Source organism: Oncorhynchus mykiss, chromosome 12 (genome assembly GCF_013265735.2).
Source record: "Oncorhynchus mykiss isolate Arlee chromosome 12, USDA_OmykA_1.1, whole genome shotgun sequence".
NCBI classification, from domain to species: domain Eukaryota; kingdom Metazoa; phylum Chordata; class Actinopteri; order Salmoniformes; family Salmonidae; genus Oncorhynchus; species Oncorhynchus mykiss.
In genome coordinates this window covers 11,966,141-12,037,872 of record NC_048576.1, presented here as the reverse complement: position 1 = coordinate 12,037,872, position 71,732 = coordinate 11,966,141, and the positions used below count along the sequence as shown (strand labels likewise).

The following is a 71,732-nucleotide window of genomic DNA, read 5'->3' as shown; positions in this document are numbered from 1 at the left end:
AAACATATTCTATCGTGATTACCTGGCAATTCCCAGCCTTAATTCAAATGGAACTGTATAAAAAAAGGTCTATAAAATACTGACAGGCTCTTAAAAACTAGGGCTTGGAATTAACAGGGACCTCACAATACAATATTATCACAACACTTAGGTTACCGATATGATATGTCTTGCGATTCTATACTGCGATTCCATGTCCAAACATATTGCTCACCATATGTCTGCTGCAGAGGGACAAGAGAGAGCCATGACAAAATGAGTTTGATCAGTCATGGAAATAAAAGTGATGAAAACAAATTGGCTCCCTATTTTAAAAAAGATGGAGGACAAGCTATTAAGAAAAAAAATACTGAGTTTTGGTGCATGTACAGCTGACTAGCACAAAAATAATAGTGATTTTGTTTCAAATAATATCCCGGTGTGTGACTATCGATTTCTTCCTCTATCACTATAAAAAAAAGAATAACTTGAATTAACTTGAAAAAACCCTTATCTTACATCAGGGGTATTCAATCGGGGGTCCAAGATACTACAAGGGGTCCATACATTTTGTCATGAATGTTGTCATGAATATCTCTAGCAACAACAGAATAAACTAACTTTATTTCTCAACTCCTAATTTTGAGCAAATTACACCCACTGGAGTCAAATACACTCACTGGAGTATCTGACATAGGCTTTGAAAAAGCACCCACGAATAGGCTACCAGTCAACAGGCTACCAGTCAACAGGCTACCAGTCAACAGGCTACCAGTCAACAGGCTACCAGTGCTGCAAGTGGTGCTGGCAAGCTTTCTTGACTTAATACATTTTTGCCAACACATGGCTAACCTTTGTTTACCAGCTAAACAGTTACTATTAGAAAACATGTGTTAGCCAATTAGCTAGAAAGGTAACTCCTATGTTAGAGTTTACATGTCCTTTTCCAATTATAATGTGGGAGGTCAATTTTTTTTTTTTAACTATACCAAATCTATTAATTTTCAAATGTTGATTACTTCTCCTTGCTATTATCATTCACCTGATGATAAGACAAGACATTTGGAGAAACATTTTTTTTTGCTAACGTGTGATGAGGGACCCTGGGACGCCATTTTGCCTGAGATGGGGTCCATGGGCAGCAAAAGGTTGAAGACCCATGTCCTACATATTTCAGAATGTCACTTGAACAAGTTATGAACCAGAGCTGAAGCGTCCCTGCGCGCGCACACCCTGTGGGAACAGCAGACCACGAAAGGGCATTGCTGCCAGCTGGCTGTGAGACATGCTTTTGATGCTGAGGATGTTATTTTAGGTCTGACGTCTGGACTGTTTCTCTCCTCGTGGTATGTTACTGGCTCTCACAACTGACTCGTACAGCAGCAGCGGACTCTGCTGCTCTACTGTACTCTCCTGCCACCTATTGGCCACTATCGAACAGTACAGCATGATGGGAAGCCCTCTGTTAGACGGCTCATACTAGATGAGGAAATATACACAACATGTACCCAAAGAGAATCTTCTCTGTTGTAACATCCTGTTATGTTCACTAATTTGACAACTAGACCAGAGTGGTGCGAGATGTGACAAATTATGCATGGTGAGTTGTTACTAGTAGCTAGCTAACCCATGTCCAACTAGCTAGCTGGCCCACCCAGCTGGCCACAAAATAGCAAGGCAGCTTGCTAGCATTTTAAAGCATTTATCTCACGTGTGAACGTTACCTACCAATCAACTCTATGTCAATGTGATGTGACATGGGTTGAATGTTAACCGAATTAACCACAATACATGCTACCTTACAATGTTTTGAAGGTGAAAAAATAGACTTACGTTATAACTTGCCTCTAGCTAGCACTAGCAAGGAAATGAAATTGAAATGATAGAGGTTTTGCCCGGAAGGATTCAGAACGGACACCACCAAGTTCTCGTTCTCGAATATATCTCGCGAGGTTTAGAAAATAACAGAATAGAATATAATGTAATGTTTTTATTTATTTAACCTTCATTTAACCAGGTAGGCAAGTTCAGAACAAGTTCTCATTTACAATTGCGACCTGGCCAAGATAAAGCAAAGTAGTTCGACACATTCAACAACACAGAGTTACACATGGAGTAAAACAAACATACAGTCAATCATACAGTAGAAAAATAAGTCTATATACAATGTGAGCAAATGAGGTGAGATAAGGGAGGTAAAGGCAAAAAAAGGCCATGGTGGCGAAGTAAATACAATATAGCAAGTAAAACACTGGAATTGTAGATTTGCAGTGGAAGAATGTGCAAAGTGGAGATAGAAATAATGGGGTGCAAAGGAGCAAAATAAATAAATACAGTAGGGGGAGAGGTAGTTGTTTGGGCTAAATTATAGATGTACAGGTGCAGTAATCTGTGAGCTGCTCTGACAGCTGGTGCTTAAAGCTAGTGAGGGAGGTAAGTGTTTCCAGTTTCAGAGATTTTTGTAGTTCGTTCCAGTCATTGGCAGCAGAGGACTGGAAGGAGAGGCGGCCAAAGGAAGAACTGGTTTTGGGGATGACCAGAGAGATATACCTGCTGGAGCGCGTGCTACTGGTGGGTACTGCTATGGTGACCAGCGAGCTGAGATAAGGGGGGACTTTACCTAGCAGAGACTTGTAGATGACCTGGAGTCAGTGGGTTTGGCGACGAGTATGAAGCGAGGGCCAGCCAATGAGAGCATACAGGTCGCAGTGGTGGGTAGTGTATGGGACTTTGGTGACAAAACGGATGGCACTGTGATAGTATAGTGATGGAAATGGCTACCTGGTAGTTTTTATCATGATATAATTTTATACTTACATAGATATTTGAAAACAGGTAAACGTTTCCTCCCGTTAATAAAATAATCTCACGGCGATTTCATTTATATTTAAGTACAGAAATGCTCGGCTATTTCTGTCCTGAAACATGCTCTATATTAAAACACGTATAGTAAAATTGGTCATCAATATAAATAATAAATAAAATGCCAAAACATATTTGCCACGTGATCAAAGTTCCACACCACGTGGTACTTGAATAAAAGCATGGAGGCTGCTGTGTATTTGTGCTCTGATCCAAATATCACTTTTGCTAGTGCTTTGCCTTTCTTTGGAAGAACTTAGGCGATATCGATATTTTCCCAATTGATAGATTCAGCCTCGGGGTTTTGGGCGGGTCGAGACGGAGCAGCAGCAGCGATGGAGTGGTTCGGGACTGGAAACTCCCCTATGTTTCCCGAAGAAGAAGAGGGTTACAGTGCCTCTGCCTCTTCTGTGCCAAGTAGCTTTCACAGCTCATCACTGCAGGTATTGTGAGGCTAAATGCCAATGCACATTTACCAATTCATTCTTTACTTTATTGTTAGCCAGCTTGGTAGCTACGTCAGTCATGGAGGAAATAAAGGCAAGCCAACCCACCACCTCCCCTGTTATTAGCTAGTTATTTAGCCTGCCGCTAGCTATTCGATAAACCCTTACGTGATGTTAAATCAGTGATAATAATAGTTACAGTCAATATGTAATTAGTTAGCTAGCTAACAAGTCAAGTACATTACATAATGTCAACAATGGAAACGAGTCTGAGCAATTGAGTCCGACTCCTTCATTTGTAACTTTCTACTTAACGAACGACGTTTAATGACTGAACATACACTAACGTTACAGTAGCTAGTTATTTAGCTAGTAGCCAGCCAATTAAACTCAATACGATTTAGCTAGCTTGTCAGGTTATTTTCATGACATTGTCTCAGTGCCAGGTTTGACATCAGCGAGTCTAAGCCAGTCGTCCTTAACCCAGACAAGTGAGTGTCACTGACTAATTTACAGTGGTCTACAGGTATTACACAGCAAATTGGTGAATATGGCACTAGCTAGCTACACCAAATTTGTTTCTCTACACCAAATTCGTTTCTCAGTAATACTTGCTGTAATTCTGCTTTAGCCAGTCAAGCAGTAACAGCTAGCTACTTACATAGCTTTCCCAGCTACTGTGGATACCATAAGCATCCATATCTAGTGTGTGCTGTCATCTCTATTCCCTGATAGTTATATCCATTAATGCGGTATTGAGTTGACAGCTGAAGCTTGTGGGTGGTGTTCATGTTATTATTAGCTCGCAACCTCTGGTTTTACATGTCCATGTATAACTATTGCACACAGTTCGCCATAACAGAGTTACAGCAATGCATCGTCATCAGGAGGAGGAGGAGAATGAGAGGCTTTAGGAATACTGGCCATGATTATTGTAGATGTAATATTCTGTTGCAAAATGTAATGTCCAAAATATTTTCAGATATCAATCATAAGTTACTGTCTTCTCTGTGACCATGGTGGTGTAGAGAACAGTGTCTCTGTGCCAGAGATGGCAGCAGAATAAAATATAAAGATACTTTGATATCAGTTGTTTATAACCTCTTCTCCCCTCTGCTCTGTGACCCCTTGGTGCTGCTGCCGCCAAAACCAGCTACTGTGTGTGAGGGTCTCCTTACAAAGATATTCGGATATCAGTTCATAATAAGCTAATTATCTTCTTCCAGGAGGTTGCCAGTGCAGAGTCCATGGTGTCCCTGTGCCAGAGGCAGCAGCAGTGTGTGAAGGCCTCTGTTTCCAGCTGGCAGTTAGTGGAGGCTCAGGACCAGCTGTGTGGGATGGAGCTGCACGGCTCCGAGAGCGTCGAGCAGGAGCGCGCTCGCGCTGTCGCCGGCCAATCAGAGCTCTCGCAGACTGAACATGAGTGGCGCCGGAAGGAGAGCATGCTGGGAGGGAGCAGGAGCCCCGTGCTCAGCGCTGACAGCAGCCGGGACATGTTCGACAAGGTAACTAAGGTCGTGTCTACACTTGACACTTACATTTGACTTCTGCTATCAGAATACGAAGATCGCATTGAAAGACCGCTCTAGACACCAAGTCGCTTTGTGGTCTGATAGTGTTCAGATCTGGCTGACCACTTCAAGAGGTGGTTAGGAATGCATTGTGTGTGGGGGGGGTTCTCCTCAGTCTGGACACAATCAGGCTACCGAAAGCACATACAGTGGGCGACGTCATCGGCACTCCTCCCACCAGCGTTTGTACAATGTATACTAACATTTCAATATAGCCAGGGAAAAGGGAATCCGGACATGGTAGACACATTTTAAATGTAGGTGTAGATGCAGGATGGGTTTGGAATTCATGATTAGAATACTAAAGCTGCATGAACTGTCAAGTCTAGACACAGCCTTAGAAAATGTAACATTATGACTATAACTGCTGTTCCCCGAAGGAGGGAAAACAAGGTACAGCATACTATGGGGAGTTGCACACTTGCGTGTTCTGTTGCAGAATCTACAATTCACACCTGACAAGGTACATCCAAAGCACTGTACTCCAGTGCTTTGGATGTTAAATGATACAATGACTGAGGTTCAAGTGCAGACTTTCAGATTTAATTTGAGGGAATTTTCATCCATTTTCGGGTGAACGGTTTAGAAATTACACCACTTTTTGTACATTTTAGGGGACCAAAAGTATTGGGGCAAATTCACTTGTGTATTAAATAAGGCTGTGTGATATGGCCAAAATATCAGTTTTTTTACAGTATTTAATGTTTTTGAATAATACAGGTAAAATCTTTTGCTTTATGAGTAGTGTGTGACCCTAGGATGGCAACGCATACAGTGGCTTGCCAAAGTATTCACCCCCCTTGGCATTTTCCTATTTTGTTGCCTTACAACCTGGAATTAAAATGGATTTTGGGGGGGGGTTGTTGTTGTATCATTTGATTTACACAACATGCCTACCACTTTGAAGATCCAAAATATTTTTTATTGTGAAACAAACAAGAAATAAGACAAATAAACAGAACTTGAGCGTGCATAACTATTCACCCCCCCAAAGTCAATACTTTGAAGAGCTACCTTTTGCAGCAATTACAGCTGCAAGTCTCTTGGGGTGTGTCTCTATAAGCTTGGCACCTCGAGCAACTGGGATTTTTGCCCATTCTTCAAGGCAAAACTGCTCCAGCTCCTTCAAGTTGGATGGGTTCCGCTGGTATACAGCAATCTTTAAGTCATATCACAGATTCTCAATTGGATTGAGGTCTGGGCTTTGAGTAGGCCATTCCAAGACATTTAAATGTTTCCCCTTAAACCACTCGAGTGTTGCTTTAGCAGTATGCTTTGGTTCATTGTTGGTTAAATAAAGGTGAAATAAAAATTGTCCTGCTGGAAGGTGAACCTCTGTCCCAGTTTAAAATCTCTGGAAGACTAAAACATGTTTCCCTCAAGAATTACCCTGTATTTAGTACCATCCATCATTCCTTCAATTCTGACCAGTTTCCCAATTTTATTTGTCACATACACATGGTTAGCAGATGTTAATGCGAGTGTAGCGAAATGCTTGTGCTTCTAGTTCCGACAATAACAGTAATAACCAACGAGTAACCTAACAATTCCACAACAACTACCTTATACACACAGTGTAAAGGAATGAAAGAATATGTACATAAAAAATATATGAATGAGTGATGGTACGGCATAGGCAAGATGCAGTATATGGTATCGAGTACAGTAATACATATGAGATGAGTAATGTAGGCTGTAAACGTTATATGAAGTGGCATTGTTTAAAGTGGCTAGTGATATGTTTTTTACATACATTTTCCATTATTAAAGTGGCTGAAGTTGAGTCAGTAGGTTGGCAGCAGCCACTCAATGTTAGTGGTGGCTGTTTAACAGTCTGATGGCCTTGAGATAGAAGCTGTTTTTAAGTCTCTTGGTCCCTGCTTTGATGCACCTGTACTGACCTTGCCTTCTGGATGATAGCGGGGTGAACAGGCAGTGGCTCGGGTGGTTGATGTCCTTGATGATCTTTTTTGGCCTTCCTGTGACATCGGGTGGTGTAGGTGTCCTGGAGGGCAGGTATTTTTCCCCCGGTGATGCGTTGTGCAGACCTCACTAACCTCTGGAAAGCCTTACGGTTGTGGGTGGAGCAGTTGCCGTACCAGACGGTGATAGAGCCCAACAAAATGCTCTCGATTGTGCATTTGTAAAATTTGTGTGCTTTTGGTGACAAGCCAAATTTCTTCAGCCTCTTGAGGTTGAAGAGGCGCTGCTGCGCCTTCTTCATCACGCTGTCTGTGTGGGTGGACCATTTCAGTTTGTCCGTGATGTGTATGCCGAGGAACTTAACTTACTACCCTCTCCACTTTTGTCCCCTTCGATGTGGATAGGGGGGGTGCTCCCTCTGCTGTTTCCTGAAGTCCACGATCAGGGTGGGGTCAAGACCCAGGGTCTCGAGCTTGATGACGAGTTTGGAGGGTACTATGGTGTTAAATGCTGAGCTGTAGTCTATGAACAGCATTCTCACGTAGGTTTTCCTCTTGTCCAGGTGGGTTAGGGCAGTGTAGTTGCGATTGCGTCGTCTGTGGACCTGTTAGGGCGGTAAGCTAATTGGAGTGGGTCTAGGGTGTCTGGTAGGGTGGAGGTGATATGGTCCTTGACTAGTCTCTCAAAGGACTTAATGACGACGGATGTGAGTGTTACGGGGCGGTAGTCGTTTAGCTCAGTTACCTTAGCTTTCTTGGGAACAGGAACAATGGCGGCCCTCTTGAAGCATGTGGGAACAGCAGGCTGGGATAAGGATTGATTGAATATGTTCGTAAACACACCAGCCAGCTGGTCTGCGCATGCTCTGAGGACGTGGCTGGGGATGCCGTCTGGGCCTGCAGCCTTGCGAGGGTTAACACGTTTAAATGTTTTACCCACGTCGACTGCAGTGAAGGAGAGTCCTCAGGTTTTGGTCTACCACAAAGGGACAGTTTAGTTGGTGCAACGTAACAGGCTGACCAGACCGGACACGTCACGTGCGCGAGCGTTGCTAAATAAATGTAGAAATCCATTTTATTAAATTATTGCACCCACACCCACACATGCCAACGAGCGTCTGCTATGCCAAGGGCTAAAATCGGTTCTATTTCTGACGCAGATCGTGCTGCAAGTCCTGCCTCTCCCATCTCCTCATTGGTTTATAGAAGCAGGTACTCACGTGCCATCTCCTCATGTTTAATGCTTATCGACCTGTCCCCAAATGAATGTCATTGGTTCAGAGTTTGTTTTGATATTTTAACCTGTGTTTCGTGATCGCGTTTGGTGTAGTGAGACCAAATACATTTATGCACGATGGCGCACGTGCGCAGCCGGTTTGGGTTCCGTGTAAGACGTTTTGTTTTAGTAGCTTGAATCATTCCTGTTCACACCAAGGTGAAGAATGGCATAAGTGAAGGAATGAATCCGATTCTCATGCTTATCAACTGTGGAAGGTCGGAGCTTCCAGCGAGGCATGGATTTCATTGTCAGGTGTGATTTGTAGATTCTTCAACCGAAGTTGCAAGAGTGCAACCCCTCCCCCCCATAGTATGTTTTACCAAAGTTGCTGACTGAAAGGGAACCTACAGACACACGTTGGGGGAATCTCAATTGCATTTCCTTTATTCCTTGCGTTATTCGCCGCCTCCTCAAACTCCATTGGATGAGAAAGTCCATGATCCCTCCCCTCAGAACTTCTGATCAAATGTGTTTTAAGAAGGCGAAGAGAAAAGATGTGAGGAATCATGGACATGAAATTATTTTCCTGTTGAAAAAAGGTAAACCAAGTTAGGTTTCTCTAAGCTACCTACCTGATCAGCACACTTCTGATCTTTCTCCAGACAGTAAGGGGGCCAATCTAAATTGTATCTCCTTGATGCCTTGTGTGCGCCCTTCTCACTTCATCAAAACACATTGAATGAGAAGGTCAGAGGAGAAAGCGAGGAATGAATCAAGTATGTGTAGCTGTAGCCCAATATGCCAACCGGAGTGTGGGTGTGTCGAAAGGAGTGGGTGTGTGTATAGCGACTCGGCTAATTGGGCAGATTTGTTGCCAATCAGCCACGTTTTTTGCGTGGCTGGTTGTACTGCACTAGGAGTCGATAAGACAGCGACCTGTGCACCGGTGTTGTATCCACGTGCCTGCCGACTTGACATGCTTCCTACTTGGTATCACTGTAGTGTTGCCGGCGGTAGCTAACGTGGCCGTTCATTTTCTCACACTATTTTATTTCAAGTACTAAAGTAGCCTACACAAGAAATAACTAATATTGATAGCCATCTAGATGTCACCTTGATACGTAGACTACATACATATTACTCAATGGGTAGGGCATGAATGGTGACCCAGTGCCCTTCACTCCCGCTTGACCAAGCACTATTGTCTGGCAACTGCGTGCGAAGTAACTACGTGGTAGCCAATATTAGGGTGACCGTCACAGTAAGCACACGCATACAACTCATGAAGAAACAGTACACCACCATCAATACTTTTAGTCAGTTATACACATTTTCAGTTATTAAACTAACAGTGAAATACAACTGACTTTTTCTTAAAAACAAAGTCCAGACTATCAGTGCTTTTTGACCCACTCCTTTTCACACACCCTTTTCTTTCGACACACCCATTCGTCCATACTCCGGTCGCAATATTGGAATGCTGCTACCCTCTTCTGTGGACTGTGCTTCTCTTTCCTTCTCCTATAGAGTATTATTAATAGTAAAAACGTTGAATTGGAGGTTCACGACAAGAGCAAAACCTTTGTTCAGAAGTATGAAAAAGAATTGAGACATTTTGGTGAGTGAAATGTTTAATCTACTGCTTATCGTGGTGATGCAGCAGGTGTGGCATTGTGGGATGGTATTGGTCCGTTGTCTCTATTGTGATTGGTCCGATGTGTCTCCATTGTGATTGGTCAGGCATGTTGCGGAGGTGGGATGACAGCCAGCGCTTCCTGTCTGACCTGCATCACCTCATCTGTGAGGAGACGGCCAACTACCTGATCCTCTGGTGCTTTAGACTTCAAGCCGAAGAGGTCAGAAAAACATCACACTGTCCTGTGAATTTATTTGCTGCTAGTATTTGATACAATAGATTTTTAGATTTCTAAACGCCAATATCAGCCGGCCGTATGTTTCCTGTTCAGGGTTGATGTGTAAAACTATTTTTACTGACCGACAGATCTAACTATTGTTAAAAGGCCAGACTGATCCTTCAGCATCTTTTCTAACAAATGACATTTCTGATTGAGTTATTTTTATACTTCTGACTATGGGTTTATGTTAGGTTCTATCCTGTTCCCTTTCTCCTGACAGATATTTGTTCAGGTTTACAAACATTGACTTTATAGTATAACCTACAGACTTGATTTGTGTTATACGGATGAATTCACATTTTTCCACTTTGATCTATTCAACCACAGAAAGAGGCGTTGATGGAGCAGGTAGCTCACCAGGCTGTTGCTATGCAGTTTATCCTGGAGATGGCCAGCACCTCCCAGCAGGATCCCAGAGGCTGCTTCCGTCACTTCTTCCACAAAGCCAAAGTAAGCAGCTAGCTATTCTGGTCTGTCTGCTGACGAGTCACGGTTAAGTCATTATACCACATCAGGCACCCTAAGAATGGGGTGAAATGGCTCCCTATTCCCTAATATAATAGTGCACTACTTTTGACAAGGGGGTCACGTAGGGCTTTGGTCAAACATAATGCACTATAAAGTGAATAGGGTGCTATTTGAGGCATCCTAAGACTGGCAAAGGCTCTATCTAACCATCCCCGTCTGTCTGCTGAGTCACTGTCAAGTCATTATACTGCAAAGGCAAATTGTTCACCCACCATATAACCAGTGGTTATTGATAAGCTAAGTTGAGGATTGATCAAACGTTTTAATGTGTGATTTCATGATCAAACTTGTCAATGTTTTGACTGATTTTATGTTATTATTTAATGTTATGTAACTAACTGTCATTCACTAAAAATAGTTTGCTGAAGGAAGATGTACTGTACAGTGATGTAATGTGGTCAAATGACCACTAGAGAGAGACAGGAGTCACAACAGACTCCTACAACATCACAATGATATACAGCTACATGCTTTCATGCCAAAACACTATTGCTTTCATGCCAAAACATTGTAAGAATTTCTGTATGATTACCAGTGTTTTACATATTGATATGATTTTAAGAGGCTGCATGGTTTAATTCCAAAATATTTGTTGCTTTTCTCTGCTGTAATCCTGCATCTACAACTGCGTAACACACTCTTAATGTTTAGAGAACACTTTTATATTTTTTATAAGAGGCCTCCCGAGTGGTGCAGCGACGTAAGGCTCTGCATCGCAGTGCTTGGGGCGTCACTACAGACCCGGGTTCGATCCCAGACTGTGTCACAACAGGCAGGGACTGGGAGTCCCATAGGGCGGTACACAATTGGCCTGGGTTATGAGAGGGTTTGGCTGGGGGTGGACGCTAACGTCCCATCTGACCAACATCCAGTGAAAGTGCAGGTCGCCAAATTCAAACAACAGAAATCTCATAATTAAAATTTCTCAAACATGCAAGTATTATACACCATTTTAAAGATGAACTTGTTGTTAATCCCACCACAGAGTCCGATTTCAAAAAGGCTTTACGACAAAAGCACACCATGTGATTATGTTAGGTCAGTACCTAGTCACAAAAAAACACAGCCATTTTTCCAGCCAAAGAGAGGAGTCACAAAAAGCAGAAATGGAGAGAAAATTAATCACTAACCATCAGATGGCGCTCATAGGACTTCATGTTACACAATACATGTATGTTTTGTTCGATAAAGTTCATATTTATATCCAAAAATCTCTGTTTACATTGGCGCGTTATGTTTTGCCTCCAGAACATCCGGTGAAAGTGCAGAAAGCTACGTCAATTTACAGAAATACTCATCATAAATGTTGATGAAAATACAACTGTTATGCATGGAATTAAATATGTACTTTTCCTTAATGCAACCGCTGTGTCAGATTTCAAAAAAGCTTTACGGAAAAAGCACACCATGGAATAATCTGACTACAGCGCTCAGAGACCAAAACGAGCAATACAGATACCCGCCATGTTATGGAGTCAACAAAAGTCGGAAATAGCATTATACATTTTCACTTACCTTTGATCTTCGTCAAAATGGAATCCCAGCTCCACAATAAATGTCCAAATACCACATTTTTGTTCGCATTTAGTACAGTAATCCAAATGTGCAGGCACTAGGTCCAGACAAAGTCAAAAAGGTTATATTACAGTTCGTAGAAACATGTCAAACGATGTGTATATAATCAATCTTTAGGATGTTTTTATCATAAATCTTCAATAATGTTTCAACTGGAGAATTCCTTTGTCTTTAGAAATGAAAGGAAACGGAGCTAACTCTCACGGGCGAGCACCTGACTGAGCACATGGCCTTCTGGCAGACCCATGACTCAATCAGCTCTCATTCTCTCCCACTTCACAGTAGAAGCCTGAAACATGGTTCTAAAGACTGTTGACATCTAGTGGAAGCCTTAGGAAGTGCAATATGACCCGACAGACACTGTATATTGGATAGGCTAAGAATTGAAAAACTACAAACCTCAGATTTCCCACTTCCTGTTTGGATTTGTTTCTCAGGTTTTTGCCTGCCATATGAGTTCTGTTATACTCAGACATCATTCAAAATAATGTTGCAACTTCAGAGTGTTTTCTATCTAAATCTAATAATATGCATATCCTAGCATCTGGGCCTGAGTAGCAGGCAGTTTACTCTGGGCACTCTTTTCATCCGGATGTGAAAATACTGCCCCCTACCCCAAAGAAGTTAAGAACCGCAGTTTGGCGGGTCATGTTTCGGAAGACGCATGACTCGACCTTCGCCTCTCCTGAGCCCGTTGGGGAGTTGCAGTGATGAGACAAGATCGCAATTGGATATCACCAAATTGGGGAGAAAAAGGGGTAAAATACATTTTTTTTTAATGTCTTTATGATTCCAAGTTCCTCTTGTCAACCCGAGGATGATCAGGTAAGTCTTTAATTCCATTGTCATATTTTTCCCTGTGTAAGGCAGGACAAGAGGGGTACTTAAACGTCTTCCATGCTGAGCTAGAGGCCTTTAAGCAGAGAGTAAAAGAGTACACCGTCAAGTTCAAAGGAGAGACCCTCTCCAACGACACACCGCTCCAGAGCAGTACAGCACGCTGTCATCTGGATCCCAAAGAGGTTCTAGAATCTTTACCCCCAGTGAGTATTCTAAATGACATATTATAATTTTTTGACATGCACCTGTATGGTAACAATTTAATATAGTCATTTCAATGTTTTGTTCTGATATATTTATTCCGTTCTGAAACAGGAACTGAAGGCAGGGTTCCAGCTGCAAGACATGCAGATTCTCCAGAATGTTCTCCGCACCATGAATCCACAGGTAATGGCTAAAGTTCTGTTTTCTTAGTAGACTGACTACAGAGTCAGACACAGTGTACATGGGAAATAGATCTGTTTATTCAGCCACACTATTTGTTGATAACTATTAATTACTCCTATGCCAATTGATACCACATGTACAAGGTATAACCTCGGGAAGCTTAAAAAATGTCAGCTATACTGTGAGATGAGGGGCCTTATTTCTTATATAAACATTGATTGAGTTAAAAAATGGAAATATCCAAAGAGCTCAAGTTAATGTTCAAGTTTAAAGCCGTGCTCTCTTTTTAAAAACGGAAGTAAATTAAGTCGGTGTGTTTCTCTAGAACAGAATTCCTTCCTCGAGCAAGAGAGAGAGAGAGAAATAAACAAACAGGAAGATGGTGAAAGAATATCACCCCCAACTGGCCCCTAAAACCTGACTCTGTCGAATCCTAAAAGAGAGAGTGAAACAAGGAAATGAAACATGTCCTCCTCCACAAATAACACTTATTTAGCAGTTGGGGCCTGGTTGGAACTCTAGATGTGGGCCAATGAACGCAGAAAAGAAACTCCTGTTACATAAGCATTATAATCAGCTTGAGCAGTAGACTGGGTTAATCCCTTTGTGTCCAAAAATGGCACCCTATTCCCTATATATTGTACTACTCTTGCCCAGGACTCATTCAAAAGTAGTGCTTTATAAAGGGAATAGAGTGCCGTTTGGTACACAGCCCATGTACATCCATTCAGAGCAGCTCAGGCAGGTCAACTTTCCAAACCTCTCCCCCACCGTCTCACTAAGCACTGGGCCTATTTTAGAGTCCCAGATCAATTCAGCCTCTTGGATCATAATAAATACAAGTATATGGACAGGGAGTGGGGAGCTGATCCTAGATGAAAAGGTCTTAGGAATCCCGTTACCTTTTTAGTCTTAACATCATCCTAAAACTGAACCTGTTTTAAGACACTGCCCAGACAAACTCTGAGCCACGAGTAAAATCAACTCATAAAAGTTTATCACAGCTGGTAATCACGACAGTTTGCGGTTCCGCAAAGGACAGATGGTGATGACCCTCATTTTCATTGTTACAAATGATGGAGAATAACCAATTGCGATGAGCCATCGCCAGCTGTGAACTCTATTCAGACGCGCACTGTGAAGGTACGTCAAATGGTGCAATGTTAAAGTGTTTGATATAACTGTCGCCTGACAAGATCACTTTGCCTACTGTTAATTATTGCCTGATATGTTGGCATGCATAACCTTTCTTTAACCAATTCTGATGGTTGTTAAAAGTAGAATTCACAATATTACTGTTATATCAACACACTGGTCACTCTCGTTTTACAACTCTAAATCGCGTTGACACAGTAGGCATGAAGTCCATTGCGTACAACGTTTTGACAGATCTATCATTTTCATCTAACACAATCAAAGTAAACATAAGCCCTAGATGCCGTCAATTTCCCAAATTATAGGCGTGCCCAATGTAGGCCTTTTCATTTAATTGCAATGTGATGTTGCACTCCAAAGGGATAACTTGAAATAACATGTAGGTAATTAAATAATCTAAGAAAAAAATGTTTGATTTATTACCCTAGTGGTTCTAAGTATTTATGCATGTCATGTCAAATCATTGTCAAAAGCACAAGAGATTATTAATGGATTGATCCTATCAAAATGTTATCAACTCCAAGGCAGTTGCATGTGATGCAGGAAACATTGACTCGCTGCAATTTTCTATTATCAAGACACCTGCTGGCAACTCTTACCCCTTTACACTCCAATGGAAGATTCAGTCACTGATAAATGCATACATTAGAACGCAGTGACTGTACAGTAACATGCTATGCATGACGTTAGCACTTTGGCTCTCTGCCTCACAGCACTAGGCTTTTGACTGACAGCTGTTCTGAACTTGAGCACCGCACGCTACATTAAGTTGCCCCCCCATCCCTCCCACTAATTGGGCAACTTTAGCAAATGTTTTTGTTGTCTTAGTGAGGGGAAATGCTGTAAATTTAGAGGACTGTGAATTTTGAAATATGAGACGATGATGATAAATACTGCTTTAATGTCAATAGAAGCAAGCCAAATACCCATGATTCCTAATGTGCACTTCACATTTCATGTCATAAAACTCCGGTCATATACAGTGTCAACATGTATAATCACCGTTTGATGTACAGTTACAAGATGGCATGGCGTCATACCCTGGGTTGTTCTGAACAGAATGAGCCTATGTTTCTTTATGTAAAGAGTGTTTTCCGCGGTACACGCACCTGGTCTAATAATTTTCCCATTATCTCCAAAATGTTCCCTTTTAATTGCTACCATGGTTAGGGCATATGCTTTTCATATTTCTTCTATATGAAACCTTTCAATTTAGCCCTGTCCATATAGGCCAATTCCTACAAGTGTAAAGGGTTAACTGATTAGGACCGCTCGTGAGGTCTCCTAAATATCTGTCGACAAGGTGAGACTCTTATGACTAAAAATGTTTCATCCATAGCTTTTATTTTTACCCTTAAGAGTAGGAGTAAAATGTCTCCTCAAAACTTACAACCAATTATCTACTGAGGCACTTTGGATACAGGCCCAGCACTCCTATTCTGAGAGGGTTGTTGAATACGGGCCCAGCACTCCTATTCTGAGAGGGTTGTTGAATACGGGCCCAGCACTCCTATTCTGAGAGGGTTGTTGAATACGGGCCCAGCACTCCTATTCTGAGAGGGTTGTTGAATACGGGCCCAGCACTACCTATTCTGAGAGGGTTGTTGAATACGGGCCCAGCACTCCTATTCTGAGAGGGTTGTTGAATACGGGCCCAGCACTCCTATTCTGAGAGGGTTGTTGAATACGGGCCCAGCACTCCTATTCTGAGAGGGTTGTTGAATACTGGTCCTGATGAATGCTGATGAAATGGGGAATTATCAGTGTTAGTGTCAAGATGCCCCACAGGGAATTGTCAGTGTCAGTGTCAAGATGCCCCACAGGGAATGATCAGTGTTAGTGTCAAGATGTCCCACTGAGCAGGTGGATTATCGTCCCAAACTACACACATCCCAGAGGAAATGGTGTTTGGAACAGGCAACCTTAGAACTAACCCATAAAGATGCATTAATCATATCGTATACGGGTGTCTGATTCTTCTTTACATTACTCAGTTATGGCTTATTGCATTTTAAGTTATTTTGGTTTTCTCTCGCGAGTTGAAGTTGCTGTTTTGGTTGTACCACCAGGTGGCAGAGTACCATGTGAAGCGTTGTCTGGAGTCCGGCTTGTGGACAAACAAAGAAGGGAGACGGTCCAAGGAGGAAGTTAATCCAGAAACAGACGACCTGCGCATGATGGAGACATAACGACTGTGGTGCACGCTCCCTCCATCTCTCCCATAGGAATTGACACTCTCAATAGGAAAAGGGCTGAGCTCCCCACAGAGACTTATTTTTGTATGCAGCAGAATCTGCGCCTGAATGTGTCTTGCACTTTATATTTGTTCAAAACAATCTATTTAAAGAAGGCGAGTGGTAGGTATTTTGAGGCACTTACCTTACCTTTTCTCATATAGCTAGAGTATCTCTACTCATGTCATATCTTGATTGTTTTAGCAGAGTGAACCTTGAGTGAACCTTGCTTTGTAAGGAAGTCATCTTTACACATTAATTTACAAGAGCTACTTCAAACTTTTGAGAATTGTTTTTGTTTATATATTTTGGGGTATTCCTGTGACTCCGTTAATCAACCTTATGGGTGTGAAGAAGGGAGATAACAGTCCATCTACAGTAGGCTTCACAAGTAGGAAGTCTAGCGGTTAAGAGCGTTGGGCCAGTAACAGAGAAATTGGCTGTTCTGCCCTCGACCAAAGCAGTTAACCCCCAACAATAACTACGGGCGCCAACGACATGGACGTCGATTTAAGGCGGCTGCCCCCCCCCCCGCACCGCTCTGATACAGAGGGGTTGGATTAAAAGCAGGAGACCCATTTCGGTTGAATGAATTGTTGGGCAAATGACTAGGTATCCCCCTTTCCTTCCTTTAGTAGGAGGGGAAAAGCCTGAGCATTTATAATCAAACTTGCTCTTGTCGTAAATAAAAGTGCACCATGTTTTGGTTGAAGAGGCCTAATCCTGGAGTCCTATTTCTGCAGTCTCTAACGTTCTGTCCAACACCGCTGAGCCAGTAGTGCATGTGGTTAAAACTGTCATAGACACGTGCAAACGCTCTGGGCCCATATTCACAAAGCGTGAGTAGGAGTGCTAGTCTAAGGTCTGGTCCCCACCTCTAATTTATAATGGTTTAAAAGGTCTGCCCCCCTTTCTAATTCATAATAGTTTAAAAGGTCTCCCCCCCCCCCCCCCCCCCCCCCCCTAATTCATAATGGTTTAAAAGGTCTTCCCCCCTTATCTAATTCATAATGGTTTAAAAGGTCTCTCTCTCCCCCCCTCTAATTCATAATGGTTTAAAAGGTCTCTCTCTCCCCCCCTCTAATTCATAATGGTTTAAAAGGTCTGGGCCCCCCCACTTTAATTCATAATGGTTTTAAAGGTCTGCCCCCCCTATAATTCATAATGGTTTAAAAGGTCTCCCCCCCCCCCCCCCCCCCCCACCTTCTAATTCATAATGGTTTAAAAGGTCTGGGGCCCCCCCTCTAATTCATAATGGTTTAAAAGGTCTGGGGCCCCCCCTCTAATTCATAATGGTTTAAAAAGCTAAACTGATCTTAGATCAGCACTCCTATTCTGACACTCTGGATGAGGGCCCTGTGCTCTTTCAGCTCCTGTGTGTCCAGTTTGTCATTAGGCCAATATTTAATGCCGATATACTACCATGGTGTAGCTATGACGACTCCACTATGCAAAGCAATGAGTTTGCTGTGATTACTTGTGTTACTGCTGGTCACTCCTCCTCAACCAACACTCATAAAATGTCTTGCTCTGTCCATCACAGAAAAATAAGCTTCTCAACATATCAATGTATGGCTGCTAAACTCAACTGCTCACATAATTGATTGTGACACTGGAAACAACCTGTAGAACTTCCTTTGGCTGCCAGAACGTGACAACATCCTGTACTAGTCTGTGCTCTGTTTGAAATAGAACCGCTTTGAAACAACTGTGCAGGGTAAATGGCTATAATACATTAGGTCTACCTGAACACATTTTAAACGTTCTGCAAAAGTCTAATGAAATAAATGAATTTAAATCTGTTTTGTTGCTTTTCATATTTTTTTTTCTCTCATTATAAAGTTATAAAATCTTATCAGCCTGATCAGTCTCTTCCAGATAGTGAGACTCGATAACTTATTACAGAACAAGTATATTATTTAAGGTACTGTATATTCATACATTTATGTATATTTAACAAAGTCATTTATCTCTGATTATCAAAGAGCTAATCTCGGGGTAACCCAGAACTAAAGTCTGCTTGATTATATTCTGGGTCCATGAGATGCTAGAATGAGGAGCTCCATCCCCTCTCTCTGCGAGTTATGGGCCGAATGAATGTCCTTCCAAAATATGGGAAAAAAATGGTCCAAATAACCAGTGATGGAAAGAACTAGGCACTATAATTATAGCTGCTCATTATCTATCAGTGCTCATAATAGATATATTGCATCATTTTATGTTTACATATTCTGCCCATGAGAGATTATCAAAGAGGTGCTACAAAAATACTGCATATAATAGCTTTTCAGTATAGAGACAGACATTAGATGACAAATCTATACTCAGACCAAATACACAATGTATAAAACATTAGGAATAGCTGCTCTTCCCATGACAGACTGACTAGGTGAATGCTGTGAGCCCTTATTGATGTCATCTGTTAAATCCTAAACCCACTTCACATAGAGACTGGTTAAAGAAGGATTTTCAAGCCTTGAGACAATTTGAGGGAAAAAGATATTTATGCCGGTGTGGCCATGAGGTGAGTGGCCAAGATGGTGGATGGGGGAAAACATTTAAAGTGGAACATGTTTTGAGTGAATATGGAGTGGTGGATCACAGAGCCTTTGGAAGAGCTACAGAAGGAACTTGAACGTGACATGAGTGAGGATGAATTAACGGCAATGGCGACGAAGACCGATTTTGAGCCTTGTCCTGATGATTCTGACTCGGTGTGAATTTTGGAGAGACTGGATCCTTGCCTTCTGGCTGATCATTATGTGGTGTCAGGTCGGGTCGGTGAAAGTGACTAATTGGCCCTCTTGCATTTCTCCAAGAGGGCGTGTGCTCCGCACCACACGAATGGGTACAAGAACACTGGCTTGGCCGTAAGTGCTGAAGGATTAACAGAAGTTGAAGATACCCGGTGTCTGTGACGCCCGAAGTTTGGTGCGATGCAGACCCGGTGAAGAATGTGGGGAAACAGAGAAGACACTGTACTATTGAGTTTAGATGCAGGGTCTTTACCAGATAAAGTCAAGTTAGGATGTGGCTGTTCTGAGAGCAAAGGGGGCTGCAACTCAATATTTGGAAGGTGTTCCTAATGTTTTGTAAACTGTATATCATATTACAGCTTTTCAAATAAAATCTCACTCGTTTGGTTTCTATCCAATTGGCGACAGATTTTCATGTGAATATTTTTAGAATCCGGATAAAAATCAGTGATCGATGACACAGCGCACACAAAATGTACTGAATAAAAATCTAACTATTGTGTTATGTAGGAAATGTGCCTACTCTGGTCTTGGCACCTGTGACCTAGCCCTCATCTCCTATATACGATGTGGGTAGGCTGTGCAGGTTGGCTATCTACATGATATTATGATGTATAAGAGCCAGAGTATTTGTATTTGTCAAGCGGCAGTCACGCATCGATCACCATGTCACCAGAATAAGACCCTCTATTTATTGGAAAGCAACATCAAGCTTATCACCGTGCAGTTCCACCACCCTTCATAACTTATTTCATCTGTAGCCTAATAAACTGTATGGTTTCCCGAGTCGTAGTTGGAGGATCACACACACTATATCATCGCGTGACTCCAAATGTACTTTCATATGGTTATTTCAATATTTTGCGCATAGACGTTTCCACCACTATTTACCACATAATACATTTTACTGACACAAAAAGATCCCACCATGTCGAACCAACAAATTATCTGTCAGCATTTACAAAATGACACCGAAATCTGTTTCCATCACAGCTGTCGTGATCATTTTATTTAATTTTATAGGATATGATTTCACTCAAATAAAACTGGATGGAAATGTGGTTACTATGGTAATATTGCTACGTTTCACCTTAACCATGCTAACAATTTAAAATGTCAGCTTCAAATGGTGACAAATGTTTCCCTACAATCAGTGTCGTCAGTCATAGGCATAAAATCAGTATTTTTTTTATGTATTAATAACTGCATGGTGATTCACATTTTCGATCATTTATTACTACTACATGATAAAGTACAGTCGACAACAGGCACTTGGCCCTACAAAACATTGATTAATTCAAGACCACTTCACATAATGGCACTTTAGCCTTAAGTCATGTCCTGTCCACCCACCCACACCCACACAGACCAAGGACACAAAACCACATCACCTAGCAACAAGTTACATATGGAGTATCCTGATCCCAGATCTGTTTGTGCTGTCTTGCCAACTACTACGATCGATGTTTAGCTTGACAGTGACAATAAGAGTTGGCAAGACAGCATAAACAGATCTGGGATCAGGCTAAATATGGAATGAACAGAGAGAATGTGACATTGGTTGAACAAGTGGTCCTTATCCAACTACAATATGTTGTACTAAGTGGCATGGTCTTATATAGGCACAGAGATACTGCTATGGTTTGGACCAAAGAGTTCAGTCCCATTTAACTAATCCATCCGTTCCCAGAGTGGATTCTAGGCTTTCCCAACAACCTTATCATTTTGGGGGAAGAGTTTTTTGGACAGAAATGCCTGAATGTGAGGCCAGATCTTGTTGGTTTCCGTTCCTGAGAATGTCTCCAACATCCCTTTGCTCCTGTTGGTAGAAACAGACATTAGTACCTCATGACAGTCATCATAATAAACATAAGCACTAGTTTTGAAACAGGTAGGTACTCCCTGATTGTCTCCAATAAGAACACATATTTCCGCATTCCATTGCAAAATGTTTTGCTACAGTCTAGTCTACTGAATACAACCTAGTACTCAACTACATAATGCTTTCAAGGTTACCAACAAAGATTCACTGTGTAACAAAGGGAAAGAAAACACTGGAATGAATTCACTGTCTGATCTCCTGTCTGAATCCTTTGTTTACAGTCCCAAGCTATTTCAGTTCTCAGACCGGCCCCTGTAGTAGGGTTAATTCAGAGTTCTCTTTCCGTTGTCCAGTTACCAGTGACAAAGAGCCCCAGAAGCCATCTTATGTACACAGGAGCTATGGACTAATGTTTTCCTTCTTTAATTGGCCACAGAAATAGATGTGATATGAATCAATCATGACATTCAGTCATTCACAATGATGTCTAATTGAGATGAATGTCCGTTTGTTATGTCCCAACTCTGAAAGGGCAGATATAAGCCTTAAAGCCTATGATGTAAGAAGATAAACTGCAACGTTATTACACAGTTACAGTTTATATAATGTAATAATGAATAAAAAAGCTAAAAAAAAAAAATGATGATAGATAGATAGATAGCTAGCTAGCTAGCTCAGGTTTGGGACATTACCTGTAGTACTCCAACACGGGTTGTGTCTGTTTTTCGTAGGACCTCAGCCTCCTGGTGATGGTCTCTGGTGTGTCATCGTCTCTCTGAATCAGAGGCTCTCCAGTGACATCATCAAGGCCCTGTAGCCAGGAGGGCCAACCAAAACAGACCAAACAGTGAGCGTGTTAAGATATGCCATTTAACAGATACTTTTATCCAAAGCAATTTACAATGGTGCGTGCATACATGTTCATATAGGTGGCCCAAGCAGGAATCAAACGGTCCTGGCGTTGCTAGCATCTTACACAAACTGAGCTACACTGAGGTATATAGCCTAGTGGTTAGAGCGTTGGGCCAGTAACTGAAAGGTTGCTAGATCAAATCCCAGAGCTGACAAAGTAAAAAATCTGTTGTTCTGCCCCTGAACAGGCAGTTAACCCACTGTTCCTAGGCTGTCATTGAAAATAAGAATTTGTTCTTAACTGACTTGCCTAGTTAAATAAAGGTTAAATAAATAAAATATATAAATATTGTACGATTTATAGTCCAACATACTGACATAGTGGTTTGTAAAGTGTAAACCACACAGCCTAAGCCAGTAATGCCTGTTTTAACAACTGCATGGAGGGGGAAGTGAACATTCATGCAGAAACCTGTATGGTTAGTAGAAGAAAACCTGACGACCTTGCCTTAGGTGGCGCAGAAAGCAAACTTGAACAGACCCTTGAGAAAGAGAGAGTAGACCATCTACACCTCCCTCCCAGATCCAGCAGCCTCTGAAGTGCAAAGATTAGTAAGAGGCTGTCTTCTACCGAAGTTTCATCCTGTTTGCACAATTCACATGAAACGCTGCTGTTTGTACTACATTTGCACCTCTATTGTATGAAGCATTAGTCCTCTCAGACTCAACACGTTGGAATACAAACACTACTGTAGGTAAGTGTTTAACCTGAAAGTCTTACTATTCAAATTGCATTCAACCTCCTACCAGCATGTTTGTAATTGCAAAAAAGCAACACTAACACAGGTATAATGCACAGGCTCACAATGCACAGGCTCTAAAGAGCAGAATACAGAAAGCTGCTGGGAGAGGTGAAGGAGATTTCATTCAGTGTTCTTTTCATGGTTAAGAACAGTTGCTCTTGTCATTAGCTAGCTTTAGCTAAATATCAAGCTGCTCTTTTAAAAGCTCCTAATTCACCATGCTACCACCTATTTGAAATCATAATGCTTTGAGCATGTGCTTTAGCCTGTTTGGAGTGCCAGGTGGGCAGGGTTTGCAATTTTAGGACTTTTCTATTGGTTTCATTGCGCCAGGCAAGTTCAATCAAACACAGCTCAAGTATATGAAATGATTCCAAATACTATTTGAACCCAGGTGTGGTAACAATGTCTTGTTTGCTCCAGTTTAAAATGCATGGACGAGAGCAAAAGGTCCCCACTTGGATTGCCACAGCAAACAAATGCCACACTGGATGCGTTCGGAAATGGCACCCTATTCCCTGTATAGGCCATAGGGCTCTGGTCTAAAGTAGTGCACTATATAGGGAATAGGGTGTCATTTGGGATGCACAGTTGTTTTATCTGTCTAATCCCTTCTTCCGCCATCTGTCTCTCTTTCTCCTCTAAATCTCTCCACGCCGCAGGTACACGCAGTCTGTGTCCTACTTTAACGTTCCAGGATTGTTTTTTTTATTTTAATACCCATATTTTGAAAGCCTGACTGAGCCAGGCGCTGTCAGGTGGTTGCATGGTGAAAGAGCAGCTTGATATTCAGCTAAAGCTAGCTAACGACAAGAGCAACTGTGTGGTGGGAGAGATGGAACACTAAAAAATAGGTCTTATCAAATAGTTTTTTTTAAATACACAGTGTATAAGTGTGTTTTTACTATCCTGTTACATGGTTATTACATGTGTAATCATTTTAATTATGTTGTAATAAGGCCTGTGTGTTAACTTGGCCACATACATTTGGAGCAGAAGCTTCAATATAGCTCAGTAGTATGTAGCCGTCAAATACATCTGTGACTCAGACTATACTTACAGAGATCTTGGGTGGGTTGAAGTCGATGTTGTAGACGCGTCCGCTAGGCAGGTGGAGCCAGCGAGAGGTCAGTCTCTGTTTGATGATCTGGAAAGGAACGTCCATGTTGATGACTGTGTCCACACTGCACACGCCGTCTAGAGTCTCCGCCTGAGTCACGGTACGGGGGAACCCTTCCAGACAGGAGAGACCAGTGTAAGCATAGAGATATATAATACACTAGTTGTTGACGTTATAAACCTTCATAGCTTGAGAATGTCCATTCTAGAGTTTTATGTTCACAACCTTCCCAAGGGGGAACCCTTTACAGGAAAGTAGAGGCCCAGAGAGATGGCTCTATTCCAATTCATCTGAGATTCCTCTCATCTCTTCTCGCCTCCTCCTTAACCGTATAGGTGGAAAAGGTCCAAGGTCCCTTCCCTCGTACCTTCTTCTTCAATGCGTTTCAAGTTCCTTGGTGTCCACATCACCAACAAACTGTCACAAAGCACTATACTAGGTGGTGTCAGAGGAAGACCCAAAAATTGCCAAAGACTCCAGTCAACTTAGACGGTTCTCTCTGCTACAGTACAGCAAGTGGTACTGAAGGGCCAAAGTATCCCTTTAACATGATGCATGCATGACTGTACTATTTGCCACTATCTCCCACTTTGACAGCTATTTTGAAATGGAAAACCGTCTTGGGCCAGGCTGAACACACACTGATCTGATAGTCCATCCGCCTAGCATCACATATCAGTTGTGATATTAGTGGCCGATGGTTATTTAACCCTTTCAGAGCAATTTTCATAAATAATAGATGTGAATAGTCCAGGTGGCTATTTGATTAGTTGTTCAGCAGTCTTATAGCTTCGGGGTAGAAGCTGTTAGGGAGCCTTTTGGACCTAGACTTGTACCTGTTGCCGTGCGGTAGCAGAGAGAACAGTCTATGACTTGGGTAACTAGAGTCTGACACTTTGTTTCAGCCTTCCTCCTACCCCGGTCAACAGCCCTGCACCCCCCACAGCAACTTGCCCAAGCCTCCCTCATTTCTCCTTCACTCAAATCCAGATAGCCGATGTTCTGAAAGACCTGCAAAATCTGGATCCCTACAAATCAGCCGGGCTAGACAATCTGGACCCTCTCTTTCTAAAATGATCCGCGGAAATTGTTGCAACCCCCATTACTAGCCTGTTCAACCTCTTTTTCGTATCATCTGAGATCCCCAAAGATTGGTAAGCTGCAGCGATCATCCCCCTCTTCATAGGGGGAGACACTCTTGACCCAAACTGTTACAGGCCTATATCTATCTTACCCTGCCTTTCTAAGGTCTTTGAAAGCCAAGTTAACAAACAGATCACCGACGATTTCTCCTATGCCATCTCGTTTCCGAGCTGGTCATGGGTGCACCTCAGCCACGATCAAGGTCCAAAACGATATCATAACCGCCATCGATAAGAGACAATACTGTGAGGCTGTATTCATCGACCTGGCCAAGGCTTTCGACTCTGTCAATCACCACATTCTTATCGGCAGAATCAACAGCCTTGGTTTCTCAAATGACTGCCTCACCTGGTTCACCAACTACTTCTCAGACAGAGTTCAGTGTGTCAAATCAGAGGGCCTGTTGTCTGGACCTCTTGCGGTCTCTATGGGAGTGCCACAGGGTTCAATTATTTTCTCTGTATACATCAATGATGTCGCGCTTGCTGCTGGTGATTCTCTGATCCACCTCTACGCAGACGACACCATTCTGTATACTTCTGGCCCTTCTTTGGACACTGTGTTAACTAACCTCCAGACGAGCTTCAATGCCATACAACTCTCCTTCTGTGGCCTCCAACTGCTCTTAAATGCAAGTAAAACTAAATGCATGCTCTTCACCCGATCGCTGCCCGCACCTGCCCGCCCGTTCAGCATCACTACTCTGGACGGTTCTGACTTAGAATATGTGGACAACTACAAATACCTAGGTGTCTGGTTAGACTGTAAACTCTCCTTCCAGACTCACATTAAGCATCTCAAATCCAAAATTAAATCCAGAATCCGCTTCCTATTTATCAACAAAGCATCCTTCATGCTGCCAAACATACCGTCGTAAAACGGAGTATCCTACCGATCTTTGACTTCGGTGACGTCATTTACAAAAATAGCCTCCAACACTCTACTCAGCAAATTGGATGCAGTCTATCACAGTGCCATCCGTTTTGTCACCAAAGCCCCATACACTACCCACCACTGTAACCAGTATGCTCTCATTGGCTGGCCCTCACTTCATATTCGTCGCCAAACCAACTGGCTCCAGGTCATCTATAAGTCTTAGCTAGGTAAAGTCCCGCTTTATCTCAGCTCACTGGTCACCATAGCAGCACCCACCAGTAGCACGTGCTCCAGCAGGTATATTTCATTGGGCACCCCCAAAGCCAATTCCTACTTTGGCCGCCTTTCCTTGCAATTCTCTGCTGCCAATGACTGGAACGAATTGCAAAAATCACTGAAGCTGGACACTCATGTCGCCCTCACTAACTTTAAGCACCTGCTGTCAGAGCACTGCACCTGTACATAGCCCATCTGTAAATAGCCCATCCAACTACCTCATCCCCATAATGTTATATATTTTTTTGCTCCTTTGCACCCCAGTATCTCTACTTGCACATTCATCTTCTGCACATCTATCACTCCAGTGTTTAATTACTAAATTGTAATTATTTCGCCAATATAGCCTATTTATTGCCTTACCTCCCTTATTTTACTTCATTTGCACACACTGTACATAGACTTTTCTATTGTGTTATTGACTGTATGTTTGTTTATTCCATGTGTAACTCTGTGTTTTTGTTGTCGCACTGCTTTGCTTCATCTTGGCCAAGTCGCAGTTGTAAATGAGAACTTGTCCTCAACTGGCTCTAGCCTTTATCTTGGTGCACATGTTGGCTGTAATCCATGGCTTCTGGTTGGGATTTGCACGTATGGTCACTGTGGGGACGACGTCATCAATACACTTAATGATGAAGCTGGTGACTGAGGTGGTCTTAGTGCCAGCATCAGTTTGTGGTGGTAAATAGATGGCTATGAATATATGAATAATATAGGTGAGATCTCTCTTATTAGAGCTTATCATGAGGTAATCTACCTCAGACGAGCAATACCTAGAAACTTATTTAACATTAGACATCGCACACCAGCAGTTATTGACAAATAGACACACACCCCAGCTCCTCTTCTTACCAGACGTAGCTGCTTTGTCCTACCGATGTACGGAAAACCCAGCCACCTCTATATTATCCGTGTCGTTGTTCAGCCACAACTCAGTGAAACACAAGATATTACAGTTTTTTATGTCCCGTAGATAGGATAAGCTCGACCGTAGATCATCAAGTTTGTTTTCAGTGATTTCACGTTCCAGTGATTTCACGTTGGCCAATAATTGTAATGGCAATGGTAATGGCAATTTACTCACTCGCCTACAAATCCTAACAAGGCACCCAGACCTTCTCCCTCGGTATCTCCGCCATTTTCTTCACGCTAATGACGGAGATTTGGGCCTGTTCTCCGGAAAGCAGCATATCCTTTGTGTCGGACTTATTAAAGAAAAAATCTTTGTCCAGTTCGTGATGAGTAATCGCTGTTCTCATCCAGAAGCTCTTTTCGGTCATAAGAGATGGTAGAGGTAAATTTGTGTACAAAATAAACTGCAAACAATGCAAAAAAAGAAATAAATAGCATAGTTGGTTAGGAGCCCGTAAAACGACAGCCATCCCTTCTGGCGCCATTATCAAGAATAGCTTAACGAGTTCAGGTGCTGCTTACTGTTCAGCAGCAAGCTGTTCAAATAATGTAAATGTTTCTTAGAAACAAATCTAAAGCATATTCCTACTCACTTGAAGGTGTCTGGAGTGTACTGAATGCCTTTTTAAAACATATGCCTATTGCCTTGTCTATGCTGATGTCCCTAAATCTGAGTAATGGGTGGCCTGGCTGGTCTAGCGGTAATGCTGCAGCCTCCGATACACTTCATTGTTTAAGTCCGACCTATATTGCCCTTTGATACAATCTTTATCTTTCCCCATTGTCATCCTCCCTCTCGCTCGCTGTTGGCGAAATGCGTGTGGTGCAGGTGCTTACTGCTTACCGTCCAGCAGCCAGCTGCTCTGCTCTATGCTCCTCATCTCTGTCAGGATGAGACGGGAGATGACGTCATCAGGTACCAGCTGACCCTGATCGATGCATGACTTCATGAGAAGACCCAGCTCTGCAAGAATTCACAGTGGAACATAAAGATCAGAGCTTTCTTTAGTATTTAAACATGTACACATTATGCACTTCATCAGAAGACCTAGGTCTGCCAGGAGAGGAGATACACAGAGCAACATAAAGCTAAGACCTAGCTCTGCCAGGAGAGGATGCAGAATAACACAAGGATCAGATCTGTGATCTTAACTTTTTATTATCTCAGAAGACCCCGTTCTGAAAGGATAAAACACAAAGCCTTTTCCTTAATTTTTTTCAATGAATATGACTAACAACAACTTCAAATGTTTTGGCCAAGCGATCTGTGGAATAAGTTTAGAGTGTAATACAATACAATGTAATATTATGAATCCACAATTTATGTTCTGGGAGGCTCACATGAATATTGGTATCCACAGTACTCCACCAATTGTATCTTTTTAAACTGAATACTTTATGTATTCTCCAATTTGTTTGATTTTTTTTTACATAAATGCACTGTAATTTAAGCTTTAAATTAGCTTTGGGGGCTCCCGAGTGACGCAGCGGTCTAACGCACAGCATCTCAGTGCTGGAGACATCACTACAGACACCCTGGTTCGATTCCAGGCTGTATCACAACTGGCTGTGATTGGGAGTCCCATAGGGCAGTGCACAATTGGCCCAGCGTCGTCCGGGTTGGACCCCTCCTGTCTCAGCCTCCAGTATTTATGCTGCAGTAGTTTATGTGTCGGGGGGCTGGGGTCAGTCTGTTATATCTGGAGTACTTCTCCTGTCCTATTCGGTGTCCTGTGTGAATCTAAGTGTGCATTCTCTAATTCTCTCCTTCTCTCTTTCTTTCTCTCTCTCGGAGGACCTGAGCCCTAGGACCATGCCCCAGGACTACCTGACATGATGACTCCTTGCTGTCCCCAGTCCACCTGACCGTGCTGCTGCTCCAGTTTCAACTGTTCTGCCTGTGATTATTATTATTTGACCATGCTGGTAATTTATGAACATTTGAACATCTTGACCATGTTCTGTTATAATCTCCACCCGGCACAGCCAGAAGAGGACTGGCCACCCCACATAGCCTGGTTCCTCTCTAGGTTTCTTCCTAGGTTTTGGCCTTTCTAGGGAGTTTTTCCTAGCCACCATGCTTCTACACCTGCATTGCTTGCTGTTTGGGGTTTTAGGCTGGGTTTCTGTACAGCACTTTGAGATTTCAGCTGATGTACGAAGGGCTATATAAATAAATTTGATTTGATTAAATAAGAATTTGTTCTTAACTGACTTGCCTAGTTAAATAAAAGGTTAAATAAAAAATACAATAAATGATTAAAATTGCAAAGTTCTCTCTGCCTCATGTAAAAATTTGTAGAACTGCAGGAAATTAGCTTGAAAAGTACAAAATGTTCTCTCCAATGCCAAGAGGCGGGCCTTTAAAATGTTAATTCCCAGGGCCCGAGGGCAATGCACTGCCGAAGTCATGACTCCTTGTATGCTATTTTTTCATCTCACTCGAGTTGTGTTCTGATTATGAGGGGGTCCTTGATTCATTTGCTATCATAAAAGCGGTCCCCGGCCCCAAAAAAGTTTGAGTCTTTGTCTGACTATAATACAGAAAATCATTTATGTAACAGTCGGGGGAGGAGGTTTTGCAGGCCTGGGCCATATAAGGAGCAGCATAGAATGCTAGCCTACTGTGCACAGTGGAGCTCATCTCAGGCTAGAACAAAGAAGCTACACACCACACTGAAAAAAATTCAGGCTTGCATTCTTTGAACTATTACATTCTTTGAGGACTTGGCACATGGCTTGCTGTGTGCCAAGTGTGTGTGTACTTTTTTTTAAATGTACTATTAAACTGATAACTAGATCACAGATTGTATGGGCAATAAAACAAAGTATTTCGTCATGTTTTAAATGTGGGTGTTCTGAAAGAACTTTATGGGTTTCATTTCATTCCAGTGTGGGGGAAAAGGAGCAAGGGGGTGTGGGAACAAAGTCCTTGAAAGTCAGTGGTCTGCTATAGGCTACTCCTCAGTTTATGATGGTCCTTACATCTGATGGGACTTCAGTCAAGATAAGAGCTAGAGCAGCGTGATAATAAATTGAAGTTACATACCAGACCACATGACCTTCACTGTAGAAAGCTCAGGTGGCAGGTAGTTCAGATATCAGGTTACCTGTGCACAGGTCTACTATAGCTGTAGATCTGCTGTAGAAGCTGTTTTTTTTTAACAACTCTTCTTTCCACTCAATAATATAAGATCAGGGTCTTGTCTGCTCTCCAGTCAGACTCGAGCTTTTTGCAGCAAGATAAGAATATGATTGTGGAACTGGACTGAACTGTTTCTCTTATCATAGCCAGACCAGAACAACACTTGTTTTGTTACTGCTGGGGAGAATTTTGTTTGCAATGTATTATGTAATATTACCATCTCTGTAATCTTTGATTAAAAAAAAAAAGTTTTTACTCTTTATCTTTATCTTTCTCCCAAGGGGAGTCGGATAATGACCAACCACCATCGTCGTTTTCAAGACATCGCATGCTTCATTGCATCACCTTGTGGATAACAATGTTTACATTTTGTGCATAACATCCAAAAGAATCTGATTGCATCCGATATTTTCATATTCATTTTAGTTTATGAATGATTCTTTTTTACAAGTATTAATATCACACACCTACAATTTACCCACTGGGCACACACTGGTTGAATCAACGTTGTTTTCCACGTAATTTGTTGAACCAACGTGGAATAGACGTTGAATTTACGTCCGTGTCCAGTGGGTCTGAACATGGTAGCAACATCTACGCTAATGTGTCAACTGCTGCTGTTCATGCACGAGAAACACATAACACAAGCAAGTGGGAACAATCTGACTACTTGGAGAAAACTGACTAGGGTATGGTTTACTTCACATTCTGCTTATTTTCATCAGCCATAGCAGCCATTTCCATTATCTGCTGTATGTGGAGAGGTTTAGAACTGCACCATGGTCTAATCTTACCTGTTTGGGCTTTAATGTTGGCTCTCAAAAGGTCTCCACTTGAAAGATGCGATAATCCGAAACGTTTTACTATGCGCCCCGACACTGTGCCCTTCCCTGAACCTGGAGGTCCCATGATAACCGCCCGCAATATCCTTTGTTGAACCATTTTCCAATGTTATTGTTGTAATCAGCACGTCCTTCCCATAAAACTGTAATTTGTGCGTTTAGACGAGAACTTCTGTTCGATCAGAATTCTCCATGCACCCTTGCTGGCCAAGTCTATCCACTGTGTGCAAAAGTGCAATCGCCTACTGCGGACGACTCCTGTAAAGCAGTTCTAGTTTGGCTCTTGAAATTAGCTCTTTTTTCGAAGACCTTGACGCGAATAGAGGAGGAAGAAGTTCATAACAAGAAAACTGCTTTGTCTCGCTACTCGGTGAGGACGCTCGCATCCACACAGCCCCAATCTAACGACGTCAGGAATAATAGCGCACTCTGGCGGTCTTTGGGTCTGACATCCACTGTTTCGCCGGCTGCTTTACCATCGCTCACAGTTTTACATCAGAATTAGACTTTCACCCATGTTTCTCAAAGGTCAAATTTCGAAGTTGTCCTGTGAATTGTATAACACACTTTATTGCCTACTCTGTAGGAATTAAATTAATAATACCCTTTGCCCTAGTAATGCACCACATTATTTTCTGTTGTTTGGTGTTTTCTAAATAAGGACATGCTATGTTTTTTTTGTGTGGATTTATGGCCTTTTATTTAGACCAAAATAGTCGTAGGCCTATTGTTCTTTAGTCATAGTGTTCCTAGTTTAAATTTGTGTTGCTGTTCTGGTCCATTAGTGTTCTTTATTTTGTCATGTTGTGTGTGGACCCCAGGATGAATAGCTGCTGCTTCAGCTACTGAGGATACTAATAAAAATCACAATAACATAAAATACAATTTGGAGAGATAATGGGTAGGTTCAAGCGATGTCCATATGCTTCCCAGTAGAAACACTTCAGAAGAGTTCGTGCATAAATTATGACTACCTTTTTGAAGTTTTTGTTCGTTTTGGACTTCGGCAAGGGTTTTTTCGGATGTTCTGTCACACAACATTTTTTCTCATGGCAAACCGAAGTTCTGGAGCCGAAGTGTATTCCCCTTTGTCAATGATTGGTCAACTGTAGGTATTCTTCAATAAAGTATTTTTGTCATTCAACAAGAGACAACTTGTTTTCAGGTATGTATGTATGTTTAAGTCAGCGAGTGAAGTCGGGGGAGGTGCATCCAGTGATGCCAATTTAGCAATTTTGTTGCTAGATTTAGCAACTTTTCAGACTACTCTGGCAACTTTTTTTTTCAAACAGCACCTAACAAATTGAGCTACTTTTAAAAATGTATTTGGAACTTTTAGCAACTTTTGAAAAGTGACTCAAACGCTAAAATGCACGCATTTTCCATCTAAATGACACAAAAACGTTTCTCTGTCACACACTGTCACAACACACGTGCCTAGCTGCAAACGTGCATTGAGTGACGTCAGCAGCAAGCGCTCTTTTAAAAATATATTTGGAACTTTTAGCAACTTTTGAAAGGTGACTCAAACGCTAAAATGCACGCATTTTCCCTCTAAATGACACAAAAAGTTTTTCTCTGTCACACACTGTCACAACACACGTGCCTGGCTGCAAACGTGCATTGAGTGACGTCAGCAGCAAGCGCTCAGCTCGTGCACATACAGCAGCAGGCCAGCAGCAATTTCAGCAAATTGCAAATCATTGATGGCTGACTGCAGCAGTAGTACGGCTTCGACGAGCCAAACCCAATGAATATAGTTGCTCACGAATGTTTGATCTTGAACAGAACTTACATCAATCAACATGTCTCAATCAAAATTGTACAGCGAGAAGTACAGAAAAGAGTGGGTGTTGCTAGTCCGCGTTTCTGACTTGGAATTCTGAGTTCAATAACCATTCAAAACGATTTTCCCAGTCTTGAGTTTATTTTTTTTCAGTTGCCAGTTGAATTGAACGCAGTGAAGTCGGAAGTCAGAGATTTCCAAGTTCCCAGTTGTCTTGAACGCGGCAGTATCCTAGTCCCCAGTGGGAAGATTTTTATAACCATAATGCAACACACTTTGAAGACTTGACAAAAGTGATCCGCTCGAACGCGCCTAATGATTTAGGCTACATAAATGAATGAACAATTGCTGATATTTATTTATTTTTTTACCCCTTGCACGGTCAACAGGTTTGTCAATATTGTGAGAAAGCATTTCTGTCACTGTGTGAGCAGCGTTGACTCTCTCTTACTGAACCTTGTGCGCTACGCAGTTTGATAAAGCCTGCCTATGGTCATATAAAATAATGAACATAAAGAAGTGTTGGAGCGCCACCTGGAGAAATACTGCTTCGTCTTGCTTTTGGGTTGTCACTCGTTACCACAGCCACGAAATCAAGTGTATATCGTAAAAATTAATTATTACAAATAATGGTTTCTGGTCTTAATTTAAGGTTAGGCATAAGGTTAGCAGTTTGGTTTAAAGTCTTATTTTAAGATAAAATGTAGAAGTTGGCGGGGGTTAGCCAATTAAGCCTTTGTAGTTGTGGTAACTAGTGACGACTATCAACATGTGTGGAAATAACAACAACAACAACACGGCGAGCCGGGAGCTCACCTACGATGGCTGTAATCTTTTCAGACAAACACCAGTGTTATCAACGCTAAATTGCAAAAGCAAAACTTACGATCTAAAGAGGATAACCCAGGACTGCGAGGTAAGTGGGCTACAAAACATCGTCGCAGTATTACACGATAGCTAGCTGTTACTACGCAGTTACAAGTTCACCCATGCCAGCACGCCCAAGTAGACTGAATTGTTGCTTGTTGGCACAAAAAACATGGACATTAGTCAACCGGACAAGTTATTGAACAACATCGTATGCAGGATGAATAAGGAACATAATAATAAATATGTATGTGATCCTTTTTGATGACATGTCGTTTGTGCTCTAGTTTATAATCTGTTTAGTTTGTGTTCAACCAAAGACTAACGATTTCAATGCTCTTTTGTAGAATATGCTTTTATCACCACATACACCTTTAATCCTGCAAATTAGCCCATTGTTATTTGTAGACGCACAGTCCATTTAATGCTGCATATGCCATAGACAAGATGTGGTTGTCTCTGGGGTGGAGCTAAACCTTTATTGACTGATTGTAATGACTCTTATCTTCTAGATGTTGTAGCCAGCTTCATCAGGCTTCTGGACAAGGTAACCTAAGGGACCAAAATTGAAATCAAGTCATGAGAGGATGAATGCAGTGTTGCCAACTCCTCAGTAAGGAAAGTAGCTATTGGCTGTCCTAACTGACGTCATCGCCTAATTTGCATAATTTGCCATGTGCATGTAATTGTGATGGATGCTGTTGGCATAACGTCGTGGAGAGACAAAAGGTGAGTGAAAATCACCCGAAATATGTTTAGAACTGCAAATGTTTTTTTTTTTTTATGTCACAATTCCAACCCTCCTCCTTTATCCGGGCTTGGGACTGGCAAAAGAGACCCTCTGGCGGAGTTACTTAGTGTTTAATTTAATTATTTTTGGCAGGGGTTTGGTTTTAAACCTTAAGGTCCATTTAGGAGCCAACAACAAGTCACAGTAAAACATGAACATTTTTAACCATAACATTTTTTACATTGTATACAAAAAAAAATCTAACTGGACAAAAAATAGACAATAGAAAAAAACTGTCAATGGCATTTTGAGAATTATAACTAGTCTGGCCCTAATTCAGGTTAATAGATAAAAAAAAAAAAATGTAAGCCAGAGCGGGATCAGGAAGCGGCGGCTTCCCGCATGCGTGATTCATTTGCAGTCTGGATGCGGAGGGGTGACTGGGTCGCCTGTGAGTGCTTTGGAACGGGGGTGGGGCCCACGGCAGCATCCGCGGCAGCACCCGCTGTTCGTTGAGAAGAGTAAGAACGATACGTTCTTTCACGTCAGAGTCTCCAAAAGTTTCCAATAACACCAGAAAAAGTTGCTAGATTTGTCGCTATTCGCTTTTTTTTTGAAAAATGTGTAGCTAGAGTGGTCTGAATACTCGCTAAATATAGCGACAAAGTCTCTAAATTGGCAACACTGGATGAATGGCTACAGTCAGTGCATATCACACCCCCAAAAGACTGATGCCATTGGTGTTTGTACTCTGCAGCCACATACCTGTGAATGCATGATGCATGCATGTACATCAAACTGTCCATGGCAGTTCACACTTCAGTGTCACACTCATGAACTCATCAGCCCTTCAGGGATAATTAACATATTGGTATTACTAAAACATGCATAATCATTTGTAACCCTGGTCCTGTAATATTATTGATTATCAGTAATGATCTCTCCTTGTAACATGAATGTTGCCCGCCAGCTCTTGACTGTATTTTAAGTTGGGAAATGTTTCCAATCTATTTTGGAGGCCTTGGACCCCCCTCACATTGTCATAGAGGTTGAAACACAGCATTTGCAAGGCACATGCTAGTTGCGTCTGTGGACACAGATTAAGTTGAAGTGGAAACTCCCTGTTTCAAAAAAATGTTGTCCCTCCTGAACACAACCGTATCCTGATTCTGCCCCTGTAGGAACGGTGCTGTTCTATCAGCTAGGCCTGCTGTATGGCGTCGTGGTGGAACATGACTAACACCCAGCGCTCTCTGGGTTATTACCTGGTTTCCCTGCTCATGTGGGCTCCCTTCATGAAGCACCCTTTGAAGGCTGTGCTGAAGGGGATCACCAACGATCCCATTGACTTCTCGGTGAGACCATGTTCCTTTCCTACCTTAAAAGTACTTCGTGAAAACTGCTGCGGTAAAAATGTATGTATAAATAGATTGATTATATCTGCCTGCTGAAAGGAGGATATTGGTTATGTTCCAATTCTTCCCCCTTCTCTCAGAAGTGTGCACTCGTAGAGAATTGGACTGCAGCTATTATTTTTGCTCTGTAATTGTTTAGAGATGATTCGTTGCGGAAACTTCTGTAGCCTGGTGTCCTTGATCAACCATATCTAAACTGTTCGGTATCACCAAAATAACATTTCCAGTCAACAGAGGCATACCCAAGTGGCGCAGCGGTCTAAGGCAATGCTAGATGTCACTACAGACCCTGGTTCGTTCCCAGGCTTTGTCACAACCGGCCGTGATCGGGAGTCCCATAGGGCGGCCCAGGGTTGCCTGGCATAGGGGAGGATTTGCCTGGGGGAGGGTAGGCCATCATTGTCAATAAGAATTTGTTTTTAACTGGTTTGCCTAGTTAAATAAAAAAATAATAAAATAAATAATTTTATCTCTAGGAACAATACTTACGATTCGACATGTTGAATGTGTCCTCCCATTTTCCACCTGTGGGCTGCAATTGTATTCCATTCTAGACCACGCGGTCATGTGAGAGTAAACTACAACGTAATCTCCCACTTCTTCAAATGTAAAATGGTAGACCTTGGATAAAATCTTATTTTAATTACCACGTTTTCTGCGCTTAACTGTCAAACTACAGCTCCCTACTACATCGCACAGTTCAGGCTTGATCTAATTTTTCTCTACAGAAACTGCACATTGAGCTCACTGAAATAAAAAAAATTCACGAAATGGAATTCAAGTAATTGAACCGGCGTCGGTCTACTGATTGAGAGAAGATCAAGTCTATCAGCCCAACAGATGTCTCCTTATAGCGCGAGCGCACTGCCTGCTCCACTGACCTGTTGCTGGCTTTAGCCCATGGGTCTCCAACAGCCCACCAATGAGCATCTCTCCAATCAATTCTGAAAGTACATGCATTTTTTTCCACGTGTTCCATTGCAAACGGTCATAAAAATAAAGTTCCTGGCTACTATCCAATCAAAGTCACATTGACATTATCCCATCCCTGGTTAGCCACTATTTGCTTAAAAAAAGCCAAATGTAGGTGCCTCCTGAGTGGCACAGTGGTCTAAGACACTGCATCGCAGTGCTAGCTGTGCCACTAGAAATTCTGGGTTCGAGTCCAGGCTCTGTCTCAGCCGGACGCGACCAGGAGACCCGTGGGGCCAATTGTCCCAGCATCATCCGGGTTAGAGGAGGGTTTGGCTGGCAGAGATGTTGTCCTATCGCGCACTAGCGAGAGAGGTTTAAAAAAGTAAATAAAATGTATATATTCATTTTTTTTAAAGCCGAACGTAAAAAGATATCTGCCAATTAATTTCCAGCAATATTGCCCATCTGTCTGTTTGGTGTGTGTTTGTCTATCGCTCCGTATGTAGCCAGTTAGCGATGCTTGATGCCATTCCATTGATTCTGTTCCAGCCATTACTATGAGCCTGTCCTCCCCAATTAAGGTGCCACCAGCCTCCCGTGGTGTAAATTAACACCTGCCAAATGCGGGTCGATTTGTCATTGGCTGATAAGAATGTCTAGTTCACCAGCCACGTTGGCGGGTAGTCACACAGCATTTGGGAACAGTTTCTTTTAATCCACAGGACACATGTAGAAGTTGGTCAATTGTCAAAGGGTACTAAAGTGTGACTTTGTCCTCGGGTTTCTTGGCCAGTTATATTGTTTTGATCGCAAGCTAGGTTGTTTTTCAATGTTAGTTTGAGTTTGCTGCAACTATCTGCTTCTAGGAAGACATTGCAGTCAGTGATACAATTTTTTTCATCATGGACAAGCAAGTTACCAGGGTAACGGCCCATCCCTTTAAAGGGATGAAAATTTTTGTCTCACCTAATGATTGCACTTCATTGAGCATGGATCACTCCTTAATTATTAACTTTGTAGTTTCTTATCATTAAAACACTCAAATACTTTAACTGTTCTCCTATATTTATTTGTTTCTACATTTCAATCACTTCAGGTCTCTGTCAAGATCATCTTTGCTCCAGACTCAAACTGACTGTGTATGAGAATGAAGTCATTGGTCTTAAAGGGACAGTGCACACTTTCTTTTGAAATAGCGTGATTAGTATAATAAAATTAGTCCCAAATTAAACGGAATCAGTCACTTATAGTGCGCAAATATTGCTATTATAGTTAACTTGGAGTGATGCGATGATATGGGCCAACCACCAGGACGTGGTGAAATAAGTTAGTGCACTTAACCACCATGTGAAGTTCATATCATCATTCAAATTTCCAATAGGATAAATATTGAGGGTAGGCTATTATTTGAATGCTGGTGGCATTTATAATTGGTGATTGGCTGCCAATTATCAAATAAAATGATCTTGTCCAAATCTCATAACCCCCTGTCTTATCTAGAGAGCATGCACCAAAACCACATTGTGTAAGTTTGCTATTTATCACAGAGGTTTTTTTTTTGTGACAAAACATTGGTGGAGTTGAAATTGCGTTGGAAGCCTATTTAATTTCACTGCTTTTGGATGAAAACCTCATCTCCAAAACACAAACTTTTCAGGAAATGGAAAGGCTGCCATAATCTACCATTAATAACGAACATGCTATTTTGAATAAATGTTCTTGGTCCTAGAGTCATGAGATGTCCAGAGTACATTGAGTGTGTTACTGCTTTCAAAACACGTAAAAAAATATGAAAATTGGTTATGAGGTTTTCATCAGTGATGTTTTTGTTCGGTACATGGGAACTTAACAACAAAATCTTTTTTTGTGTGCACTACGTCATCACTCACAGCCTTTTATCCACAATAAGTCGGTTTGATGGAAACACACCCCTGGTGGGAAAATGTGCATATTGTTTTTATGGAGATTTTAGAATATTTGCTTAAATGTAGTTTTAAGAATAGCAACAAAACTGGCTCTTCGTTTGTAGCTTTTTTAAAGTCATGTTTAAGCTCTTAATTGTTGGTGAAAGGACTATTTATTTAGCCATGATGTCCCATAGAGGTCAGAAGACCTCTTTTCCCAGGCCCGTATCCACAAAGCATCTCAGAGTAGGAGCGCTGATCTAGGATCCGTCCATATAATCTTATTCATTATGATCTAAAAGTCTAAACTGATTCTAGATCAGCACTCTTACTCAAAGATGCTTTGTGGATATTGGCCCTGGACTATGTATGACTCTCATTACAGCTGTTGTGTACACTGCATGCCAGGCACAGAGTGACTTTACTTGGACTCCTTAATTCACACGTTTTAAATCCCCATCTGTTTATGTATAAAACAAATGTTTGCCATTCTCAGTGTGTGGTATGTACCATCAGACTGAAACAGACAGACAGCTGTCCCTCAGATACAGATTAGACTTGGCTCATCATTACAGGGGAATGTAGGTAAACAGGCTGGATGCTGTGTTTTACATGTTGTGATTGAGTCAGGCCCTCAACTGTGTTACAGGCCCTCAACTGTGTTACAGACCCTTATGTGCTGCGGACATCTGGGCCGGTATTTATGAAGCTTGTCAAAGTAGGAATGCTGATCTGTCGGTGACAGACAATGAAGCCTTGTGGTGTGAGAAATGTTAAGACTATGTAAGGATGTCAGTCTAGACTAGTGACTACCAATCTAGGGACACATTACACTGCATGTTCTATGTAATGTGCTTAATGCAGTGTTTTTAAATGGAGTGTTCATTAAAGTTTATACGAGAGTGCAAAAGCATTCAGACCCCTTGGATTTCTTCACATTTGTTTGTGTTACAAAGTGGGATTACATTTTTTTATTTTTTATTTTTTTATTATATATTTTTTGTCAACCATACAAACTCATAGTGGAAGATAAATTATATATATTTTTAAAGATAAATAAAATATGAGTAACTAAGTATTCCGCCCCTTTTTTGTTTAGGCAAGCCTAAATTAGTTCAGGAGTAAAATGGGCAATTATTGCACAATCCTGGTGTGCAAAGCTCTCATAGACTCAATGCTCAAAGGGTTTCTAACAGGTAATTGACTCAGGGAGCTGAATACGACTATATTTTAGTTAATATCCTTTTTCTATTAACCTTTTACAAAGTGTTAGAATTTTTCTTCCCACTTTGACATGAGATGATTTTGTGTAGATTGTTGACAAAAAATGACAATTCGATTTGAATCCTACTTTGTAACACAATAAAATGTAAAGAAATCCAAGGGGTCTGAATATTTTCACACGGCACTGTAGTTTTGTGATTTAACGTGTGAAGAAATGTGTTCCACGTCTTTAATCACCAGTGGAATGCAATAAGTGTTAATGTTGGTTAGCTAAGTGGTTGGTTTAAAAAGACCATGAATTTAGCTTATTGTTGCGCTGACCAATAATTTGCGTTGATTGAAGCTCAATGTTAAATTAAAGTCTCCCTACCATAATATCTAAGCCAATATGACACCAATGTCGATGAAAATGTTCAAATCATCTTTATTGGAGGTACACAATGCACTCCCTGCCTCTTGTGAGCCGTCCGGCCATTAGAGAACCACATACTTGATTTTTAACAGGGTTGTTAGCATTAGGAAAAAAATAATAATTCTAGCTCAACATCTAGGCGTCAGATAAGAACGAGACTACAGCTTCCATAAAGTGACCATTAGACCTTTAGGGGCAATAGTTTTGATTAAATGTATAATTTATCGCTCTCACATGCTAATTTCTGTCCATTTAAGAACCAATGATGTGCTACCTTTTTTTTTTTGTAGCATTTCTGACAATGCTAACATCTTTTTTTTTTGTTGCCAATGCTCAGAGTTCTAACACCGTGTCGATCAACTCCGTTGCAACAACACCACTGCTTACACCAGGCTGCCAATCAGAAGTGTATGGAACAAACCTAGGCTACTGTAGATAGTTATCTATATAGTGGTATTCAAGCTGATGTTAATCAATAAATTCAAACAGATATTTTGATTAGCTAACTAAGGTTAGCTTGCTTGTCCAACAGCTAGCCCCTGTAGCTAGGTAACGTCAGTCAGCTAAAAGCTAGCTAGCTACTGAACAGGGAAAGAAACGGAAAAGCTATATTTGGTTATGGGAAGTTTTTACACAGATTACTTCAGTCATTCGCTAGCTAGCTAGATAGAGCCAGAACACAACAGCTAGCCAATGTTAGCTAGCTCACATCCAAATGCTAGTCCTACATTCCACAAAACATAGCTAGCTAATGTACATCAGTTCAAAACCAACACCAGCTTTGGGCAAATTGCCACCTTACATTGGCGTGTATTCATGGATGCCAAGGAAAAACATGTATTTTATCTTTCATCTCTGTGTTTCATAAATGTCCTTCAATTCGCAAGAGGCTAAATATATCTCACTGGAGAAAGCATCCGAGCGAATGAAACAGTACCCGTAGCATTGAATGCAAGGGACGCCAGCAAGCAATTGTCTTCCCTTGATAAATAATTCTAATATAACAGCTATACTGAGTGAGCTCAGCTGTGAATGGTCTTTGCGCACCAAAGAAAAGAGTCAAGGGAAGCCAGTTTGGATTTGGCTTCACACCAATCACATCAGAAGCCAAACGTCATTGACAGAAAAACATGAAATTGTTAAATTTACCAGACAATTGTCTGTTTCCTAAATTAGCAATGGATGGAGATGTTTTTTTTAACTTAATTCTCCATACTGGCCAATGATTATAATGGTGATTCTGATCCAACCATATAAATGTATAGGATGCTTAACTCTGCAACACTTTAGGCTAGAAACAAGATGTAAAAGGCACAAAAAAGACGTGGCTCTAGTGTACATAGGATGTCTTTTGTTTTTGTTTAGTCTCTATGGCTGAGTTATACGACCTCAGTCAATTTTATTTTATATATATATATATATATATATATATATATATATATATATATATATATATATATATATATATATATATATATATATATATATATATATACATACATACATACATACATACATACATACATACATACATACATACACGGCTGATGTTTTGGTCACTTTTGAATGCTGGCGGTGCTTTCACTCTAGTCTAGTGTAGACCCACTTGTGTGGGTCTACAACCCACACAAGTGGCTCAGGTAGTGCAGCTCATCCAGGATGGGACATCAATGCGAGCTATGGCAAGAAGGTTTGCTGTGTCTGTCAGCGTAGTGTCCAGAGCATGGAGGCGCTACCAGGAGACAGGCCAGTACATCAGGAGACGTGGAGGAGGCCGTAGGAGGGCAACAACCCAGCAGCAGGACTGCTACCTCCGCCTTTGTGCAAGGAGGAGCAGGAGGAGCACTGCCAGAGCCCTGCAAAATGACCTCCAGCAGGCCACAAATGTGCATGTGTCTGCTCAAACGGTCAGAAACAGACTCCATGAGGGCGGTATGAGGGCCCGACGTCCACAGGTGGGGGTTGTGCTTACAGCCCAACACCCTGCAGGACGTTTGGCATTTGCCAGAGAACACCAAGATTGGCAAATTTGCCACTGGCGCCCTGTGCTCTTCACAGATGAAAGCAGGTTCACACTAAGCACATGTGACAGTCTGGAGACGCCGTGGAGAACGTTCTGCTGCCTGCCACATCCTCCAGCATGACCGGTTTGGCAGTGGGTCAGTCATGGTGTGGGGTGGCATTTCTTTGGGAGGCCGCACAGCCCTCCATGTGCTCGCCAGAGGTAGCCTGACTGCCATTAGGTACCGAGATGAGATTCTCAGACCCCTTGTGAGACCATATGCTGGTGCGGTTGGCCATGGGTTCCTCCTAATGCAAGACAATGCTAGACCTCATGTGGCTGGAGTGTGTCAGCAGTTCCTACAAGAGGAAGGCATTGATGCTATGGACTGGCCCGCCCGTTCCCCAGACCTGAATCCAATTGAGCACATCTGGGACATCATGTCTCGCTCCATCCACCAACGCCACATTGCACCACAGACTGTCCAGGAGTTGGCGGATGCTTTAGTCCAGGTCTGGGAGGAGATCCCTCAGGAGACCATCCGCCACCTCATCAGGAGCATGCCCAGGCGTTGTAGGGAGGTCATACAGGCATGTGGAGGCCACACACACTACTGAGCCTCATTTTGACTTGTTTTAAGGACATTACATCAAAGTTGGAACAGCCTGTAGTGTGGTTTTCCACTTTAATTTTGAGTGTGACTCCAAATCCAGACCTCCATGGGTTGATCAATTTGATTTCCATTGATAATTTTTGTGTGATTTTTGTGGTCAGCACATTCAACAATGTAAAGAAAAAAGTATGTAATAAGAATATTTCATTCATTCAGATCTAGGATGTGTTATTTTAGTGTTCCCTTTATTTTTTTGAGCAGTGTATATAACTTTCAATGGTAATTGAGACATTTTACAATGTAAGGCTGTCGCAATCAATTGAGCTATTCACCTTCTGAAAACTGCAGACTATTACATTTGACTATGCGTGGTAAATTCTACACATACTTTAATAGTTGGTTCAAAACTGATTTGAGCTATTAGAGAGCAACAGCCAGCAGACCAGGGTTTAAACCAGCAACCCTTGCAGTTATGCAAGCACATCACCTGTGCCATTAAGGCACAGACGTTTTGGCAGAGGTCAAATTAAAGGTTCCAATAACACTGCCGATTACAGACTTTTACTTTCTCAAAAAAAAAATCATGCTTTGCATGTGGAAATGTTGAATAATATACCTTTTGTTTTTGAAGAGTGACTGCCCCTAAAAACCAACTAATCCCTTCCAACGCGTTCAGAGCTGTTTTGAGACTGAAAATCCCTATACGGCTTGACCAACTATGGTTTGCATGCTCTTCCGAAGGACCCTATCATGCGAAATAGGTGGTTGGAGTTCGTTGGTTCCCAGTGCAGTGGTGGTGAGTATACCGGTAGCTAGACCATAGACATCTGGTTATGTATGTTTGAAAAGTTGCATTCAAAAATACCTGGCTTGGTAAACTAGTAGGCTAATTCCCCAGCCAATCAGATACAGCTAGTAGAGTCATTTTGGTTGTGAAGTGCACTTGCAAAAAGCTTTGTCCTTTCTCTAGAAAAAAAAAATGCAATTTACCACTTGGCTGTCTATTATATCACCCTGTCACAGGCCCTCCCAGCCAACACCACCTCATCAGATTGCCCGTTGCAGTTGTTGGAGAGATGTACAGATGGCAGCAGAACATGCAGCATAGTGAAGACTTCACTGTGAGCATAACAATGAACGGATCAGTCAGCCAGCTGTTGGCAAGTATCCGGTTAGACAAACCTGTCATCGACAACAGCTTTCACAGGCTCATCATTTTGTACAAATACAGAAGGTAACCCACTTCATTACTTTGATACCCAGTTTGAAAACCCAGTAATGAAACATAATGTATATAAACTGGCATTATTTGTTACTTGTTTTCTACTTCTTAGATGCGTATAATGTGCCTTCAGAATGTATTCATACCCCTTGACTTATTCCACACACTGTATATAGACTTTCTATTGTGTTATTGACTGTACGTTTGTTTATTCCATGTGTAACTCTGTTGTTTTTGTCGCACTGCTTTGCTTTATCTTGGCCAGGTCTCAGTTGTAAATGTGAACTTGCTGTCAACTAGCCTACCTGGTTAAATAAAGGTGAAATAAAAAAATAAAATGTTGTGTTACAGCCTGAATTTAAAATTAATAAAACATTCAAAGACAATTTTATTTTTTGCACACAATACCCCGTAACGAATGTCATTTACATACAGTACCAGTCATGTTTGGACACACCTACTCATTCAAGGGATTTTTTTTTATTTTTACTATTTTCTACGTTGTAGAATAATAGTGAAGACATCAAAACAATGAAATAACACATATCATGTACAGTCGTGGCCAAAAGTTGAGAATGACACAAATATATATTTTCAGTCTGCTGCCTCAGTTTGTATGATGGCAATTTGCATATACTCCAGAATGTTATGAAGAGTGATCCGATTAATTGCAAAGTCCCTCTTTGCCATGCAAATGAACTGAATCCCCAAAAACATTTCCACTGCATTTCAGCCCTGCCACAAAAGGACCAGCTGACAGGTCAGTGATTCTCTCGTTAACACAGGTGTGAGTATTGACGAGGACCAGGCTGGAGATCACTCTGTCATGCTGATTGAGTTTGAATAACAGACTGGAAGCTGTTATTGTTCTTCTGCCAACCATGGTTACCTGCAAGGAAACACGTGCCGTCATCATTGCTTTGCAATAAAAAAGGGCTTCACAGGCAAGGATATTGCTTCCAGTAACATTGTACCTAAATCAACCATTTATCGGATCATCAAGAACTTCAAGGAGAGCGGTTCAATTGTTGTGAAGAAGGCTTCAGGGCACCCAAGAAAGTCCAGCAAGCGCCAGGACCGTCTCCTAAAGTTGATTCAGCTGCGGGAATGTGGCACCACCAGTACAGAGATTGCTCAGGAATGTCAGCCGGTAGGTGTGAGTGCATCTGCACGCACAGTGAGGCGAAGACTTTTGGAGGATGGCCTGGTGTCAAGAAGGTCAGCAAAGAAGCCACTTCTCTCCAGGAAAAATATCAGGGACAGACTGATATTCTGCAAAAGGTACAGGGATTGGACTGCTGAGGACTGGGGTAAAGTAATTGAATCTGCTGAATCCTCTTTACAATTGTTTGGGGCATCTGGGGAAAAAAGCTTGTTCAGAGAAGACCAGGTGAGCGCTACCATCAGTCCTGTGTCATGCCAACAGTAAAGCATCCTGAGACCATTCATGTGTGTGGTTGCTTCTCAGCCAAGGGAGTGGGCTCACTCACACTTTTGCCTAAGAACACAGCCATGAATAAAGAATTGTACCAACACATCCTCCGAGAGCAACTTCTCCCAACCATCCAGGAACAGTTTGGTTGACGAACAATGCCTTTTCCAGCATGATGGAGCACCTTGCCATAAGGCAAAAGTGATAATTAAGTGACTCGGTGAACAAAACATCGATATTTTGGGTCCATGGCCAGGAAACTCCAGAGACCTTAATCCCATTGAGAACTTGTGGTCAATCCTCAAGAGGTGGGTGGACAAACACAAACCCACAAATTCTAACAAACTCCAAGCATTGATTATGCAAGAATGGGCTGCCATCAGTCAGGATGTGGCCCAGAAGTTAATTGACAGAATGCCAGGGGGCGAATTGCAGAGGTCTTTGAAAAATACTCTTTGCATCAACTTCATGTAATTGTCAATAAAAGCCTTTGACACTTATAAAATGCTTGTAATTATACTTCAGTATTCCATAGTAACATCTGACAAATATCTAATGACACTGAGGCAGCAGACTTTGTGAAAATTAATATTTGTCATTCTCAAAACTTTTGGCCACGACTTGTAGTAGCCAAAGTGTTAAACAAATCCAAAATATATTTGCGATTCTTCAAAGTAGTCACCCTTTGCCTTGATGACATCTTTGCACTCTCTTGGCATTCCTACACATTCCTGCAATCTCTTGGCATTCGTAACTTCTCCCCTATGCAATCCAGTTTCTGAGCTGGTCATGGATGCACCTCAGCCACGCTCAAGATCCTAAACGATATAACCGCCATTGATAAAAGACAGTACTGTGCAGCCGTCCTCATCGACCTGGCCAAGGCTTTCGCCTCTTGTCAATCACCATATTTTTATCAGCAGACTCGACAGCCTTGGTTTCTCGAATGACCGCCTCGCCTAGTTCACTAACTACTTCTCAGACAGAGTTCAGTTTGTCAAATCGGAGGGCCTGTTGTCCAGACCTCTGGCAGTCTCTATGGGTGTATACATCAATGATATCGCTCTTGCTGCGGGTGATTTCTTTGATCCACGCAAATAACACCATTCTGTACCCATCTGGCCCTTCTTTGGACACTGTGTTAACAAACCTCCAAATGAGCTTCAACGCCATATAACACTCCTTCCGTAGCCTCCAACTGCTCTTAAATGCTAGTAAAACGAAATGCATGCTCTTCAACCGATTGCTACCCGCCTGCCCGACTAGCATCACCACTCTGGACGGTTCTGACTTTTATATGTGGACAACTACAAATACCACGGTGTCTGGCTAGACTGTAAACTCTCCTTCCAGACTCACATTAAGCATCTCCAATCCAAAATGAAATCTAGAATTGGCTTCCTATTTCGCAACAAAGCCTCCTTCACTCATGCTGCCAAACATACCCTCGTAAAACTAACTATCCCACCGATCCTTGACTTCGGCGATGTCATTTACAAAATAGCAAAAACCACTGAAGTTGGAGACTTATCTCCCTCACATAACTTTAAGCGTCAGCTGTCAGAGCAGCTTACCGATCGCTGCAGCTGTACACAGCCCATCTGTAAATAGCCCATCCTACCAACTACCTACCTCATCCCCATTTTTGTTTTTCTGCTCTTTTGCACACCAATATTTCTACTTGTACATCCTCATCTGCACATCCTACCACTTGTGTAAATTGCTAAATTGTAATTACTTTGCCACTATTGGCCTATTTATTGCCTTACCTCCTTAATTTGCAAACACTCTATACAGAGTTTTCTATTGTGTTATTGACTGTAAGTTTGTTTATCCCATGTGTAACTCGGGTTGTTTTTGTCGCGCTGTTTTGCTTTATCTTGGCCAGGTCGCAGTTGTAAAGGAGAACTTGTTCTCAACTGGCCTACCTGGTTAAATAAAGGTGAAATGTAAATACATTTTTTTTCATTCTCTCAACCTGCTTCACCTGGAATGCTTTTCCAACAGTCTTGAAGGACATATGCTGAGCTGCCTTTCCTTCACTCTGGTTCCAAACCATCACAATTGGGTTGAGATTGGGTGATTGGAGTCCAGGTCATCTGATGCAGCGCTCCATTACTCTCCTTCTTGGTCAAATTGCCCTTACACAGTCTGGAGGTGTGTTGGGTCATTGTCCTGTTGAAAAACAAATGATAGTCCCACTAAGCACAAACTTGATGGGATGGCGTTTCGCTGCAGAATGCTGTGGTAGCCATGCTGGTTCAGTGTGCCTTGAATTAGAAATAAATCACTGACTGTGTTACCAGCAAAGCACCCCCACACCACCACCTCCATACTTCACGGTGGGAACCACACATGCGGAGATCATCCGTTCTCCATCTCACAAAGACATGGCGGTTGGAACAAAAAATCAGACCAAAGAGCACATTTCCACCTGTCTAATGTCCATTGCTCGTGTTTCTTGGCCCAAGCAAGTCTCTTCGTCTTATTGGTGTGCTTTATTAGTAGTTTCTTTGCAGCAATTTGACCATGTAGGCCTGATTTTACAGTCTCCTCTGAACAGTTGATGTTGAGGTGTCTGTTACTTGAACTCTGTGAAGCATTTATTTGGGCTGCAATTTCTGAGGCTGGTAACTAATGAATTTATCCTCCGCAGCAGAGGTAACTTCTGTATTCCAAATACAACGCTATTTCTCTGTAAACAAATTAACAGACTTACAGCATGCTTATAGAGAAGGGCACCCAACATGTACTGCACTGGCACAAATGACTGATTGATTAAAATAAATTGATAACAAGATTGTGGGAGCTGTACTGTTAGATTTCAGTGCAGCCTTTGACATTATTGACCATAACCTGTTGTTGAAAAAACGTATGTGTTTTGGCTTTTCAACCTCTGCAACATCGTGGATTCAGAGCTATCTAATAGAACTCAAAGTATTTTCTTTAATTGAAACTTCTCTGTCAAACATATAAAGAATATATTCCACAATAACTGCCACTAGGGGGTGCTAAATAACTAACAGGTCCAGAGCACCCACTGAGTCAATGATGGCTCCAAAAGCATTTTGGAGTGGGTCTGTGGACTTTTCCATGTGATTATTAAAGTCACCAAAAATTTGAATATTATCTGCCATGACTACAAGGTCCAAAAGGAATGCAGGGAATTTAGTGAGGAACGCTGTATATGGCCCAGAAGGCCTGTAACAGTAGCTATAAAAAGTGATTGAGTAGGCTGGATAGATTTCATGACTAGAAGCTCAAAAGACAAACGTAGTCATTTTTTTGCGTAAATTGAAATTTGGCATTGTAAATGTTAGCAATACATCTGCCTTTGCGGGATGCGTGGGGGATATGGTCACCAGTGTAACAAGGAGGAGAGGCCTCATTTAACACAGTAAATTCATCAGGCTTAAGCCACAGTTCAGTTAGGCCAATCACATCAAGATTATGATCAGTGATTAGTTCATTGACTATAACTGCCTTGGAAGTGAGGGATGTAACATTAAGTAGCCCTATTTTGAGATGTGAGATATCACAATCTCTTTCAATAATGACAGGAATGGAGGAGGTCTTTAGTCCCGTGAGATTTCTAAGGCAAACAGCGCCATATTTAGTTTTGCCCAACCTAGATCGAGGCACAGACACGGTCTCAATGGGGATAGCTGAGCTGACTACACTGACTGTGCTAGTGGCAGACTCCACTAAGCTGGCAGGCTGCACCCTATCTCTATTTGGCCTTGTGTTCTAGATGATTGTCTTGCTGAAAGGTTAATTCATCTCAGTGTCTGTTGGAAAGCAGACTGAACCAGGTTTTCCTCTAGGATTTTGCCTGTGCTTGGCTCCATTACATTTATTTTTATCCCCTAAAAATCCCCTAGTCCTTTCCAATGACAAGCATATCCAAAACATGATGCAGCCTCCACTATGCTTGGAAATATGAAGAGTGGTACTCAGTGACGTGGTGTGTTCGATTTGCCCCAAACATAACACTTAGTATTCAAGACAAAGGGAATTATTTAGCAGTTTTATTTTAGTGCCTTATTGCAAACAGGACGCATGTTTTGGAATAATTTTATTCCGCACAGGCTTCCTTCTTTTCACTTTGTCAGTTAGGTTAGTATTGTGGAGTAACTACAATGTTAATGATCTATCCTCAATGTTCTCCCATCACGGCTATTAAACTTGGTAACTGTTTTAAAGTCACCATTGGCCTCATGGTGAAATCCCTGAGTGGTTTTTGTTCTCTCCAGTGACTTAGTTAGGAAGGACGCCTGTATCATTGTGACTTGTTGTATCGATATAACATCCAAAGTCTAATTAATAACTTAACCATGATCAAAGGGACATTCTCAATGTCTGCTTTTTAAATTTTTACCCATCTACCAATAGGTGCCCTTCTTTGCGAGGCATTGGAAAACCTCCCTGGTCTTTGTGGTTGAATCTGTGTTTAAAATTCACTGCTTGACTGAGGGACCTTACAGATAATTGTATGTGTGGGGTAAAGAGATGAGTCATTCAAAGATCATTTTAAACACTATTATTGCACACAGAGTGAGTCCATACAACTTATTATGTGACTTGTTAAGCACATTTTTACTCCTGAACTTATTTAGGCTTGCCTTAACAAAGGGGTTGAATACTTATTGACTGAGGACATTTTCAGCTTCTCATTTTTAATTTGTTAAAATGTCTCAACATAATTCCAATTTGACATTATGGGGTACTGTGTGTAGTCCAGTGACGCAAAATATACAGTGCCTTGCGAAAGTATTGGGCCCCCTTGAACTTTGCGACCTTTTGCCACATTTCAGGCTTCAAACATAAAGATATAAAACTGTATTTTTTTGTGAAGAATCAACAACAAGTGGGACACAATCATGAAGTGGAACGACATTTATTGGATATTTCAAACTTTTTTAACAAATCAAAAACTGAAAAATTGGGCGTGCAAAATTATTCAGCCCCTTTACTTTCAGTGCAGCAAACTCTCTCCAGAAGTTCAGTGAGGATCTCTGAATGATCCAATGTTGACCTAAATGACTAATGATGATAAATACAATCCACCTGTGTGTAATCAAGTCTCCGTATAAATGCACCTGCACTGTGATAGTCTCAGAGGTCCGTTAAAAGCGCAGAGAGCATCATGAAGAACAAGGAACACACCAGGCAGGTCCGAGATACTGTTGTGAAGAAGTTTAAAGCCGGATTTGGATACAAAAAGATTTCCCAAGCTTTAAACATCCCAAGGAGCACTGTGCAAGCGATAATATTGAAATGGACGGAGTATCAGACCACTGCAAATCTACCAAGACCTGGCCGTCCCTCTAAACTTTCAGCTCATACAAGGAGAAGACTGATCAGAGATGCAGCCAAGAGGCCCATGATCACTCTGGATGAACTGCAGAGATCTACAGCTGAGGTGGGAGACTCTGTCCATAGGACAACAATCAGTCGTATATTGCACAAATCTGGCCTTTATGGAAGAGTGGCAAGAAGAAAGCCATTTCTTAAAGATATCCATAAAAAGTGTTGTTTAAAGTTTGCCACAAGCCACCTGGGAGACACACCAAACATGTGGAAGAAGGTGCTCTGGTCAGATGAAACCAAAATTGAACTTTTTGGCAACAATGCAAAACGTTATGTTTGGCGTAAAAGCAACACAGCTCATCACCCTGAACACACCATCCCCACTGTCAAACATGGTGGTGGCAGCATCATGGTTTGGGCCTGCTTTTCTTCAGCAGGGACAGGGAAGATGGTTAAAATTGATGGGAAGATGGATGGAGCCAAATACAGGACCATTCTGGAAGAAAACCTGATGGTGTCTGCAAAAGACCTGAGACTGGGACGGAGATTTGTCTTCCAACAAGACAATGATCCAAAACATAAAGCAAAATCTACAATGGAATGGTTCAAAAATAAACATATCCAGGTGTTAGAATGGCCAAGTCAAAGTCCAGACCTGAATCCAATCGAGAATCTGTGGAAAGAACTGAAAACTGCTGTTCACAAATGCTCTCCATCCAACCTCACTGAGCTCGAGCTGTTTTGCAAGGAGGAATGGGAAAAAATGTCAGTCTCTCGATGTGCAAAACTGATAGAGACATACCCCAAGCGACTTACAGCTGTAATCGCAGCAAAAGGTGGCGCTACAAAGTATTAACTTAAGGGGGCTGAATAATTTTGCACGCCCAATTCTTCAGTTTTTGATTTGTTAAAAAAGTTTGAAATATCCAATAAATGTCGTTCCACTTCATGATTGTGTCCCACTTGTTGTTGATTCTTCACAAAAAAATACAGTTTTATATCTTTATGTTTGAAGCCTGAAATGTGGCAAAAGGTCGCAAAGTTCAAGGGGGCTGAATACTTTCGCAAGGCACTGTACATCTAACACATGTTAAATTCAGGCTGTAACACAACAATGTGTACAAAGTCCAGGGGTGTGAATACTTTCCGAAGGCACTGTAATGGCCAGGTCATAATCTAGTCTGGAAGAACCTAGCCTGATCCCTGTGTTCTCTATTCTATTTCACGTTACATTTTAAAATATCTGAAGTGAAATAGAAAGGTGAACCCATCGATCAGGTTGGTTTCACCAGGCTAATCATAACCACCATTGATAATGTAATCTGTGTGTGTGTGTGACCAACCAGTATCTTTGATGGGGGGCCAGGAGCTGATCAATGCTGCAATTCCCATCAATGGGGCTCTGGCAAAGACCTTACCTCCAGCCTCACCTCTTGCCTACTCACCAATGGTCATCGATGAGAACAGAATTAGGTTTAGTCTGACCTGTTCAAATTTCAACATAGTACCTGTTTGTGTGTCAGATATGACCTATCCTAACTGCCTTTGGTAATAGAACAGTGACTGTGTGTGTATGCATTCACATAAACATGTATAGAGCCAGCACATGGAGACAGACGGGCTTGATACTGATGTCTATGAATGGAGAGAGACCTGGTACTCGGCATTAAAATTGTACCTGTATTGTCTTTTTTTATTATTACATTTATCAGTCAAATGAGTGGGAAATCCTGTGTATTTGCACCAGGATCAGGGAACTCTTGTTGTATACAGGAAACCACACAGGAAGGTATGACCACTCTGACATGTTACAATGGTATCCCCATTATCACCACACAGGAAGGTATGACCACTCTGACATGTTACCATGGTAACCCCATTATGATCAGACAAAATACGTATAGGCACAGTATCCGTATCGGCTGGGAATGACAATGAAAGGTGCACATTGTTAATATTAGCAGAACACTTCTTCTATGGTATTATGTAAAGGGCTGTTTATTCTACATGGACCTTTATTAAAACACTTAGTTTAGAATATCTACATAAATTCAGCAACTGCATTCTTCTCATTCTACTCTAGGCTTCCTCTGGCATCTCGCCATACATCTGCCTGTAGTTATTGAACTCAACCTGCAGGAGGTTTGTTTGTTGTGATTGATTGGGGGAAACGGCTACGGACAAGGTTCTGACAGATGGGTGTGTCTTGGTGGTGGCAAGGACACACCCAAGAAACACCCACATCAAACCACACCCCCAAGCCAACTCACGTTTGCTTTCTGTCAGGGCCTCCAGTATTTCTTGAGGAGCAAGCCAAAGAACGAAGCCAAATCAGCGGGGGCCATTTCCCTTTAACAGACAATCACCTTCCGGTGTAAAAACCATGGAAATTACAAACAAAAAATGATGTTTTAAGTGAGAAGTAAGCATTGTTCTGAAGCTGAAAAATAAAGGAAATTGACATTAACACCACAATGCCTACTCCAGTTGACCTACTACAGCAGCTTTGTTGGTCTATTGTATTTCAAACAAAGTGTAATCAGTTTGCTTAGAATTCAAACCTTCTCAAACAGACTAATTTATACTCTTCGGTGGGATAATGGACTTTACAGTGTCCTGCTATTAAAATTATATATATAATATAAGAAGTTGGGACACCTATTCCTTCAAGGGTTTTTCTTTATTTTTTACTATTTTAATTATAGCGAAGACATCAAAACAATGAAATAACACATGGAATCATGTAATAACCAAAAAAGTGTTAAACAAATCAAAATATATTTTAGATTCTTCAAAGTAGCCACCCTTTGCCTTGATGACAGCTTTGCACACTCTTTTTAAACACTATTATTGCACACAGAGTGAGTCCATGAAACTTACAGTGGCAAGAAAAAGTATGTGAACCCTTTGGAATTACCTGTATTTCTGCATAAATTGGTCATACAATTTGATCTGATCTTCATCTAATTCATAACAATAGACAAACACAGTCTGCTTAAACTAATAACACAAACAATTATGTTTTCATGTCTTTATTGAACACACCGTGTAAACATTCATAGTGCAGGGTGGGAAAAGTATGTGAACTCTTGGATTTAATAACTGGTTGACCCTCCTTTGGCAGCAATAACCTCAACCAAATGTTTTCTGTAGTTGCAGATCAGACCAGATCATTCCTCTTTACAAAACTGTTTCAGTTCAGCAATATTCTTGGGATGTCTGGTGTGAACTGCCCTCTTGAGGTCATGCAAAAGCATCTCAATCAGGTTGAGGTCAGGACTCTGACTGGGCCACTCCAGAAGGCGTATTTTCTTCTGTTCATGCTATTCTGTGTTTTGGGTCATTATCCTGTTGCATCACCCAACTTCTGGGTGATGTCCTGTTGAGCTTCAATCCGCGGACAGATAGCCTTACAGTCTCCTGCAAAATATCTTGACAAACTTGGGAAATCTGTCTGATAGCAAGCTGTCCAGGCCCTGAGGCAGCAAAGCAGCCCCAAACCATGATGCTCCCTCCACCAGACTTTACAGTTGAGATGAGGTTTGGATGTTGGTGTGCTTTGTCCTTTTTTTCTCCACACATAGTGTTGTGTGTTCCTTCCAAACAACTCAACCTTAGTATCATCTGTCCACAGAATATTCTGCCAGTAGCGCTGTGGAACAGCTTCTGACGTGCAGCAATGTTTTTCTTTGGACAGCAGTGGCTTCTTCTGTGGTGTCCTCCCATGAACGTCATTCTTGTTTAGTGTTTTACATTTTGTAGACGTGTCAACAGAGATGTTAGCATGGTCTAGAGAGTTCTTTAAGTCTTTAGCTGACACTCTAGGATTCTTCTTAACCTCATTGAGCATTCTGCTCTGTGCTCTTGCAGTCATCTTTGCAGGACGGCCACTCTTAGGGAGAGAAGCAACAGTGCTGAACTTTCTCCATTTATAGACAATTTGTCTTACCGTGGACTGATGAACATCAAGGCTTTTAGAGATACTTTTGTAACCCTTTCCAGCTTTATGCAAGTCAACAATTCTTAATCTTAGGTCTTCTGAGATCTCTTTTGTTCGAGTCATGGTTCACATCAAGTAATGCTTTTTGTGAATAGCAAACTCAAATGTTGTGAGTGTTTTTGATAGGGCAGGGCAGCTCTAACCAAGATCTCCAATCTCATCTCAGCGATTGTACTCCAGGTTAGCTGACTCCTGACTCCAATGAGCTTTTGGAGAAGACATTAGTCTAGGGGTTCACATACTTTTTCCAACCTACACTGTGAATGTTTAAATGATGTATTCAATATAGACAAGACAAATACAATGATGTGTGTGTTATTAGTTGAAGCACACTGTGTTTGTCTATTGTTGTGACTTAGATGAAGATCATATAGAATGTTATGACCAATTTATGCAGAAATCTGCGTAATTCCAAAGGGTTCACATACTTTTTCTTGCTACTGTATGTGACTTTATGGCAAAATCCTGCACGGAGCCTTCACCATGCGCTGCCGCTTTAAAAGTGCACCAGTTGTCAGGAAGGATGACATAAATATCTATCTTTCGTTGCTGTGTGATAGCTCTCGGGGTTGGCGCGGCAGTTTTGACTCTGGATACAACTCTTACAGAAGTATTCTTTATTTTTAAAGTTTTCAACCAGGTCACCAGTGTTACTGGAACCTGTTGGGACTGCTCTTTCCATAGAGCTCGTGGATGATTAGCAACATTGTTGTGAAGCTTCTGGGAGACATTCAAACAAACCAAAGCGTGTGTCAGAGGGACAAATATAACTTCAACACTGGAGTAGCCTTCAACAGCTAACCCCCCCCAAACTCTCTTATTCTCTTTCTCCAGTGCTTTCCACCAAATATTTTCCCTCAATGCGCTGCACTCCCCGTTTTTCTGGTTTTGCACTGCAGAATTTATTGACCATTGTGTTTTAAGGGAGGAGGTTGTTATTAAGTTTGTTTATTTTTAATTATTGTTTCAACTGGATTGAGTTTAAGTGGGAATTTTGTGATTTGGCCACGGAGACTTTCGGACATTTAAGGCCTGTTTTGTTTTGGTCTACGCAGGCAGACACACACATTCATGTCCCACTCACTCGTCCCTCTGGAAATAATACCGATTATTTAAAATTCTCAGCTGCTGAAGTCTGGGTTCTTTGTTGTCAGTTGCCTCTATGAAGTCACCTCTGAGTTGTTCTATTATTGTATGAGGTGTTGTTGATTGGTTTCCTTCTGGTGTGTCTTAGCCATTGGAGAGACAGGATATTTAGCAAACAGGCTACACTCTAGCCAGTCGTGTGTGTGTGGTGTACCGGTACTTTCTCTCCTACTCTTTTCATATCGGTAGGGTAAATACCTGCATGGCGCCCATCTCTAACAACACCGCTACAGAACTACCGGCAATCTCTAACACCGCTACACAACTGGCGCCCAAACAGCTTTGGAGAAAAGCACCTATGAACACACAACATACACACAATATTGTTGAATTGTGTATTTTACTGGAACCCCATACAGTGTCAATGTGGACATGCCCAATGGAAATTCTGACCAGGATTCAGGAGTTGGAGAGAATCCTCCCTTATCCCCAGGCTTCTGGATCGCATATAACCTCTCCAAGGTTACCCTCCCCTCAACATCTTCCTGTTACCCTGCCCAGACAGACTGGGAGAGGTGTCTCTGTGCTCACTGAACAAGTGGAACAACAATGGACACACCATTAATACACTGAACAAAAATATTAATGCAACATGCAACAATTTCAAAGAGTTACCGTTCATATAAGGAAATCGCTCAATTGAAATAAATTAAGCCCTAATCCATGGATTTCACATGACTGGGAATACAGATATGCATCTGTTGGTCACATATACCTTAAAGGTAGGGATCAGAAAACCAGTCAGTATCAAGTGTGACCCCCATTTGCCTCATGAGGCGCAACATCTCCTTCGCATAGAGTTGATCAGGCTGCTGATTGTGGCCTAGTAATGTTGTTCCTCTCCTCTTCAATGGCTGTACAAAGTTGCTGGATATTGTCGTACACGTCGATCCAGAGCTTCCCAAACATGCTCAATGGCTGACAGGTCTGGTGAGTATGCAGACCTTGGAAGAACTGGGACATTTTTAGCTTCCAGGAATTGTGTACAGATCCTTGCGACGTGCATTATCATGCTGAAACATGAGGTGATGGCAGCGGATGAATGTCACAACAACAGGCCTCAGGATCTCATCACGGTATCACTGTGCATTCAAATTGCCATCAATAAAATGCAATTGTGTTGTTCCACTTGTATCTTATGCCTGCCCATCCCATAACCCCACTGCCACCATGGGGCACTCTCTTCACAACGTTGACATCAGCAAACCGCTTGCCCACACAATGCTATACACGCTATCTGGCCGGTACAGTGCCAGTGGCCATCGAAGGTGAGCATTTTGCCACTGAAGTCGGTTACAACGCTGAACTGCAGTCAGGTCGAGACCCTAGTGAGGATGACAAGCACACAGATGAGCTTCCCTGAGACTTTTTCTTACAGTTTGTGCAGAAGTTCTTTGGTTGTGCAAACCCACAGTTTCATCAGCTGTCTGGGTGGCTGGTTTCAGACGATCCCACAGGTGAAGAAGCCAGATGTGGAGGTCCTGGGCTGGCATGGTTACACATGGTCTGCGGTTGTGAGGCGAGTTGGACATACTGCCAAATTTTATAAAAACAATGTTGGGGCTAAACCGTCTCAACAGTTTGTGCCCAAGAATCAAGACAAGAGTCCAGTGATGTGCTGGATGTGTAAGGTCCAACATCCTCCAGGTTCCTGCCCTCTCTATGGCCAGCGTCAGGATACAGAAAATGTTCAAAGGACAGAAGACTGACAGGCATGGTGGCTTTCATTCAATTGGGTCGGCCTCAAGGCCATCCATGAAGCCTTCAGACCCCTGGCTGTCTTATTCCTATTCCTCAACAACTGTTGGTCCCCTTGACTGTTAGGAACTGGAGAGGGAAAGCCATAATGGACACAGGGTTAACTTACACCCCGATGCAGGAGCCCCTCTAGAGAAAGATGGTATTACTGCATGAGGAGCTTCGAACCTGGGAGGAAAGACCATTGTCCTTGGCCAATGGAGAACCGACCAATCCCTAGGGCTGGATTGATATGGAGATAAAGCTGCATGATGAGATTATCACCCTGCCTGTGACTATTCCAGATCCCGGCTTTTGCATTTGCTGTGGTCCTTGGCCTGGACTTTATGTTCTTCATTGCACTGATCAGTTTCGATGTCAGAACCATCCCATTGGCTGCGCTCTGACCCTTCAACCTGGAAATGCACTGATTTCAGGCTGAAGCGATGCCTTTCCTCTACCGAACATCAATGTCATACAGGAATCTCTGGCTGGAGCAACTATTTTCAGTCATCTGGATCTGAACAGCGGATATTGACAGGTGGCAATGGATCCCATCAGTCAGGACAAGACTGCCTTCGTCTGCCTGTTAAACACATTTTTATTCCTGAATGTATTTAGGCTTGCTGTAACAAAGGAGTTGAATACTTATTGACTTGACATTTTCAGCTTTTAAATGTTTTATTAATTTGTAAACCATAATTCCACTTTGACATAATGAAGTATAGTGTGTAGGCCAGTGACACAATTTCAATTGAATCCATTTTAAATTCAGGCTTTAACACAACAAAATGTTGGAAAGGTCAAGTGGTGTGAAGGCACTGTTACTGTGTGAAACACACTCCATCCACATCAAATCAAAGTTTATTTGTCAGGTGCGCCAAATACAACAGGTATAGTGAAATGCTTACTTACAGGCTCTAACCAACAGTGTAAAAAATGTATTATGTGAACAATAGGTAAGTAAAGAAATAAAACAACAGTAAAAAGACAGTCTATATACAGTAGTGAGGCTATAAAAGTAGCGAGGCTATAAAAGTAGCGAGGTTACATACAGACACTGGTTAGTCAGGCTGATTGAGGTAGTATGTGGATATGGAGTTGGGGTTATGTTAGGTACCTACTGACCCCTTGCCTAGTTAAATAAAAAAAAGTCCCCAAAAACATTTACTTTTATTTTATCAATGACATGAATTGCTAAATAAAGTTTTAGGGAAATACAGGCAGGCACCACATTACTAAAATACTAAACAGCTCAATCAATCAAGCATGATGATCTTGTAAGTATAAAAGCAAATATTGTTTTCAAAAAATAAAAAGTTTGAAAAGGTAGTGTAATGGGATTAGTGTGGTGTACGTGTGAAGACTACAATACTTGAATGAGGCACAAATCACATTATTGTGGGAGCACCTCGTCCAAGAGTATGAATTAGGCATTTGAGAAGGTTTGAATCCTGCCTACACATTGTTTGAAGTAACACAGCTACTGTAGTAGGTGAAAGCTGTGTGGTGGAAAACCTTGGTAGAGCATGGCTGGAGTAGGCATTGTGGTGCTCATGTGAATTTCCTTTGTTTTTCCCGCTTCTGACCAATGCCGATTTCACATTTTTATAATTAGAATTGAAAGTTAAGTCACTGCATCTATATGGTGATATGATAACGATGTGAATGTGATGCAGAACTCTCCTCTTTTTAAGAGTCAAAATGCACTTTATAAAAAAAAATATTAAATTAGCTACTGAGTCTGACACCAATTTACTCCTCCTGACTCCCACTGGTCACCCCCTTCATAAGAGCATGTGAGTCCAGTTAGCCAGGAGAATTTGATGAATCATTTTGAATGCCCAGTATTGTTGTTCTCTTTTCTACTAAACTAGGCCCGTGGAGAGAGTCTGCTCATTGGCCGAGAGGAGGGAAGGAGAAGACTAGGCGATAGAGGAGTCACTGGGGTCTCCTGGGAATGGTTAATATTTGAAGCATATAAGGTTTATTTTTGAGGCCTCTGCGTGTTTGTTCAGTGGCTAATGAGTAGAACTGGCAGCAGGCGGGCAGCTAGCTTAGTGGTCGTAGTAAACGGGAGCTATGTTACCTTCACTGCATTTAGGAGCGCCCGGTGAGGAGAGCTGATGTACGTAGTGGTGGACTATTTTTGTGAGTTATTTATCTGTTGAAAGTTGACTCAATTCAGTTGATTTAGAATATGATAATGTTGTTAAATATGATATGAAGTATGCGAGCTTGAAGTTTTCGGTTTGAAATTATTTGACAGTATCTGCATGTTTGTTGTATGTCTGGTTGAAGACCGATTGCAAGGTTGTTCCATCCAGTAATTGACCATATGTTACCTTATGTCATATGTCTCCTTGCGCTTCTGATGATTTTTCTATGCATGATGACAGACAACATAGTGGAATACTTTAAAAAAAATATATATATATCCCTTGTTGTTCAGAGACAACTATGCTTCTTGGGCATGGGATTATATCACTCCCTTGGCTTCCTCATTTCTTGGCTAAATTATTTATCAAAGTAATGGCTTCCAATGTGAACTAATTCAATTTTAAAATTTCATATCGGCCAGGTCGGGAGATGCGAAATATACTGCCAATGGCTTGAATTGAGAACATTTCCCCCCTTTCTTTCCACTCACTCATTGTAGTGTGTAATGTCTAGGTCACAGGGTCTGATCATTTGAAAGGCTAGAATGACTGCAACTGAAAACACATTGGAGTTGTGGATTCTAGGCATTTCCCCTCAGGTCTCACCCAATGACAGTTGAGAACAGGGCCATGTTTAATGAGCGACCTCAAAAACCTCTCTCTAAAACTGATGTTGTGTAGTGTTTGTTTACACGTATGGAAGCAGATGTCAGGGTTATTTATCTATGTTGATGGCTTTAGTGGAAAATCTGATATGATTCAATGATGAGGCTTGAGGTTCCAACCTAAGCAGCTGTTTCCAAGCCTCGTGACTGCAGTTGCTTAGTCTCCCATTAGGAGGTTTGTAGACTGGTTGAAGTGGGAGAGGGATACTTTGTCATGAGAGAAGATCTCCTTATGCAATGTTATGGTTTGAAAATGACCATTGTAAATGCTCGGTCTAGACTGTGTTTTATAATATGATTTTCAATGTAGCTCTTATGTCCTGATTCTGTTACGTTTTCATCAGGACAGACCTATCCTAGATATTTGGTTCTGACAAAAAACTGAGTTTGGAATCCCAGTAGTCTCATGGAACACGGAATGACTTGAGACAATGTTGCCTTAGTTCTTAGATAAAGTGGTTAAGTAATTGAATCATATTCAAGCTGAAGACCAGATTTTAGGCATAAAGGCCACAGTCACTGACACTGCATGCTGACATGGCATGTGATGCACACAGCCAGACTACCCTCTGTGTCTTCCAGACTACCCACCCTCTGTGTCTTCCAGACTACCCACCCTCTGTGTCTTCCAGACTACCCGCCCTCTGTGTATTCCAGACTAAAAACCTAAAAAAGTCTGTGTCTGTCTGGAAACCCTGTCTGTCTGTCTGTCTGGAAACCCTGTCTGTCTGGAAACCCTGTCTGTCTGTCTGTCTGTCTGTCTGTCTGGAAACCCTGTCTGTCTGTACTTGTTGTGTCACTAGCACTAATATTGTAAGTATTCCTAGTTGGGTTATGTCAATGTTGAATTTTGAATACCAGTATAACACTAAATGATCAGTCTAATCTGCTTGACCACAATGCCACATGCGGTGCCTTTCACTTTGAGGACATCAAGTTGCTCCCCTTGTGACATTTGTGTGTTGTGCTGTTGTTTCTGATACACTAACACCCCACCACTTTACTCTGTCTTTCAGGTCGGCTGTACGAACTCAACCATTCAGAGCCTGTCACTCATGTACATGACCCTGGGCCAAGAACATGTATGTAAAGCGCTGCACGGCCACCTCTCTCTCTCCAATACACGTATGTTTATTATTATTTATTTATTCACAGTCGGCTTGGCAGGATGTCCGATCCAAAGTTCTCTCCTGTAGCAGGAACTGCTGAAAGCATAGCAAAAAAACAGGGACTAACTTGAAGGTGGAACGCAAACAAATATATTTTCTGTCAATTCCGATAAACATTTGGTCGCATTTTTGTAGAGTCATTTGTTTGTCGGTTTGTGCAAAACATTTAGGGTGAATACTTTGGATTCTTCTACGAACTTCAAAATATAGTTTTATTAAAATGTTATTTTATTTTAAATAAAATTTAAAAAAATGTGTCACATGCACAGAAAACAACAGGTTTACCTTACTTATATGCTTACTTACAATCCTTAACCAACAATGCCGTTTTACAAAATATGGAAAAATAACTAATATTTAGAGCACATTTTGTTTTAATTTTGAATTTAATTATCTTGTGAGAAAATGTTGAAATGTAATCTAACCAATTAATATCCTAATATTAATGTTAATAAGTTAAGACCAAGCCACAACGGTAAATAGCTTGTAACCTTCTGCTTAACATATCTACTTGAGTATTGGTGTGTTTCTACATATACTGTAAGTTGGTGTGTGTTTACATTTGTACATAATATATAATAATATATGCCATTTAGCAGATGCTTTTATCTAATGCGTGCATACATTTCACATACTGCTGATCCAACTGAGCTACAGAGAGGACTATATGAATGTTGGTGTGTGTTTCTACATGTGTTTACATTGTATCCCCTGATACCAGTCAGTCAGGAGGTGACTCATTCAGGAGGAGTACATCACTCCTCTGCCAGACTTCCGACTATGAACGGTCCGTTTTCAGTTAGATTGATATTTCTATGTGTGTGTGTTGACATTTTATACCTTGTAGTTTCTCATCAGGTGTCTCAGTCAGGAGGACAGTGGGATCATCAATCCTCTCAGAGTTAGACCTCAGACTATGAACTGTCCATTTTCAGTTATCATGGTACCGGTGCTGTGTGCCTGTCAAGTACAGTACTATGATAACTGAAGATTGGCAGTGCCATCGCAGTGGTTCTCTGTGCAACCTTCTGAGGCAGCCAGGCCTAAAGACCACTGGTTTCTTTCAATTCTGAGTATCAACATTCTAGAATCTACTATATGTATTATCTGTTTTCTGATTCTGAATTCTCAGTAATGATGTTGTCCTATTTAGAATTTCCCTGATGTGTATATTTTGTTGTCTATGGGGGATCATGGAGACCTTTGAGCTGTTATTTAGTTGTTTGAAGGCATCCCAAAGCACACGCTGTCCTGGGTCATCTCTGACATCACACAGGGGCAGAGGTCACAGTGCTTCTCAGTATTCCATTGTGTTTGACTTCCCCTCTGGCCTTCACAGCCTGTTTGTAGGATGCTCTAGTGTTTTGTATTTGACTGTGTTGTAAAATAACAAGTAATCTCTTCGTGAGCTAGCTTGTTGCACTGCTGTATTTGAGTTGCCAAGCCACCCACCTGAAATGGTCTCACTTTCTCACTCACTCCCAGGTTTGACATACTCAGACATGACAGACTTTTTCCAGATGAGGTTTAAGATGGAGACTCCGACATCATCAAATCTGTCGTTCTGCCCCTGAACAAGGCAGTTAACCCACGGTTCCTAGGCCGTCATTGAAAATAATAATTTGTTCTTAACTGACTTGCCTAGTTAAATAAAGGTCAAATCAAAAAAATCATCGGAGGACAAGAGAGAAGGAGGAGACCAAGTACAGATGACCTGTGTTGAGAGCCGGGTTTACCAATATCAGCAAATCAATATTTTTATACCAGAGTCGTTCTTGAATTACGGTGGCATTTGGGTATGGCGTAATTAAAAACAACATTCTTTCTAGATTTGTATTTATTATTTACCGTTAGGATAACATTGTGCCACCAGTAGGAGTCGTAACACCAATGAGAATTTTGTTTATTGAGGATTTTCTTAAATGGAGGCCACCGATACTTAAATCTAAGATCATTAACCCAGAAAATAGTTGACTAAAGGGAGATGATTAATAATTGAGCTCATAATGTTATGTCCCTTTTTAAATGGACTAACCCCAAGTGACACTGGATTCAGACACACCACATTATCAATGGAATCCTCAAATGTATGACATAATAAAAAATAGTGTGATTAGCTAACAATTTTATTTAATAAAGACCTCTCCCCCGATGTTTTCCACAGGAGGGAATGGTCGAGGTCCTTGTATATCTTGTATGAGTGGTTTTTAAGGCGGTAACTCCAAGGAAATAAAACTGAGGGACAGATATAGTAGTAAAAAATATTAATTTTTTTAATAGCCTTTGTTTTCATTGATCTAAACAATATATTAAATACCTTTTTCATCTTCTAACATTCAAAATAATATTTAGCTCTAAATCCCCAAAATGTCACTACAACTTCACACATCACTACTGGGAGAAGCCAATGTGATTACTTGCCCTACATACTTTATACTGCAAAACTTTCTGTTAATACATTGTTTAATGGACTTGCATTACAGTAGCTAAGAGGTGGCGAAGTATGTCTATGATAAGATGCTGCACTACCTTCTTGACAGCACTGTCAACAAGGCAGGTCCTACAGGCCTATGACTATTCAGTCGTGTGGTCAGGTGCCACAAAAAAGGACTTTGGAAAATTGCATTTGGTTCAGAACAGGGCAGCGCGGCTGGCCCTTGGATGTACACAGAGAGCTAATATTAATAATATGCATGTCAATCTCTCCTGGTTCAAAATGGAGGAGAGATGGACTTTATCACTACTTGTATTTATGAGAGGTATTGACATGTTGAAGGCACCAAGCTGTCTGTTTGAACTACTGGCACACAGCTCGAACACCAATGCATATCCCACAAGACATGCCACAAGAGGTCTCTTCACAGTCCCCAAGTCCAGAACAGACTATGGAAAGCGCACAGTACTAAATAGAGCCATGACTACATGGAACTCTATTCCACATCTCGTAACTCATGCAAGCAGTAAAATTAGATACAAAAATATTTTTTTTTAAATCTATTTTTTAAAATATTTTAAACACCTTATCGAACAGCGGGGACTGTGAATCAATACATTCACAGTCCCCACATTCACAGTCCCCTGTTTATGGAGCATAAACACACGATAGCATACGCACTATATAGTCATGTGCACATGGATTTTGTACGGTATATATGTGGTGGAGTAGGGGACCTGAGGGCACACAGTCTGAATGTAATGTTTTTATAATTGTATGAACTGCCTTCATTTTGCTGCCTTGGCAGCAGCTAATGGGGATACATAATAAATACAAATTTGTTTTATTATTGTCTAACTATTTGTCAGTTTTTCATGGTTGCAAAGGGACACATGCCACCACAATTCAAGAATGAACCATGTATGATTATGTGGCACTCTCACCCGTGTCTCCGAGGCACTTTGGTATGCCAAGATACCTGTCTGTAGGCTATGTTGGTGGAGTGTTCTCTCTCTGACCCTCCTCCAAAATTGCACTCAGTCTTGATTCCTATTCGTACCTTAATGTGCCTTTCATTGTTGTTACGAATTGTGTTCATATTTATTTATGTTGCCGATAACGATCCTTCCAGTTTTCCTCATCTGGATTCTCTCCTGCTATAGAACATTAAATCCCTCCGTAGGATCCATTTCAGTAATTCAGCAGGGTAAATAGATGGGTATGTGCATACCGTATGCCCTGTGATACTGTAATCAGGTATGTGCATACCGTATGCCCTGTGATACTGTAATCAGGGTTCGTTTGGAGTCACTTTCACTGACTCCCTGAGGCGCACAGCCATGGTTAATATCAAATCAAATGTATTTATAAAGCCCTTCTTACATCAGCTGATATCTCAAAGTGCTGTACAGAAACCCAGCCTAAAACCCCAAACAGCAAGCAATGCAGGTGTAGAAGCACAATATGTATGTCTATGGTGCCTGCCCAGGGTTAACATGTATGTCTATGGTGCCTGCCCAGGGTTAACATGTATGTCTATGGTGCCTGCCCAGGGTTAACATGTATGTCTATAGTGCCTGCCCAGGGTTAACATGTATGTCTATGGTGCCTGCCCAGGGTTAACATGTATGTCTATGGTGCCTGCCCAGGGTTAACATGTATGTCTATGGTGCCTGCCCAGGGTTAACATGTATGTCTATAGTGCCTGCCCAGGGTTAACATGTATGTCTATGGTGCCTGCCCAGGGTTAACATGTATGTCTATGGTGCCTGCCCAGGGTTAACATGTATGTCTATAGTGCCTGCCCAGGGTTAACATGTATGTCTATGGTGCCTGCCCAGGGTTAACATGTATGTCTATGGTGCCTGCCCAGGGTTAACATGTATGTCTATGGTGCCTGCCCAGGGTTAACATGTATGTCTATGGTGCCCGCCCAGGGTTAACATGTATGTCTATGGTGCCCGCCCAGGGTTAACATGTATGTCTATGGTGCCCGCCCAGGGTTAACATGTATGTCTATGGTGCCCGCCCAGGGTTAATATGTATGTCTATGGTGCCCGCCCAGGGTTAACATGTATGTCTATGGTGCCCGCCCAGGGTTAATATGTATGTCTATGGTGCCCGCCCAGGGTTAATATGTATGTCTATGGTGCCTGCCCAGGGTTAATATATATGTCTATGGTGCCCGCTCATGGTGACAGGCCGTCAGCTACAGTAGCTGTTCTACATAGCCAACAGTGCCCTGCAGCAGCATCAGAACGCCTCAGTGGCTCAGCAAAGGCCTCCCTCCACCTACTGCCCATGGACCTAACCTTTGATGTTTGCAGCTCTGTATGGCGGAAACTTCACCTCTACACTGCTAATATCTATCCAGACCCTTCAGATCGGCAAAGATGTCCATATTAGGGCCAAGGGGTAGGTAGAGATTGAATTGAGACCAGCTGTAGTCGTCAATGTGCTGAAAGAAGAAACCTTGAATGCCTTCATTATCCACACAGGGCTGCTTCAACAGCCACAGGGTGGCGCTAGCTATTTGTCTAACAGTTCTCTGGTACTGTGCTGTGTAGTTGGTTCCTTGCTGAGCGACCAGAGGATATTTCTCAAAAAACTACGATCTTTGTCCCTATGTGCAGTTGCAAACCATAGTCTGGCTTTTTTATGGCGGTTTTGGAGCAGTGGGTTCTTCCTTGCTGAGCGTCCTTTCAGGTTATGTCGATACTGTGGATATAGATACTTTTGTACCTGTTCCCTCCAGCATCTTCACAAGATCCTTTGCTGTTGTTCTGGGATTGATTTGCACTTTTCGCACCAAAGTACGTTCATCTCTAGGAGACAGAACGCGTCTCCTTCCTGAGCGGTATGACGGCTGCGTGGTCCTATGTTGTTTATACTTGTCTCCCCTCATTATTGATTAGAAGTTCCAAGACAGCGTATGTAAACAGAGTATGTAAACAGCGTATTCCACGACAGCAAATGTCAGCTTCTGACTTCAACTGTATAAGTCTCCAGCTTCAGTGATTTCCTCTGTCCTCTCTCACCTACTTTTGAAAAAGGTCAAAGGTAATTGAGGAGAGGGAATGTAGACTTTCTTTCTCCACTTGCGAATGACATTTACAGGGGTGGATGACAAAAACAAATGGAATCAGCTGCGCAAGACATTTAATAGATAAAATGATAAGCAGCGTATTGTTTTTAAACACGTGAGTATATATTTCATTTATTCAAGTATGCATTAATCTTTATTAAACACATTTTTAAAAACACTATCAGATATTGAAAGCGTTTCCAAAGGATCCTTTCAGTTCGACTAGCTCACCATGACAAATCATAAAAATATACATATATTACTCATAAAAGCAGTCTGATTTGATTTGACAATTTAAAATACATTACAGAAGGCACAGATACATATACATTTGTCTGCAGCAAAGTGATAATCTGTTATCATCAGAAAGTTTAATGGTTTGGTTCATCAACCTTGCTTCCTGACTCTATACTATAGCTTAATTGACGCATATCTCATTTACTGTAATATTGTCTGAGCCAGTACATATGCCATTTGGCCTCCCGGGTGGCGCAGTGGTTAAGGGCGCAGCGCCAGCTGTGCCATCAGAGTCCCTGGGTTCGCGCCCAGGCTCTCCGTGGGGCGACGCACTTAGCCTAGCGTCGTCCGGGTTAGGGAGGGCTTGGTCGGTAGGGATGTCCTTGTCTCATCGCGCACCAGCGACTCCTGTGGCGGGCTGGGCGCAGTGCGCGCTAGCCAAGGTTGCCAGGTGCACGGTGTAGCCTCCGACACATTGGTGCGACTGGATGCGGATCATTTACTGGATCATTTACTGTGAGATATGCGTCAATTAAGCTATAGTATAGAGTCAGGAAGCAAGGTTGATGAACCAAACCATTCAACTTTCTGCTTCTTAACACAGCACGCATCCAGTTGGTTGGGTCTCTCCCGAGCCCGTACGGGAGTTGTAGCGATGAGACAAGATAGTAGCTACTACAACAATTGGATCAAATCAAATCAAATTTGATACATGGTTAGCAGATGTTAATGCGAGTGTAGCGAAATACCACGAAAAAGGGGTAAAAAAAAAATAACAATCTATAGTTTTGGCAACACCAGGAACGCACAATCCCTCCATCAGTGCTCAGACTGTCCGCAATAGGCTGAGAGAGGCTGGACTGGACTGGACTGAGGGCCTGTTGTAAGGCAGGTCCTCACCAGACATCTCCGGCAACAACGTCGCCTATGGGCACAAACCCACCGTCGCTGGACCAGACAGGACTGGCAAAAAGTGCTCTTCACTGACAAGGAGCGGTTTTGTCTCACCAGGGGTGATGGTCAGATTTGCGTTTATCGACCAAGGAATGAGCGTTACACAAAGGCCTGTACTCTGGAGCGGGATCGAGGTGGAGGGTCCGTCATGGTCTGGGGCGGTGTGTCACAGCATTATCGGACTGAGCTTGTTGTCATTGTAGGCAATCTCAATGCTGTGCGTTACTAGGAAGACATCCTCCTCCCTCATCCTGACATGACCCTCCAGCATGACAATGCCACCAGCCATACTGCTCGTTCTGTGCGTGATTTCCTGCAAGATAGGAATGTCAGTGTTTTGCCATGGCCAGCGACGAGCCCAGATCTCAATCCCATGGGACCTGTTGGATCGGAGGGTGAGGGCTGGGGCCATTCCCCCAAGAAATGTCAGGGGCCTTGGTGGAAGAGTGGGGTAACATCTCACAGCAAGAACAGGCAAATCTGGTGTAGTCCATGAGGAGAAGATGCACTGCAGTACTTAATGCAGCTGGTGGCCACACCAGTTACTGACTGTTACTTTTGATTTGAACCCCCCCTTTGTTCAGGGACACATTATTCAATTTCTGTTAGTCACATGTCTGTGGAACCTGTTCAGTTTGTCTCAGTTGTTGAATCTTATTATGTTCATAGAAATATTTACACGTTAAGTTTGCTGAAAATAAACGCAGTTGACAGTGAGATGACATTTCTTTTTTTGCTGAGTTTATTTATATTATTAATTTCCTTTGACTTTGATGCCTCATGATTGCGCACAGCTCTGTTCAAGTAGACTGGGATTTTGCTGTGATCTCATAGGGGTGCCAATGGGCTGACTGTGAAGACTCTGAGAGACTCTGGGTTGAGGTCAATGATAAAGTAGTCTACAGTACTACTGCCAAGAGATGAGCTATAGGTGTACCTCCCGTAGGAGTCCCCTCAAAGCCTAGCATTGACTATGTACATGCCCTTCGTGCGACAGAGCTGCAGGTGTTGTGACTCGTTTTTTTTGGTTATGTTGTTGTAGTTGTGCCACGGGGGAAGGAATGCTGTCACCTCCAGGTAGGTGTTTGTCCCCCTGTGTGCTGAGGGTGTCAGGTTCTTGTCCAGTTCTGGCTTTTAGGTCGCCACAGACTAGAACATATCCCTGGGCCTGGAAATGATTAATTCCCCCTCCAGGATGGAGAGAAGCTGTCTTCGTTAAGGTATGGAGATTCTAGTAGTGGGATGATATAGGTAGCACACAGGAGGATATTTTTCTTTGTTGAGATCATTTCCTTTTGATTTTCTAGACATGGATGGGACTACCAGCTCTCTGTAACCTAGAGGGCAACCAGTGGATTAATCTCCTCTAGATTAATCGGAATGGGCGATTAATTAGGGCCGATTTCAAGTTTTCATAACAATCGGAAATCGGTATTTTTGGGTGCCGATTTGCCTTTTTTTTTTTTTTTTTTTTTTTGTGTGTTTTTGTAAATAAAAAAATAAAAATGGATACCTTTATTTAACTAGGCAAGTCAGTTAAGAACACATTCTTATTTTCAATGACGACCTAGGAACAGTGAGGTTACTGCCTCGTTCAGGGTCCAAACGACAGATTTTCACCTTGTCAGCTCGGAGAACCAATCTTGCAACCTCACAGTTAACTAGTCCAACTCAATAACGACCTACCTCGCTCTCGTTGCACTCCACAAGGAGACTGCCTGTTATGCGAATGCAGTAAGCCAAGGTCAGTTGCTAGCTAGCATTAAACGTATCTTTTAAAAACAATCAATCATAATCACTAGTTAACTACACATGGTTAATGATATTACTAGATATTATCTAGCGTGTCCTGTGTTGCATATAATCTGACTGAGCATACAAGCATACAAGCATGACTTCAAGCCGATCAACTGCCGAGATGAGGCTGGTGTAACCGAAGTGAAATGGCTAGCTAGTTAGCGCGCGCTAATAGCGTTTCAAACGTCACTCGCTCTGAGCCTGTGGTTGTTTCCCTTGCTCTGCATGGGTAACGCTGCTTCGATGGTGGCTGTTGTCATTGTGTTGCTGGTTCGAGCCCAGGGAGGAGCGAGGAGAGGGACGGAAGCTATACTGTTACACTGGCAATACTAAAGTGCCTATAAGAACATCCAATAGTCAAAGGTTAATGAAATACAAATGGTATAGAGGGAAATAGTCCTATAATTACTATAATAACTACAACCTAAAACTTCTTACCTGGGAATATTGAAGACTCATGTTAAAAGGAACCACCAACTTTCATATGTTCTCATGTTCTGAGCAAAGAACTGAAACGTTAGCTTTCTTACATAGCACATATTGCACTTTTACTTTCTTCTCCAACACTTTGTTTTTGCATTATTTAAACCAAATTGAACATGTTTCATTATTTACTTGGGGCTAAATTGATTTTATTGATGTATTATATTAAGTTAAAATGTGTTCATTCAGTATTGTTGTAATTGTCATTATTACAAATAAATAAGTAAAAATCGTCCGATTAATCGGTATCGGCTATTTTGGTCCTCCAATTATCGGTATCGGTGTTGAAAAATCATAATCGGTCAACCTCTAATCTCCTCTATACCATGTTTATTGTAGGATGACAATGTCTTTATTTCTAATTTCTTTGGTGAAGTCCAGGTTCCTGCTCTTTAGGCCAAAGGCAGATGACCTCAGTCCTGGGATTTTCCAGGATGAGATAGTGAAGGCTTTGTGTTCCATAAAGTGTCCAATGTTGTTAGTCGTGTGGTTTGGCCTCCACAGTAAGTGTGAGCAGAGCCTACTAAGCATCTGATACATGTCTCTCTCTCTCTCTCTCTCTCTCTTGTTCCACATTATCATGTTTCAGTCTGTTCTTTGCATAGATTAAAGCTAGATTCCTTAATTGAAACAATAACAAAGTGCACACCAAACCTCTGTTTCGGTAAGAGGCTGAGGGATGGGCTTGGAGAAATGTAGCCACTCTCAAATTCATAGCGAGAGCTATGGATGCAAGGACTGATCATCCATGATATAAAATTATAGTTTTAACCATGTTTTATACAGCCTTTGTTTACTTTTACGTTGTTTACAAATGTTTGTGTAAAAACAGCATATATTTCAGGTTCTGGTG

At 41.8% G+C, this 71,732-nt stretch overlaps 4 protein-coding genes across 13 annotated transcripts in view; 2 read left to right on the top strand and 2 right to left on the bottom strand.

Annotated features, from left to right (window-relative positions):
• The window catches only part of exd3 (exonuclease 3'-5' domain containing 3), a 64,080-nt gene extending 62,191 nt beyond the window's left edge, over window positions 1-1,889 (bottom strand). Inside the window, exon 1 of the mRNA XM_021622662.2 lies at window positions 1,813-1,889. The gene's annotated coding sequence lies outside the window, so the exon portion shown is untranslated. The remainder of the gene's footprint in view (window positions 1-1,812) is intronic.
• A 1,099-nt stretch (window positions 1,890-2,988) lies between these two features.
• Window positions 2,989-18,436, top strand: LOC110536978 (hsp90 co-chaperone Cdc37-like 1). Of its 3 annotated transcripts, none has more exons than XM_036936933.1 (10): window positions 2,989-3,284; window positions 4,514-4,792; window positions 9,527-9,617; window positions 9,740-9,855; window positions 10,243-10,365; window positions 12,885-13,061; window positions 13,174-13,245; window positions 16,470-17,569; window positions 17,620-17,810; window positions 17,901-18,436. In XM_036936933.1, exons 1-8 carry the CDS (start codon window positions 3,177-3,179, stop codon window positions 16,587-16,589), a joined length of 1,086 nt encoding a protein of 361 aa, XP_036792828.1. In that variant the 5' UTR covers window positions 2,989-3,176; the 3' UTR covers window positions 16,590-17,569; window positions 17,620-17,810; window positions 17,901-18,436. The 3 variants fall into 3 exon arrangements, with proteins under 3 accessions (XP_036792828.1, XP_036792827.1, XP_036792826.1); XM_036936932.1 differs by having other exon boundaries at window positions 17,863-18,436; XM_036936931.1 differs by having other exon boundaries at window positions 17,620-18,436.
• Window positions 18,437-20,367: 1,931 nt separating this feature from the next.
• ak3 (adenylate kinase 3) lies at window positions 20,368-31,728 on the bottom strand. The gene is made up of 5 exons (XM_021622660.2): window positions 31,134-31,728; window positions 28,039-28,158; window positions 23,928-24,100; window positions 21,905-22,023; window positions 20,368-21,209 (listed from the first exon to the last, which is right to left on the bottom strand). Exons 1-5 carry the CDS (start codon window positions 31,279-31,281, stop codon window positions 21,089-21,091), a joined length of 681 nt encoding a protein of 226 aa, XP_021478335.1. The 5' UTR covers window positions 31,282-31,728; the 3' UTR covers window positions 20,368-21,088.
• A 1,314-nt stretch (window positions 31,729-33,042) lies between these two features.
• Window positions 33,043-64,544, top strand: LOC110536975. 8 transcript variants are annotated; one of them, XR_005034872.1, is made up of 7 exons: window positions 33,043-33,883; window positions 34,347-34,563; window positions 35,746-35,919; window positions 44,073-44,283; window positions 52,360-52,486; window positions 61,737-61,845; window positions 63,375-64,544. XR_005034872.1 is itself a non-coding variant. In XM_036936930.1 (6 exons), the coding sequence occupies exons 3-6, from the start codon at window positions 35,779-35,781 to the stop codon at window positions 52,472-52,474; spliced, it is 522 nt and encodes a 173-aa protein (XP_036792825.1). In that variant the 5' UTR covers window positions 33,043-33,883; window positions 34,347-34,563; window positions 35,746-35,778; the 3' UTR covers window positions 52,475-53,140. The 8 variants fall into 8 exon arrangements, 1 of the variants encoding a protein (XP_036792825.1); XM_036936930.1 differs by lacking the exons at window positions 61,737-61,845; window positions 63,375-64,544 and adding an exon at window positions 43,791-43,845 and having other exon boundaries at window positions 52,360-53,140; XR_002475541.2 differs by lacking the exons at window positions 44,073-44,283; window positions 52,360-52,486 and having other exon boundaries at window positions 61,737-61,802.
• Window positions 64,545-71,732: the final 7,188 nt, after the last annotated feature.

Excerpts from the sequence above, each read along its gene's own strand:
- LOC110536975 (XM_036936930.1), top strand. The coding sequence starts at position 35,779 with ATGGCGTCGTGGTGGAACATGACTAACACCCAGCGCTCTCTGGGTTAT. Across the intron at positions 35,920-43,790 it reads ACGATCCCATTGACTTCTCG|GACCCTATCATGCGAAATAG; the intron begins GTGAGACCATGT and ends GCTCTTCCGAAG. Across the intron at positions 43,846-44,072 it reads TGGTTCCCAGTGCAGTGGTG|GCCCTCCCAGCCAACACCAC; the intron begins GTGAGTATACCG and ends ACCCTGTCACAG.
- ak3 (XM_021622660.2), bottom strand. The coding sequence starts at position 31,281 with ATGGTTCAACAAAGGATATTGCGGGCGGTTATCATGGGACCTCCAGGT. Across the intron at positions 28,159-31,133 it reads CAACATTAAAGCCCAAACAG|AGCTGGGTCTTCTCATGAAG; the intron begins GTAAGATTAGAC and ends GAATTCTTGCAG. Across the intron at positions 24,101-28,038 it reads GAGCAGCTGGCTGCTGGACG|GGTTCCCCCGTACCGTGACT; the intron begins GTAAGCAGTAAG and ends CCTGTCTGGAAG.
- LOC110536978 (XM_036936933.1), top strand. The coding sequence starts at position 3,177 with ATGGAGTGGTTCGGGACTGGAAACTCCCCTATGTTTCCCGAAGAAGAA. Across the intron at positions 4,793-9,526 it reads GCCGGGACATGTTCGACAAG|AGTATTATTAATAGTAAAAA; the intron begins GTAACTAAGGTC and ends CTTCTCCTATAG. Across the intron at positions 10,366-12,884 it reads ACTTCTTCCACAAAGCCAAA|GCAGGACAAGAGGGGTACTT; the intron begins GTAAGCAGCTAG and ends TCCCTGTGTAAG.